Source organism: Astyanax mexicanus, chromosome 6 (assembly GCF_023375975.1).
Source record: "Astyanax mexicanus isolate ESR-SI-001 chromosome 6, AstMex3_surface, whole genome shotgun sequence".
Taxonomy (NCBI): Eukaryota; Metazoa; Chordata; class Actinopteri; order Characiformes; family Acestrorhamphidae; genus Astyanax; species Astyanax mexicanus.
In genome coordinates this window covers 36,290,041-36,362,129 of record NC_064413.1, presented here as the reverse complement: position 1 = coordinate 36,362,129, position 72,089 = coordinate 36,290,041, and the positions used below count along the sequence as shown (strand labels likewise).

Sequence of the window (72,089 nt, the reverse complement as noted above, 5' to 3'; positions counted from 1 at the left end):
GGCTAGGGCCCCCAAGAGGACCTGGGGTCAAAGTCCATAATAGTCAGAGGATCCTTAAAATGGAGGCCCTTGGAAATAAAAATATATTGTATCCCAAATGTTGATAGGCATCGCAAAAATTTTTGGCCTGGTCAGTAACACTCCAACACTCCACTCCAGGAACTCCCACAACCAAACTAAAGAAACACACCTATATAACACCTTCATCCCCCCCATAGTCTGTGCTTCCACAGCTTGTACTGTATTAGCAACTAATCATGTTAAATATTAGTTTTTGTCCAAATTATTTTTTCCCCCAATTTTAGTGCAGATAAAAAAGCATTCAGCATAATGCATCCCCTCAGTACACACTGTAGAGATTTGTTATGGGCCAAAACCTACAACAAAAGTGTGTGTTATGTTTCTTTTGATGATTAATGACCTGCTTTTTATTTAGACTGTGAAGTCCAGGTTGCTGCCTGATAAGTTCCATGCTGTCCAGTCCCAGATGGCTGATGCCCCAGGGTGGGTCCAGCCTCTCCAAATGCTGCTTTCAACACCTCCTCATGCCATCTCTCAGAATATGCCATATATCCTGAAGCAAAGCTATGACATTGACACACACATACACAGAGTGAGTGAGAGAGAGAGAGAGAGAGAGAGAGAGAGAGAGAAAAAGAGAGAGAGTGCCCATTCCCTCAGTTAAATGGCATATGAATATTTACAGTCTTATCAAGGAGCAGCCAGAGCTTCAGCAGAAAGACCTTGAGGGTCATATACATACACTCCCATTTTCTGGCCGGGTGCCAAAACATTCCTCCAAGCTCCACATAAGATGAGCCACTTTCAGACCACCTGGCTGCCCTTCCCACCTCTCATCAATCCTGACCATTAAATCAGCAGTGCAGTCAGAACACTTTATTAAAGCAAATCAGCCTCCCCGTTTCAGCCGTGGAAATCATAACGTTTTACTTCCCCAAACAGGCGGCGACAACTGAGTTCCTGGAGGCCTGGGTCTACAGGGGAGATGATCAAACAGAATGCAGAGTGTTTAATATGGGGTCATGTCGTAAAGCTCTGGTTATTATGCCTCTTTGATATTCATGCAACATTAATTGTCTTTGTGTTCCCGGTTATCTGTGGTGACAGAGAGGAGTCTGGTGCAGTTTATGATTTAAAGTAGGTCTCTTTATGAATCACACTAGATAAATATGATTTGTTGTATTTAGTCCACTTAAAACAAGGTGGTCCATACATTCTTTTAGAGTTATAACCACTTACTGACATGCTATTCAATTCTGGGGACCACTGGTACAGAAAGCTAGAAGTTTGTGGTCTACAAACACAGAAAGCTAGAATTATGGGGTCCACAGGTACAGAAAGCTAGAATTCTGGGGTCTACAAGTACAGAAAGCTAGAATTCTGGGGTCCACAAGAACAGAAAGCTAAAATTTTAAGGTCTACAAGTACAGAAAGCTAGAATTCTGGGGTCCACAAGTACAAAAAGCTAGAATTCTGGGGTCCACAAGTACAGAAAGCTAGAATTCTGGGGACCACAGGTACAGAAAGCTAGAATTCTGGCATCCACAGGTACAGAAAGCTAGAATTCTGGGGTCCACAAGTACATAAAGATAGAAATCTGGGGTCTACAAGTACAGAAAGGTAGAATTCTGGGGTCCACAGGTACAGAAAGCTTGAATTCTGGCATCCACAGGTACAGAAAGCAAGAATTCTGGGGTCCATGGGTACATATAGATAGAAATCTAGGGTCTACAAGTACAGAAAGCTAGAATTCTGGGGTCCATGGGTACATATAGATAGAAATCTAGGGTCTACAAGTACAGAAAGCTAGAATTCTGGGGTCCATGGGTACAGCAAGCTAGAATTCTGGGGTCCACGTGTACAGAAAGCTAGATTTCTGGGCTCCACAAGGACAAAAAGCTAGAATTCTGGCATCTATCAAATACAGAAAGTTAGAATTCTATGGTCCGCAGGTACAGAAAGCTAAAATTCTGGGATGCATAAGTACAGAGGCTAGAATTTTGGGGTCCACAGGTACAGAAAGCAAGATTTCTATGGCACATCCACTGCTGTAATCCAAACAGTAAAAACTTTAGTGAAAGTTCTTTCAGGAGACTCTAGAGTTACATCACTTTATATCCCGATTAATCATCAGCTTTTGTCTGTTTTAAAATAATGTGACTAGCATGCTATTTCTGCTGCTTTTAGGTGCAATGTTTCATTTTCCCTCTTTCCTTACTTTTGTTGAAAAATTTTATGATTTTTATCTATTATATTTTGACATTTACAGATTTTCTTAAAATATTAAACATGAAACCTGTTTTTTGAATTGCTTGAATATAAATCCTAAAGATATAGGTGTGTAATATGTCAGAAAATTGGCTGCCTGTTAAGAGGTTAAAAATATGCTCACTTGTCTTAATAGAAGCTATGCTGGCCTTCTCATGAAACAGAAAACACTAAGGGCCAATCCTATTTCATCCATTAACCCTCTGTTTTGCACTCTTGCGCCTAGGGGTAGAGTGTCCTGATTCTTGTTATTCTGAAGGGGTAGGTTAGGGGAAGTGTTAGGGCTACATGGCCATTCAAACAGAGATTTAACAGAGGCAAAAATTACCAAAGAACCCCACAAATAACCATTATATTACCATAGTGTAATGATTTATGGCCAATTTCTTTGTAACAAGCATAAAAAAACGCTGGTCGTTAATTTCATTAGCAAGCTAGTTAACTTTCCCGTTCCACCTTAAATAATGCAACAGATGGCAGAGGCTGCAGTACTTAGGGTGGAACAAACAAAGAAAGAGGAGTAAAGGAATAGAGGAGTAAAGGAATGGACGATACTAATTATTTGCTGCGTAGCACCTACCTACCTTTTTATACTTTTCAGACATACTATGTCCTAAAGTTACCTAATTAACTAACAGCAGCTAGTTTGCTGAACTTTACAGCTCCACTGCTATAGCTAGCTATATCTGTATCGGGTGCTCAAAGGATCGTCCCAATTCCAAGGGGAAGGTGTACACTCAAAAACAAGGGAAAGGAGTACAAAAGAGAAATAGGATTGGGCCTTAGTATAAAGGTGGAACATGAAAATAACTTGATTAAGATTGGAAAAGAATGGGTTAAAGTAGTTTTTGGGCAGGAATGTCTTAAAATGGATTCGGCTGTTATTACGCAGAGGATTGACATATGTTGGTAATGGCATTTATACTCTATCAGCGAGAGAGGTTTGTTCTTTTGACTGGGCGATAGCAGGTGGCCTGTGCACTCGCAAGCACAGAAAACAAATCAATCCCACTGACTAATGAAACCATTCCACCCCACAAACCAAACACATTTCCCTTGTTCCAGTGCACATCTGCTCTTCAGCAAAACGGCGGGCTCGCTTTACCTTCTCCCCCTCTCCCTTTAGCCCTGCTCCTCCAGGCCCTCACGCCCAGTCTAAATAAACCCTGTGTGAGGCAGCCGGACTCCCTTCCTGCTCTGCCCGTTTCACACCCACCCGAACACCAGATGTAGCATGAGCTGCATTTCATGTCAAATAAACCTAAGACATGTCCCTATAGGCCCCCCTCCGGCACAGATACATACAGAGATACAGAAGGGTCCTCCATGTTCTCTCACGACCCGGCCACTGTGCACTAAACATGCTCGGGCTCGTCTGAATGGACGGACTGTGAGGAAGTGAAGTAACCATTGAAGGTCCAAGGCCTCTGCAGAACTCTGGAGAGGCTCAGAGATGGGGTCTGCGGTTTCTGTGCACTTTAACATGCTGTTGAAACACAGGGGCAGCAGTGTGAAAGACTCTTCAGTGTGTGTGTGTATATGTAATAGTGTGTTTGTATCTACAGCCTGTCAGTGGAGGGAACAGTCACTTTATGTGTCACTTTGTCACTGCTAGAACAATGCACTGTGAACACACTCCACACTGATATATTCACACTACCTCAAACATATATACACAATACACTTTATATGCATGCCACCACTGCATGACATGTCTGACACAGAAACAGTGACAGGCTCATATGAAATTCTGACATTATATGACATTCGTTTTTACACAGTGTGTGTATGTAAGGGTTTAAATAAAAGGTTTAAAGGGTACAAAAATGTAAAAAAAAAAAAAAAAAAAAAAAAAAGCACAGTTCATTCCTTAATCCATATATGAACCTTTTCCACAACAAAGTATTTTTTTCTTATTTTCCTTATTTGTGTTAATTTAATACTAAATGTTTATTTAACACCGGTTAAAGTTGCTGTGTATTTAGGTCTTAATGTGAAAAGAACAGAATTTGTTCTGTTTTTAAAGGGCTCAAATAAAAACTACCCAGCAAAGCCCATTATAAAATCTTTGGACAATGTTAAAAAAATATCTTTCTAATATTGAATGTATTAAATGTATTTTTAAGACAAAAGTACAATCAAAACTCTGTCACATTCTTGATGTGTTTTAAACTACAGCTCCAGAAAAAAAAAATATAATAATAATAAATAAATAAATAATAAAGCATCCCCTTCAAAATGATCAGTTTCTCTGATTGTACTATTTATAGATATATGTTTGAGTAAAATTAAGATTGTTATTTTATTTTATTAAAAAAAACTGACATCTATCCCAAAATCCAAATAAAAATATTCTAATTTACAGCATTTATTGATAGAAAATGAGTAATGGTCAAACACCGAAAGAGCTATAAAGAGTCAATATTTGGTGGAATATCCCTGATTTTTAATCGCAACTATTATGTGTCTTGGCAGGCTCTTCACCAGTCTTTCACATTGATTTTGGGTGCTACTCCTGGTGCAAAAATTCAAGCAGTTCAGCTTTGTTTGATGGCTTGTGATCATCCACTTTCCTCTCGATTACATTCTAGGTTTTCAGTGGGGTTCAGATCTGGAGATTGGGCTGCCATGACAGGGTCTTGATCTGGTGGTCCTTCATCTACATCTGATTAACCTAGCTGTGTGGCATGAAGCATTCATTGTCCTGTAGAGAAACCAGTCCTCAGAGTTGGGGATTATTCAGCTTGAGCTGAAGGAAGAAAGTTTTCTTTCAGGATAACTTTACATGTGGCTAGATTCATGCACCCAAATCTGATCGGTTCCAGATCCACCCCAGATCATCACCGATCCACTACCAAATTCCAAGGTAATTGCAAGATACTGTAGTTTGAATGCTTCTACGGGGCTCTGTATAATGTTTAGATGACCAGGTGTTGTGTAGCCTAAAGCTAAAAAATGGACTGATCAGAGCTTTTGCAAAATTTCAACCTGGCTCTTCTATGCTTCTTATTAATAAAGGGCTTTTTTCTAGCTTTACACGACTTGAGTCCTGCCTCTAGGAGCCTGTTTATAACTGTTCTTTCAATGCAACTCACCCCAGCTGCTATTTGCCATTCTTTTTGTAGGTCACTTAATGTCAAATTAGTTGACGGTCAAGCTCCAGAGGTTCAGACGGCCCTTATAAGGATCTCCTTATCCCATGACTTTTGCCATGTGCGCATATATGTGTATATCCCTTGCAGGAAAACAAAAGGCTCAATTCACAGAATTTTCAGTCGGCTTTCAGCTTCCCATTTCTCTGATAAGGCCACGCATGCCATTCAATGTGAGATTCGCAGAAGCAGTTTCAGGCATGTCCCACCTTACAAAAAGCTTTCACAAGAACAAGCAGCCTCATTTCCCAGATTGGGCGCTGATGGTGTCATGTGAAATAATCCTCCTTTCCCCCCACTCCCGCCCCAAAAGACCCCACTTTAAGACGTCAAAATAATAGTGCTGCTGACTGTGGGTGAAATTGAGCTGACACCCCCTGAAACACGGACAGGGAAAAGGGAGCGTGTGCTGTGGACAGATTATACTGTCACAAACATTCACTTCAAATTTGGGAATAAGCAGCTCCGGTTCGGCATCACAGCCCCTGCAATAATTCCATTTTCATTTGCTGCACACTTTTCACTCAACACGTTTTTGTTCCACACTGCCGAGATGCAAATGGTCCACAAAGGAATTGCGTATAAATACCTGACAGGTAGGATAAAACACAATACGCAGGGCTCACCCAACATATTGGAAGAGGAGTTTAATACATGGAAAGAGAGAGAAAAAAAAGAAAGAGAGGAAAAAAAGAGAAATATATCCTAGCACCGAATCTCAACATGCCAACTGTGCCATAAACATACCCTGCTATAACACCAGCTTCACAGCCTTTCCAGCTGAAGCACAGAATCACTCTTTCTCCTTCTCTAATCTCTTTTTCTGACTTCTCACACCACCAGGAGCTGAAACGTTCATTTTGGCTCAATTTAGATAGCAGAGATAAAGAGAGAAAGAGGGCACTGCACACCCAGAATGCATTTATACACGGTCAAGTCACAAAAGTGTGACCATCTCAATGTTTCTACACTCACTGTCCATCTTATCAACTCCACTGAACATAAAGAAGCATATTGAAGCTCTGTAGTTAAAGTGGCAGTCAGTATTATTTTGTTTCTAAACTGAAAGCAGAAGCATTTCTGAGTGGAGAAGAGATAAAATATTGTGTTTAATGGTAGCAGTGTGCAGGAATGACCATCTCTGCTAAGCATAATTTATTAATTCTAAAAACTGGGGTGTCGGGTCATTTTCATGGGAGTTCTTCTGGCCACGTCACGTGTCTTTATGTACTTACGTACACACACGTACAGCCTCTAAAAGAGGATCTGGCTCAGTTTTACTGAACACGAGCGGCTGGTGGAGCAATGAAGACTTCAAAAGGTAAAACTCAGACTTCAGTAGCTCATTCACCCAGAGTAAAAACAAAATAGTAGTAGGTTAAGGACTGTAGTTCTATATCTGTTTCTCAGCACTGCAGTGACACAGCAGTGCTGCTGGAGTTCTTAAACACCTTTTTTGCATCACTGCTGAGAACAGACCATCAATCAGAAATACAGAATCCAGTCAACTATGGCACTAATGAAGGACTAAAGGATGATCAACAGACCTGTCTGGTCTGCTGATTCTACACATATACAGTATAATTTATAGGGAGACTAGACACCCCGGTATAACTTTGTAACTTTAAAGCTAATAAAAAATAACTAAAAAGTTTGCTTAAATCAATGATTTTTTATGTACCACTGCTAATTTTGGCCCATTGACTAAGAGTAAAAGTTACCTAGTTACTTTTATTTATTTGATGTAAAAAAAAAAGTACAAATCATAAATTAAATCTTTTTTAATGAACTATTATTCCAAATAATAATTTGGACCTTTTCAGGCAGTATTTGTTCAGACCACCCCATAAAACATTTTCAAGAACAAGTGGCATAGGTTTCTATGATCCTTTTTTTTTCTTTACTGTTAAAAAGTTAAAAAGTTTGGTCATATAGTTGACAATAAACCGTATTTTATAGTTTTTAACATCTAAGCAGTTTGTTTAATGATCCCAATAAAAACAAAAAAAAATGAATTATCATGAAAAACATGAAATCATACAAAAAAATATTTGATTGGCGCATGCACAGTGCCGTAAAGAAGCACATAGCGATGGGTAGCTTAACTCGACAGAACACCGGTTCCCCCGAGCCGCGTGCACAGATCCCAGGCTACACAGCTGATTTACACATCGTCTCTCTCACTAACCATAATAAACACTGCTGGAAAAAAGTTCAGCTGCGCTGCCATGGAGAACAAAACAATTTTTTTTTTTTAATTCAGACAATTTGTTTTTTTTATCCCCCAGCATTTAATTTGTTACTCAGTAACGAGAGTTTTTCAATGTAGCGAAGTAAATTACTTGTGTCAAAATGTACTGGAGTAAAAGTAAAATGACCTACTCAAAATCTACTCAATTACAGTAATGTGAGTAAATGTAATTTGTTACTTTCCACCTCTGTCAGCAAGTACAGGTTTGAAATATTGGCCATATCACTCAATGCCGTTGATTCTACAAAAAAAAGCAATTATCGACAGATACCGATATAATTCTGATATCATTGGGCTTTCTTATATTAAAGTTTGCAGAGAAACAGATATACTACAGTCTGTAACTGTATAACTGAACTTCAAAAGGTGGTCATAATATTGTGGCTGTCACAAAGTTTGTAAGAAACGTGTGTAAATCAGATAGAAAGATCCTGTAATCAAGACAACAACAACAAACGTGAAGTGGTGGAACAGCCCAATCAGCTCACCGGCACACACACAATCACTTGTCCATTAGAGCTTATCATCCACTTCAGACATGTGAATGGTGTACTGGGAGCAGACAGATCGTTCTGTATCAGATTTAGCCCTGAAAAAGCACAGCCAGTGATCCTGCCTCTATCACCACCATTTATTGATCGGACTTCTTTTGATGATGACCATGACCATGTTCTGAACTTAAAGAGGCCTTCGAACACCAAACAGCATGTACCTTACTATTGTTGAATAATGAGAGTTTGGTATGTAGAACTGACCCTCACAGTAGAACTTCAAGCACTGTTGATCTTTACGTCTTTTACGTCTTAAAATGTACATAAACTCACCTCGCTATCAAAGGATAAGTGTGATAAATACTTCAGGAAAATATAGCAGTGAGGCAAAAAAGGCTAAATGCTAACTTTTAATCATCCTAGTATTAATTTTAGGCTCTAAGAAATAATGTCTACACTGTCCAGACTCAAGAATAATTGTGGTGTCATAATCTAGATAATAAAAGTAGAGTTTAGCATTTTTCCCCACAAAGACAATAGCAGCCATTGTAGCATTGCAGATTTGTCACTACACGTTTAGACACTAGTAAGCAAACACCCATACAAAGCACCTCTATGGCTTAACAATGTAATCTTGGCAAACATGGGAATCAAACCCACAACCTGGTGCTCTAACCACTCAGCCACCACTTGCCAAATAAATGTAAAAGTTACTATTTTGAAATACATAAAAACACTGAATTGTACCAAACACAACTGCCATTGTATTCAATCCTACACCAACTGAGAGCAAAATTAAGCATTACTTGGTTGTGTCACTCAATGCACAAGCACAGTGAAAATCATAACAGGCTTGTAAAAAGGCTAGTTAAATGACATCTGAGCATTTTTCTGCTTCAACCAATGTCAGATGTCACTTTTTATACATTGATCTTTTACTAGAACCTTTAAATATTACAGTAAATCTGAAAGTAGCTGATGTCCAATAAAATAACAACTAATATCTCCATTTGTTTTTCCGTTTTCCCCATAGTCTGCTCTGTACACTGTGTAAATAATTCTAAATATATAGACCAATAGAAATGCTCTAAACTTACTTAGAATAAGCTCCAATTTTACATTAACTTCCATTAAAAGTTAAGAACATTTTTGCCCTTTTCTGTAAAGTCACCATTTTTCACTGGACAAAGACGAAGTATTTAATAAAGCTTTGGCTACAATCTTAAAATGTGTTTTTTTTGCACAAAAATAACTGACTCCAGCATTATATCTGAATTGTTGGGGGATATTTATATTACATCCATAGATAAACATTATTTTTTGTTAGTAAAAAAATACATAATATAAAACATAATATAAATGTATGACAGCCATATGGTGTCACACTGTAATGTATTTAACTCTATCAGCCATCTAGGTGTTCCTGTATCTGGGAAAAACACTTACTGCCCTGGCCACACCTCTGCAACACGATCCTTGTGATATCATCATGATCACATATTGATGTAATTATCTCTATGTATCATCACCACTCAGCGGTGAGCGACTGTTTACAGCAGTGAAACCTGAATACCTGCGCTTATTCACTGGGGGGCAGAAAACCAGCAGATCGATAAGCAGATGAGGTCAGACATTTCAGGTCTTTCCCTCACAGAGTGAGGTCGCTTCCAGGATCATGTAGCATCATGCAAAATGCAAACCATTGTAGGAAATCTGAGACAAATAATAATATAAAAAAAAATTAAGAGCAGAGAAGAATGAGTCATCAGCATTCCCAAAGAAAAGTGGAATGATTGAAAATGAGAGGAATGAGAAAAACAAAAATGATCACTGCAGTTTGTGATGAGAAACAGATAACATAGGAGCAAGAGGTAATTAAGAGTGGAAATAAAGGTCATTTTGAAGGTAAACAGTGTGACATTTAGAGCAAAGGCATGTACTGAAATACACTGAGAGGCTAGGGTTTGGCATTATATTGTATATATCAATATATTCAGAATATAAATATTCAGAACAAAACAAAAGAATGTTAATCTCAAACAACATAATCCGAGTTAGTAAAAACCCCAGTCTGATCTAAAGCAAAATGTGTTTATATGAGATAAAAATATAATTTTAGGATTCCTATAATGTGTACTAAATATAGTTAGATCCACAAGCAAATTCATAAATTATTGACACATCCCAGAAAACCAGCACTGAAACACTTTGCTTTCAGATGTTCTCAATCTCAGTTTATTTTTATTACCTGAACCTCAACCTAAACTTTACCAACATCTTAAACTAAACCTAAACTCAACAGGTTCTTTAACCAACACTTAAAGTTAACCTACACTGCAATCTCAGCCTAAAGTTATCCCACACTTCACCTATAATTCTATGTAAATTAAACTTTAACCTAAATTTAACCTACATTTCTATCTAAATATGAACTTAACCTACAGCTCTACCCAAACCTAAATGTAACCTACACCTCAACCTAAACCTGAACTTAACCTACACCTCTACCTAAACCTGACCTACACCTCAACCCAAACCTAAACGTAACCTACACCTCTACCTAAACCTAACCTACACCTCAACCCAACCTAAACGTAACCTACACCTCTACCTAAACCTAACCTACACCTCAACCTATACCTGAACTTAACCTAAAGCTCTACCCAAACCTAAACCTAACCTACACCTCAACCTAAACCTGAACTTAACCTACACCTCTACCTAAACATAAACTATACCTTTACCTAAACCTGAACTTAACCTACACCTCTACCTAAACGTAACCTACACCTCTACCTAAACCTAACCTACACCTCAACCTTAACCTGAACTTAACCTACACCTCTACCTAAACCTAACCTACACCTCTACCTAAACCTAACCTACACCTCAACCTTAACCTGAACTTAACCTACACCTCAACCTAAACCTGAACTTAACCTACACCTCTACCTAAACCTAACCTACACCTCTACTTAAACGTAACCTACACCTCTACCTAAACCTAACCTACACCTCAACCTAAACCTAAACTTAACCTACACCTCCACATAAACCTAACCTACACCTCAACCTATACCTGAACTTAACCTACACCTTTACCTAAACCTGAACTTAACCTACACCTTTACCTAAACCTAACCTACACCTCAACCTAAACCTGAACTTAACCTACACCTCAACCTATACCTGAACTTAACCTACACCTTTACCTAAACCTAACCTACACCTCAACCTAAACCTGAACTTAACCTACACATTTACCTAAACCTAACCTACACCTCTACCTAAACCTAACCTACACCTCAACCTATACCTAAACCTAACCTACACCTCAACCTATACCTGAACTTAACCTACACCTCTACCTAAACCTAACCTACACCTCAACCTATACCTGAACTTAACCTACACCTCTACCTAAACCTAACCTACACCTCAACCTAAACCTAACCTACACCTCAACCTAAACCTGAACTTAACCTACACCTCAACCTATACCTGAACTTAACCTACACCTCTACCTAAACCTAACCTACACTTTAACCTAAACCTAACCTACACCTCAACCTATACCTGAACCTAACCTACACCTCAACCTATACCTGAACTTAACCTACACCTCTACCTAAACCTAACCTACACCTCAACCTAAACCTAACCTACACCTCAAGCTAAACCTGAACTTAACCTACACCTCAAGCTAAAGCTGAACTTAACCTACACCTTTACCTAAACCTAACCTACACCTCAACCTAAACCTAAACTTAACCTACACCTCAACCTAAACCTAACCTACACCTCAACCGATACCTAAAGTTAACCTACACCTCAAGCTAAACCTGAACTTAACCTACACCTTTACCTAAACCTAACCTACACCTCAACCTATACTTGAACTTAACCTACACCTCTACCTAAACCTAACCTACACCTCTACCTAAACCTAACCTACACCTCAAGCTAAACCTGAACTTAACCTACACCTCAAGCTAAACCTGTACTTAACCTACACCTTTACCTAAACCTAACCTACACCTCAACCTAAACTTAACCTACACCTCAACCTAAACCTAACCTACACCTCAACCTATACCTGAACTTAACCTATACCTCTACATAAACGTAACCTACACCTCTACCTAAACCTGAACTTAACCTACACCTCTAGATAAACGTAACCTACACCTCTACCTAAACCTAATCTACACTTTAACCTAAACCTGAACTTAACCTAAACCTAACCTAGACCTCAACCTAAACCTGAACTTAACCTACACCTTTACCTAAACCTAAACCTAACCTACACCTCAAGCTAAACCTGAACTTAATCTACACCTCTACTTAAACCTAACCTACACCTTTACCTAAACCTGAACTTAATTTACACCTCAAGCTAAACCTGAACTTAACCTACACTTCTACCTAAACCTGAACTTAACCTACACCTTTACCTAAACCTAACCTACACCTCAACCTAAACCTAACCCACACCTCAACCTAAACCTGAACTTAACCTACACCTCTACCTAAACCTAACCTACACTTTAACCTAAACCTGAACTTAACCTACACCTTTACCTAAACCTAACCTACACCTCAACCTAAACCTGAACGTAACCTACACCTCTACCTAAACCTAACCTACACTTTAACCTAAACCTGAACTTAACCTACACCTTTTCCTAAACCTAAACCTAACCTACACCTCAAGCTAAACCTGAACTTAATCTACACCTCTACTTAAACCTAACCTACACCTTTACCTAAACCTGAACTTAATTTACACCTCAAGCTAAACCTGAACTTAACCTACACTTCTACCTAAACCTGAACTTAACCTACACCTTTACCTAAACCTAACCTACACCTCAACCTAAACCTGAACTTAACCTACACCTCTACATAAACTTAGCCTACACCTTTACCTAAACCCTAATATTACCTACTTATACCATAACCTAAGTTTAACCTACACTTCAAACTAAACCTAAACTTAACAATGATGCAAATTCAAGTAGCAGACAGGAGCTGCAGTGTGAATTGTAAAATATTTATATATTTACGAATTTTGTAACAAACATGGTATAAATGTTAGATTTAACTTTTTATATGCAGTTTATATAAAAATATACCCAGTCTTATGTATTATGCGATACAGACATCTTTGTTTAGGCAGCAGGTGGCAAGCAGCACATTTATCTTTTTAGGCAAGCTGTAATCAAGACTGTGTTGGTATTTAAAATGAGAATTGGAAAGATTAGCTTTTGTGCAGTTTGTTTGCTGCTTTATGGAAAATAAATCTCATGCATATTGCAGGTAATTACTGAAAACTATAATAGGATAAGAACTGTCAACAGAACCACAAGACAATACATCTTCAAAAAAGCTGGAAAGCTGGGGACTCATTTTAGTGCTGCAATTCACCATGACTCCTTTTCTTCTTAGCCCAAATAAGCATGAACATGGCCTGATGAGATCTTAAGGGATGAGCTAGCTCTTGCTATGCATGAATCAGCGATGCAGCCAGTTTGACCTTTTCATCCATCGATCTTTGGAAATATCAGCGTGGTTATTGTAGCCATGGAGATGGGGCAGCTCACGGATCAGCAAGCAGGATGGCTCCTTCTTTCATTAGATCTTAATGAGCCCCGGAAACATGGAGGCCTTCACGGTTACCTCCAGAATAAATCACAAACTGCTTCCTCCCTCTCGTCTCTCGTACCGAGCGCTAATTCTGTTGTGACACAATAGCTCCTGACGCTGGTTGCCAATCAACTTAACGGACAGTCCCAGGTGGGTGGATGAGCTAACTGTCTCTCTCCCACATCTGAGACTCCTGCAGAACCCTGCCAAACCTCGTCCTGACAGTCAACTCTACCGAGTGCCTTGAGTTTCTTTTGCAACCATAGCTTTTTAGAAGCTTTATGAGTTAAAGCTTTCAGTGTAGACTGACCTTTTCCTGTTAGTCATCATGAGACCCCGACAAATGCTAACCCGCTAACCTGCTAACAGGAACTAAAAATATCCAGGTCACATCATTTAAATAGCCAGAACAGCACCACATGTCCTCTCAAATCATCATACTTCAGTTGGTATGCTAAAGTTACCGATAAAATCCGCTGATGAAAACAGATCACTGCCGGTTTCGTAAGCGGATGAATGAGTTACTGACTCACTGGTCTGAATCTGTTCCTCAGAGGCAATGTGTTCACTTCTGCAGAGAATTGTGGGTATGACTCAGTGGGCTAAAGGTCCAGTGCCCAATATCTTCTGATAACTGGATATCAAATATTTCAACGGATGACGCAAATCGCAAGACATCCCCTGTAAACAAACCAAAACAGCTTTACTGCCAAATATTGCACTGATGTATCCATTTCAGTCTCGGCAGAGTTAGCAAAAGTGAAAGCAGAGATATGTCTGTCAAATGAAATGAATGGATTCGTTAAAAGAGATAGGAAGGTAAACATTTCAGCATGATTACAGTAATTAATTCCGAATGCATTAGTCTCAGCAATCTGTCTACGAAGGTAAAATGCTGACAGGTTGTTTGCACCAATATAAAACACACTGAAACACACAATTACAGCAACCAGTCTGACTGGAAATGCAAAACAACCCTCTAATTTCTCCCAGCAATGCTCCAGTTTTGTAATGACATGTTGCAGGGCAAATATTATCACTCACATCTTCAGTAATAAAAAGATCCACAGAGTGTACGTAACCGGGGAGCAACATACACCTCTATGAAAAAAAAACAGTTGAGACACTTGCTTAACCTGGTTTTGTTGCAGTAACTGTCTCTGCTGACCAACAAGGACTAGATTCTGAAGCATAACTGGTACGAGGATTTGGTTGCAATCAAAGACTAAGACAAATTGCAAGATATCCACTATAAACAAAGCAAATTGCCAAATATTGCACTGAATCAATATCAGACACTGCAGAATTAGGGACATTTAAAGCCGGGATACACCTGTCTCTAAGATAAACACATTCATAAAATTGAGATGGAAGGTAAACCATACTGTTACAGTATTTAAATATTTAATATTTATTTACAGTTATTTAAGAGAGCACTGAACAATAAACAATAAAAAAAATATATACACAGTATTTACAAGAAGCACACACTGCCCATTTCCCAACTCAACATTATGTGCATTATTTAATTGTAAATAAAGCTACATCTGTAATGTACCTTCTCAGATGTTGGGAGCGATTTGGGACATGATATATCCACATTTATATTGGATTTAGCTTAGCTATCTAAAGAAGTGGTTCCTGACTCTGGTTCTGACTCCCTGCACATAAGGTTTATATAGCATTTTACCTGCTTCCCATACACCTAAACCAGCTAATCTGATCATGCACAACACAACCTTACAGGGTTAATACGAGAGTTTTACAGCAGGAAATGCTCTAAAATGTACAGTATGGGGGCTAACGGTGGTCCTGGAGTGCTGATGCCAGAGTTACAAGTGTATTCAGATGAGTTGTGTTACTGTAGTGTATTTATAATTAAAGCTAAAAGCAATTTTACTATCATAAAATACTCCCAGCAACATTATAGCCAGGGTATTTAGATAGCCCAAATAACTGTATTAGTGTAAAAAGAAGGAAACTGTAATAAGTAGGCCTGTCACAATAATTGCAATATCGTCTATTGTGTTTTTTTTCATGCTTGTTCTCATATATAAAAGTGAGCAGTATTATATCCAGGTGAAGAAATAAGTATATAAACTAATCCCAAACTAATTATAATAAATGATTATTTAAACTTTTGCTGTCTTTAAAAAGTGTATAATTACTTTTTATGCTATTCTGTTATCATTGTCAGTGGCATTTAAGAGTCTTAAAATGAACAAAATATCGTATATTGTAATAATTTCTGGAACAATATATCGTCCACATAAAAAATCTATCTTGACAGGCCTAGTAATATATATATATATATATATTTTTTTTTTATTAAATAGATGTGTACAGTTTTATAAATATTAACACTAAACCCAGATTATAAAACACACTCATGAAAAGCACACCAGTTCCACTCGCGCTCCGGAAAAGAATTCAACTCACTACTGAATTACTATATATGTTGATGATACAGAGCAGAGTGGTAGAGAACAGCGTTCTGAAGCACCTCCTTCACGTCTCCAGGAAAAAAGTTGCGCTGATATTCATGTTTAATTGTGAATAAACTCTTTACACATGGTGTTAAACTATAATATAGTGCCAAAATTATTTGCTCACCCATCCAAATGACTGAACTTGGGTTCCAACAACTTTCATGGCCACAAGTATATAAAAAACAAGCACATAGGCATGCAGACTGCTTCTGTAAAATCAGTGAAAAAATGGTTCGCTCTCAGGAGCTCAGTGAATTCCAATGAAGTCCAGTTGTGAAATTTCCTCAATACTAAATTTTCCACAGTCAACTGTCAGTGATATTGTATCAAAGCTACAGGGAATGATAGTAACTCCCTCTGTCAGCATAAAATGACAGAGCGGGGTCAGTGGTTGCTGAAGAGAATAGTGCACAGAGGTCAACAACAGATTTTCTTAAGAACAGTAGACCATAGAGAGCTTCATAGAATGGGTTTCCATGGCCGTGTAGATCCATTCAAGACAAAGGAAGTAAGACAGCCAGTATAAATTAAGGAGGAGCCTATTCTCAATGCATTATGAATGCATGTCTTCAGATGTAAAACACAGACATTCTGTCTCCAACAACATAAAACACACTAAAACAAACTATTACAGGATCCCCTTCAATTCAGAAAACCCTCTAATTTCCCCCAGTGATTCTCCAGCTTTGAAAGAAGTGCAGAGTTTGTTTTCCCTCTGTTTGCTGTAGGCGTGGAGCGAGTGATTGGGCTCTGATCAGATCAGAGCCGCGCCATTCCGTTTGCTCCAGTCTGATGATGGACAGGTCAAATACACAGATTCTGCAAATCCCTCTGGCGGTGCTAATCTACTTGTCTCTCTACCACTTCCTATCTTATTTATCTGCTTTAATGCATTTCTTGGACTCTGTAGAGACAGTTTGAGGGTGTTTGTGAGATGTTGCAGTGCCATCACTCACATCTTAGAGCAATAAAAAAAACAGAACAGTGAGGAACAGTGAGGAGCATACAGTACAGTATGTAGCCAGTTAAATGAAGTGTATTATACAATTGTCTCTACAGAGAAACATAACTTAATTCTAAGGGGCTTTATGCCCCTCCAGCTAGCCCACAATTGACAATTGAAAAGGTACTACAGAGAGTAATCAAGCTGCATTTGCACATTTGAGTCAGCAACTTTAAGTAGCTGAATTCATTCATTTGAAATGGTGCTCACTTACATACAAGCAATGGACATACACTGGCACGCCAAAAAATAGATAGCAGTATTTACTGTGAATTGACCCTGAAATGTTACCTTACTGGATGGCATGGGAACGTCTACACCTACACCTGTATGTTGTAAGTTGTGAGGTATTATCTTGTTAAAAAAGTTGAACACTGGCAAGCATGTCCATGCCAAGGTGATGTGAATTACTGAAGTTTGAGCAAATTCACAGCGTCACGTGTGTACCAGAAATACAAGGTATTATCACCCACATGATTGTGACTGGAGGTGTCTGGCTAGAATTGTCCATGTGAACAGACACAAGAATGGGATTAGTTCCTTCTAGGGGGTTTCCTCTTTTATGGGGGGTTCTCTGTGATTCTATTCCTGTCTGAAATGGCCATGAATGAGTTTTTCTCAGAAAAATATAGGCTGAACTTTCACTGAACTCTGTGGTCCTCTGGTAATTTTAGTCCATCTCTCAGTTTCCTCACCTCGTGTTCAATAAAATAGCTATTTGTCCACTGCTACACACCATAATTACACTTTGGGTGTGCATTTCTACGGAGATCCGCGTAAAAACAACAGGGAGTGGAAATGGAGGAGCTACTGAACGTGATGTCATGTGACCTAGAAATCCAAAAAAACTCACTGGTCTGGAGGCAGAAATCACATCCACATTCAAGGCAGGAGTCCCAACATGCATATCCTGTAGATCAGTACAATGTTTTTTGGCTTCCATTAGGTATGGCAAAAGTTATGGGACAGGAGCTAGTATCACATGGCATGTGGCATCTTAGTGTACATACACTTAAAAACGAGGAGCAGCCAAAAGCCTTCGCTGGAGTGCTGCTTGAAGAAGCACTGAAATAATCTTTCAACAGATGGTTCTTAAAACAACCATTTAATAAATGAACAATGTGAACGTCAAGCATCATTTAAAAGTTTAAAGAAATATTCCAAAGGCTTAAAAGGCTTTTTCTGATCTAGTCAAAAAGCATTTCAGGACCTTTATTTCCTTACCCGACAAAACAGCTTGAGAGAAAAGACGAGCATCACGGAAATATTCGTATTGTACTGGGCCAGACGGGACACTCGGATTTACAGCATCAGTTGAGAGCAGAGCTGGGGAAAAAAGAAAAAAACTTTCTTGGAGCTTTATAACTGTGAAATTGGCACAGCGGGGAGTCTAGGTTATGTAAGCGCACTGTGTCCCTTTTGAGATTAACTGCTCACTGACCTTTGTTAATTGCACGACTAGGACTGGGTGCGGGCGGACGAGAGGAGCGGGCAGTGGCTATTAAAGTGAACATGTTCTTTGTGGGCTGGGGCTGATGGATCCCACACATTCCCTGGGCATCCGTTACACCAAGCTCCTTACTGATAGGAGGACACCGTCCCTTGATGGGACAGAGGACACCGAGCGGTAGGGGGCGGATGGCGGGGGAGCTAGCGGCCCCACTCCCCACGCACTGGGCACTAAGCGGAATGTTTGCCACCTCCCACTCTCTACTTATTATTGTGGCCTAGAAACACACAACCACGCATCACTTCGACATTCGGAGGTGTTGTTTTTAAAGATAGGAGGCGACAAAGTAAATAGATGGATAAAAAAAAAGATTTTCTGCCAGAACGCTATTTGCAGTGTGGTTTTGTCACACCTCTAAATCGACAGAAAGGAAGATCATAGAGTCAGGACATAGAGTATCTCTTATTGGATGTCCCCATTGTCCCTTAATAAAAGACTCCAGTGTTTTTCAATCTGATCTTGCTTTGTCGCTTCTGTTGTACACCATAATATAACACCTCTGTAATATTACTGTATCTGTTACCACAGCACCTGCCCATTGCTTTCTATCGTAAGTACTGTATATTTGTAAGATATTGGCCAGAATATTGGCCCACAATTTCTGTACACTTTCATTCTTCTCACATATTGAAATGTGCACATATTGAAAGGCAACAATGACTTTGTCCAAATCTAGGTGCCTGAATAAGGATGCTGTTAGTCCAGTGCTGGAGTTTGAACCTTAAATATGAGCACAAGCACTTTAACTTAGCAATATTTAGCTCAGAATCATCTGCTATATGTCAGGAATAGGCATCAAAAATAGAAGTCTTGATCTTTGAATATTGTTTTCTGCAAAAACCCATCTATTAGAAACATATATAACAACAGACTGGACATAGGATACAGATGCAAAATGAAAAGAGCTTGAAAAACAATTGAAATACTTTGGCAATTTGGCATTCAACATGCAAAATGGAAAAAAATTCTAGTAAAATATCAACTTTACAGCCATTTTCTTTGCATTTTTTTGTGTTGGAATCTTTGTTCCAAAATCTCTGTGCCACCCTGAAGACATCCGCCACCCACCTGGGAGTACAAACTCACCAGACAGTTCTGGAAGAACCATGCTGAGCCATTTGTTCAGACAAGCTTTGGATTCCACCATTTAGACATTTAGATACCTTTGTATGTCATGACTGGACCACCCATAGGGCCAGAACTTTCTAGAACTTTTAGAACTTTCTAGTCACAGGCTACATGTGTAAAATGATTGGAGAATCATTTTGTTCAGGGTTTTTTTTAAAGCTAATTTTTGGTAAAATGACCAAAACCACATATTCTATACACATCAAGTCAGTATTGAGTACATTCTATTTCAAAGAGGGAGAGAGAAACAAACAGAAATAGAATAAGAGAATTTAAGGGATGCACTCTGAAATCAAATTGCATGGCTGACAGATAGTAAGTAAGTGGGTCATCATATAAAACAGTCTCAATCTCTCCTCCTCCCTCTCCTCCAGCAGTACATGCCGGTTTTATTCATGGCCTTTTATCAAAACACATTTGGATGGAGGAGGGGATGGGTAGAAAATAACTCATTTAGTTGATACAGAGCCAAAACGTACCCAAGTGGCTTCACCATTCCCTGCTTGAAGTGATGCACGCTGAGGTGCAGTCTCTCTGCCATGTTTCTGTGCTACTGCTGAGAGAACCAGAGTGTGTGTGTGTGTGTATATGTGTGTGTGTGTGCTGGCGAACTAAAGCAGGGAAGTACAAACACTGCAGTATATGGATCCATCAGAGTTCAAAAAGATTTGCAGTGAAGTAGACTGGCTCATTTCAGCGAGAGCGAGTAAGAAATGATCTGATGATTGGAAAAGCACAAAACCGGCACAGAAAAGCTGCAAGCACTGTATCATGTAGCTTCATGTGAAGTCCACACAAAGAAAACACGTTTTCCATGAAGTAAATCCTTGTGGAATCTGGGCCAACGTGTCTCAGAGGGCAATATTACAAACATGTTTTGGGGTCACTGTGATTAACTTGCCTAAACACATGAGCACATACTGTACCGTGTATGTTAATCAATGCTAACCTAAACAAACAGGTTAGATGTGAACAAACACTATATTTTACATCAACTGAAGCTTTAAAAACATCTGACCGGTTCCACATATTACAATCTATTAAAGGGGCCCTAGGATGTCAGACTCTGTTTACCTTGGTGCCCCATTACCTTGGAACTCCCATGGAATAATGAGAGTTCAGTACATGGAAGTGACACACCGTGAACTTCAAACAGTGTTTTGTCCTTCTTCAAAGAAAAAAAAATAGTTTCTTATCAAAACAGGACTGGAAAATTGACTGGCTTATTATACATCACAGATTAACCTTCGTGGCCAAAGCTTTTCTTGTTCCAGTGTCCACAGAAGTGAAGTTCAAGGCATGAGTAAAAATTAAAGCCGGATGGAAAACTGGGGATCTGAGTTAGGCTAAAAGCCTAAGGCCTTTTACAATCTCTGCTATTTTCTCCACTGATTGCTTCCTTAGTTGACTACCAAACTGAAGCTAAACACATATCAAAATAGAATGTACTGTAATGTTACTCTAGCTTCTTTGTACCGTGATTTTTAGTTTTTTTAATATAACTAATACTTTTGATTCACAAATGATTCATATGACCTAAGGTCATTTTTATGGTTTATGTTACAAATGATAAAGGGTGCTGCAATCTTTACCGATGCAGAAGCGTGCAGTTCATAAAAATTAATATTGTGATGCATTTGGTCAGAAATAAAATCACAGAGAAACTCTTGTAATAATTACATTAGCCCACATTAGCCCGTTAGCCATAAGGTAAAACTAAAGCATATACTATAGGCCGGGGCTAGATCTAGATTTAAAATGTATTCTGTAGTATAAAAGATGAAAGTAACAAATTACAAATAATCCCTGTCAAAATTACTGGTTTATTTTTACTGGAAAGACTTGAGAAACCAAACCTGGAAAGTGGGTGACTGTTACCTCTTTTCCACTAACAAAGTGCTGGTGCCGGAGCCGGTTCCTGCAAACCTGCGAACCTTTTAAGAACACGTGTTCCCACTGCTCTAAGGAGTCACTCACTACGTATGCGAATGTGGGCGTCAACAGAAGTCAGGGGGAGATTTGAAAACAACATGGCAGAACCCGAGCTCCTCTTGAAACTTGTGCTGCTGTCCTCAGTGGAGCTCTGTTGATTCATTTTCATTCATCATCATTCAAAACTTTGCCCTGGAGACGCCCCGCCCTTTGGCTGCTCGCATCACAGGTTCGCTGGTTCCAGACCAGCAAGATTGTGGGGCCAGAACGGAACCAGCTTTTCTGGTCGAGAACCTGTGATTTTGCTGTGGAAACGCAAAGAACCGTTCGGGAACCTGGCACCAGCACCGACACCATGCTGGTGGAAAAGCGGCCTATTTCAACCAGGAACTATAAAGAAAAGAAAACTAAACCTGGTCACTTTATGTGACTAGTATTTGGATAGTCTTCTGATCAGATTTTAATAATATGCAAAATCACTGATGTGTGGGACAGAATAGACAGAGAGAGAGAGGGAGAGAGAGATGTGTTTGAGCTGCTGCAAAATATGTCTCAAATGTGTCTCAGATTAGATCCTGAAGTGGTTTGAGTGATTTGCATCTGTTCCAAATGTCTCAAGTGTGTTTACACTTGCGTTTGTATGTGGTTTTGGGTTTAATCCATATCAAATCCTGATGTGACTAAGTGTAAACACAGAACAGACCCTATCCTTCCTCAATGAATAACCAATAAAAAAAGTCTTAAATAGTCCTCCAAAGAGAGAGGGTGGTGGTGGGCCAAAAAAAAACTGTAAACAGGAAAATCATGCAAAAAAAATAAATAAATAAAAACAAAAACAATGTAAGAGTAGCTGGATGCACTCTATTTACTTGTGTACTGCAATATTACATCACTACAAATGGTAATAGCTCATTCAGAATCTTCTGACTAGTCCATCCTCCTTGCAACTCACAAGCTTTAATTTAATAATTCCCAAATGCTTTTTGTCTGATTTCCGATGATTTGGAATATTCTTCTCAGCTGAACACCAGATAAAGTGCTGCTTATGAATGGAGTGGAAACCACACTCATATGCTGAAGTACATCAACAGACATTAAAGAAGCTTTCACACTTACCTTGTTTTGTGGAGCTGTCAAACTAGTTCTTCAGTTCGGTCCATTTTAACAGGTGCAAACAGTCCATCAGTGCTCAGGTATGCAGAATCAACAGGGCCGTCATCCACCAAAAAATGTGAGTCTTGGTGAGCTTTAAAGTGAACTGCGATTCCGTTCTCTAATGTTGGGAAAGCATTTTTATGATGGTCCTGAATCAAAAGAAGGAATTCAAATATCAGGGCATACTGTTCACAGTGGAGGTCAGCACCATACTGTCTGCATAACTGGTCTGTTCAATATTTAAGTGTATAGTAGATTTTTATAAACTGTTGCAGAGTGAGCACTGCTACTGTATAACAATGGACATTTTACAAACCAGAGGATGATTTCTAAATTCAAACTAATTAATTTCAAACTAATGCATATTTATCTTGAAGAACTCAATATCAAACAAGGGCATTTTACTTTTGCATGGGGAGGTGGGGTAATGTAACAATCTTACATTAGAATTAAAATATATGTCTAATTTACATGGGATACAAATGTGCAATTTGCCACAGACTTGAATGAGCCAAAGTATCTTTACTATGCAGTTGCAAAAACTAAACACAGTCCAAGAAACAGGCAAAGTTCAAATTTCTGGCAAACAGTTAAATAAAAGGCTGAGGCAAAGGTCAGAATACCAAATAAACACTGGTATAAGTCTACAGCTTGAGGCTGCTATAAAGAGAACAAACTGCATTAAGGTGAGTGGGGCGGGGCTAGTGTAGCCCTGGCTAAAAAATTAAAACTCTCTAGTTCTAAAATAGAGACACTAATAAATACAGTAATAAATAAAGCCATATAAATTTATAGGGATTGTTTAAAAAAGTACTACAGTACAGAGTACATATTTCATTTATTTTCTGTGTTTTTGCACTAAGGTCACTTAAAAGTGATTAAGGGAGCTACTCAGGGACAGTGTACAGGTGAGGGGTGGAGTACCAGATTGGAAGGAGAGAGAGAGAGAGAGAGAGAGAGAGAGAGAGAGAGACAGAACGAGAGCGAGGCAGGAGTAGCAGCACGGGAGAGGCGAGGAGGAAAAAGTAGAGTGAAGCGGCCTTTCAGTTTTAGGCCACAACGCACGTTAGCATCGAACCTGGCCTGCACCATTTTGTTTTGTTCCTTTATTCTGTGAATTTGAGTGTTTGAGTGTATTATTTAAAGTGGGCCCACATATTTAATGTTAGGTTGTATTTTATTTTATAAGCAAACTATAAAAGGTTAATTTCTGTTTAAGGGTGTAAATATATTACTCACAGTGTAGTTCTAAAAGAGAGAAAAAGGGGGTATATTAGTCTAAAGCTAATTCTAAACTAAAATCTAAAATCCTGTTCCTAAAATTAATCCTACAGCTAAAACCTAAAATACTAATTCTAAAATAAGAGATAATCCTAAAATATAATTCTGAGCTATAATAATCATTAAATAATTGGTAATATTTGGTTATTGAAATAATTAATAGTCATTTAAATAATTTGGGTACTGTATAAAATCTGACTTTATAATTGGTGGTTTAAAGTTACACTTGGGTATTTTTACACTGAGTATTTGTACTATTGTATCTGAAGAAAGGTCCTATTCAGCTCTGAAAGGATATAACTCTAATGTTATTTAAAGCCTGCTATTTATTTATTTTTTGTTTAAAGCACTGAAAAGGACGCTCAATTCTAAGCCTATTTACCCTCCATTTTTATACACTCAGTAAAGTACTGGCTATTTTGTATACATCTGTGTGACAGTCCTTCTTGTTGTGTATTATACTTTTTATTATTTTATTTAATTTACCTTTATTTATTTATTTTAATTTTACAAAAATAGAGACGGGAAAGAATAGAAAGAACTCAGGCCCTTATTTCTTCAAATTAACTGGGGATAGGGGTTACACTAGTAATCAGCACTCCGGTGATGCTGAGCGCTGTTGGGCAGGAAAGGGTGGAGTCGGAGGGCTGACAAATATTCTGCAGGTCAGGACTAGACTTAGTTTCAAAATGACAATTTGCTACTTTTATGGTATAAAAGCTGAAAGAGTTCAATTACAAATTATCCCAGTCAAATTTCTGACCAATTAAAAAACATGATGATTACAATGTCAAAAAAGCCAAACTCTTGTGGAAAACTTTAGCATATGAACTATGTGCAGAGATATATAAAGTACCAGTGCTAAAATGTAAAATGTACTAATCAAGCACTGAAAATAAAATAACAGTTCTGTGTTGTGAAATTATTTCAGAAAGCAGTGGAAAGTTTGCAGAGCAAAAGGCAGAATGGGAGCAGTGTAGTTTTCTTATAAGTTCAGCTTGACCATTACTGATCATGTAATCCAATAGTAAGTAAAGATACAGCTTTTAAGTACTTAAGTATAGCAGTGAAGTAGTTCAACTTTGTTACTATACATTTTAGACTAAGATTGACCCAAGACAATAAACATAAGACTTAAATACAAAGACAAAAACACCTATTAAAGGAGAGGAAACAAACTACAAGTGAAGGACAGGAGAAATAGTGGCTTTGTGGTAAAATGTGGTTGCATCTTTGTCTTTGGACAGGAGAAGAAACAAACTACATGCAGAGACAAAGTAGAAAACGACAAATACAAAAGCACAAGACAACGGAAACAAGAGAGGGCAGAGCTAAAACATGAAGACCTTGACAATTACACACTGTATTACATTTGCATTTCATCCATTAATACATTTGCAGCATTTATACAAAGTCATCCCAGAGCAAATTACAGCTGCAGTTAGTTAGTCTAAAATAACCATGTGTTAGGACACTGCCAGACAGTCAACAATAGCAGTGCTGCTCCCAAGATAGAAAGACGCACAATACAGAAATAAGTGACTGTAATATGATCTGCAACCAAGTGCAATATTCATCCAAGTGCTTCTGAAAAAGATGGATTGTCAGTCTATGTCTGAGGTGATGAAATCTGATGTTCAGACAACCGGTGATAGACGAGACAGAAGAGTGTGTTGATACGTGTCTTCCACGTGTCTCACAGGATAGCAGGTCAAGAAACTTGAAGAGCTTCAGTTATTGGTGAAGGTTTGACCACTGGTATCAGGCACAAAGCTGCAGGTCTGCTTTTGATATTGTAAGCCTGCGTGAGCATTGCAGAAGCATCATGTTTAAGAGTTTTTGTGAATAAAGGAAAAGGTTTGGTCTATAGGTGCAGCTCTCAAAGCTGTCTAGAGGTCTTAAAGATGGCTAGCGTTCTGTCAATCATGATGATCAATAAGCTCTTTATGATGAAAGTGATAAAGGGAAACAGGTCCTGGGATGTGGAATGCTGCAATGTCGATGGGATTTGCTGGATGTCAGTAGCTATGTTGTTTGGAAAGTGAAGAAAAACAAGCCAAAGAATTACTGATAGAACTGATGGAGATTGCGAAGTTATGGGAGAAATACATCAAATCAAAAGCAGGTTTTCAACCAGGATTTTAAAAATAGACAATAAACAAAATCTATAAAAATGGAAAAAGGCAACATATGACAACATTACTGGAACAGGGAGAGAGACAGCTATTGTCAACATGCATTAATTCTTTCTTAAAATGATGGCCCACTGTTAAGACTCTTATTCACCCTCCACACAAACACCAGCATATAAAGACATAACTTGCATATAACCCCTGACAAGCAACACAAAACCAACCAAATAACCATTACAAAGAGAAATGGACCCACTTCCCCAGCCTCACTGTGTCTATTGCACATCCATTAATATGACATACCACTTTATTAAGTTCAATTATTATTATTTAACACAGTGTATACATAATAATGAACTGTTGTTACACTTACTCTTATACTCTCTATACTACCCAAATGTCTAGCTTTTCTAAAGCAATGGCAATACTCTCCTCAGTTGTCACGGGGGGCTGGTGATTGTAAACATCCCCAAATAGCAAACTTTTGCATGGCCAGATCTGGCCCACTTCCGCCACACCCCTCTTGCCCGGCTGCGGTTTGGAATAATGGGTCAATTCTGGCCCAACTAACATCTGCTGTTCTTTAGCCAAAAGTCACCCAGAATATGAACAGAATAAGCCCTAACTCTGCCAACATTATCAGAATTTAGCCGGATTAGAAACAGTTGGCCCATTTATGGCCCAGATGAAGTTTCTTCTGGGACTGGTCCCACACCCAGAATTTCAAAGGTTTCTTTTGACATTCTGAAATGCTGAATCCAAAGCTCTTCTAAAAATAGCTTTGTTCTGCTCTCCTTGAACTGTCTGGTTGGTTTGTGCTCCCAAAAGTGTGGTGGATTCTGTTGGGGTGGCTCACAGATTTTAGCCCTCATTAGGTAGGCACTATCCTTCCTGCCTGGCATCTCTGACCTGTAAACAGCCACGATATTATGGCAATTGGCAGCAGAATTGTACAGCAGAACTTTTGCAAAACTTTTTGGTTAGAAACAATGGTTCCAACTATGGTAACCTTTGCACAAAAGGCAACAGATTCCTCTGAAATGGTTAAAAAAAAGTTGAAGACGGAATAGAAATGCTTGAAAAAAGTATGAAATAGAATAATATTAAAAAAAGTTATTGCGGAGATAAGATGCCAGTACTTCAAACGTCACTATATAAAGATAATTCCATACCATTTACTTCTTATGAGAGCCTACTTGGTATGTATAAAGTTTAGAATTTAGTTGTGATTCCCTACACTTTCTTAGCTTCCTCTTGATGTTGTGCAGGACATGCACACAAAATGGGCATGTAAAAAAGATCTTGCTGGTTGGTGAGGAATTGTGAAGAAAGGAACTCATCAGTGTGAAGAGTAGACAAGGAGGGATGGAGTACAGATTGCAGCCAGTGGTGGAAGGACATGAGCGAGTAAAGAAATCATGTCAGTCAAGACCAAAAGGTTTAAATCACTACAGAGAGTATGGTCCCTTAGATAGGTAAAACACTATAGATTGATGTCCAGCTTATCTATAAAGCTGACTAGAAATGGGTAATAAATAGTGAATAAGTTCACTAGGAAACAATACACACTAACATCATCCTATTTAAAAGAGCAAATAGTAAAAGTAAAAATGAGAGTGGAGGAACGCAAAGGAGAAATAAATCCTGTGCCACCAATCTGTCACAAGGAACGAGGGAAGGTAAAGGAAGTGGGTAGTTGCAGAGTTCTAAAGAGCGATCCAAGTCTCAATCAGTGCCAGGAAATGACTGAATGGATGAAAGCTAAGAAGAGAAGAGATGAAGTCTGCCTTCTGGACGACAGACTGACAATTACAGAGCCCACCTACCACCATCCTGTTAAATGTATTTGGCTGTCTGTTCTGTTTTCAGGAGGTCATCTTGAGGAAATACAAAAACAGCATTAACTGATTACTTGGAAATGAAAGACTTTATAGAGAGTTAGAGTTAAATTAAACCAATATTCATTAAGTTCTACTATTTTCCATCAAGGAAACACCCAGGAGAGGCTGCACTCGCACTCAAAACACCTATTAGATAGGCGCTAATTCAGAGTGAGAGTTAGGGCTACTTTCTACTAAATCTATTTTTTCTCTTTGAAGAAGATTACTTCGGGATCAATTTCGCTCGAAAAGTAACTCTCGAAAAGATACTTCTCCACTATCGCTGGTCAGTTATTGAATTAATAGATTTTTTTTTCTTTTCTGACCAAGGTTCTGATGTGTTCATTTCAAAAGTGTCATGAAGCCTCGAGAATGATTCACTTTGAAAACACAGATGGTGCTTATTGGGCAAGGTTTTCTCTTTTTTTTCTTCTTTTTTCTTCTTTCCCAATAACAAGCTACTCAGCTCTCCTTATATGGATGTGCTAATGTTCGTCAGAGCCAGCAACAGAAACAAGCAACACGTTTGCAGTGCCAGATTGTGAGTGGGTCAGGAATGGAGTAGCTGATGTGTCGACCAGTAGAGGAACTGCAGTGCCACAAACTCAAAACAGGCAAGAAACATAAGAGGAAATAAATGCCACTGTACATCACTACCTGTTTGCTTTTTCTGCCTTTTTAGTGACTGATTACCTTGTCCTTCCTTTTTGACACTAATCTGTGATCATTTGTCATTTTACTGTAACACTTGTATTCCTCACCTATTTGATCATGAGTCAAATGATCACACTCACTAAAGCTGTAAATATTCATACTGACTGTGACATTCACAGTGCATTGTATGGGCGCAGAAGTGCATTAAAGTGCATCGTTCTGTTTCATTTACCTGAAAGCTGTGATTCAAGTGAAGACAGTTTTGCAACGTTGGAATCAATTACAGGAGAACATTTCCAATCATATACTACTTTGGGGAAAAATGCATTTTTAAGCAAAACTGACAGGGGAGGAAGAGTCATTGTTCTAAGGAGATGCAGCCAAATAGGCCTGTTATGGTTCTTATTATGGCAAAGGGAAAGCAACTGGGAACAACAGAAACTCAGCGACGAAGTGCGAGGAAAAATGACCAATCATTGGATCAGTGGATGCTGAGTTGCAGAGTGTACAGAGGTTAGAGGTCACCAACTTTCTGCAGAGTCAATCACTACAGACCTCCAAACTTCACATGTCCTTCAGATTAGCTCAAGAGCAGTGTGTAGAGAGCTTTGTGGAATGGGTTTCCATGGTGGAGCATCTACATTTAAGCCTTACATCACCAAGTGGTGTAAAGCATACTGCCATGCTCTGACTAAAGAGCAGTTAAGACCTTGTCTCTGGAATGACGAATCACGTTTCTCCATCCGATGGACAAGTCTGGGTTCGGTTGTTACAAGGAGAATGGTACTTTTTTAACTGCATTGTGCCAAGTGTAAAGTTATGGTGTGGGGTTGTTTTATCAAGAGTTGGGCTAGTCCCCTTAGTTCTAGTCAGAGGTGGAAAGTAACAAATTACATTTACTTACATTACTGTAATTAAGTAGGTTTTATTAGAAATTTGTAATTTTTAAAATAGGTAATTTTACTTTTACTCAAGTAATTTACTTAACTAGATTGGAAAAATCACTGTTACTGAGTAACAAATGAAATGCTGGAAAAAAAAACTAATTGTCTAAATTAAAGTTTTGTTCTCCATGGCAGCGCAGCTGAACGTTTCCCAGCAGTGTTTATTACGATTAGCGGGAGAGTCGCTGTGTAGTCTGGGGTCTTTGTGCGCGGCTCGGGGGAACCGGTGTTCTGTCGAGTTATGCTACCCATCAATATGTGCTTCTTTACAGCACTGCGTATGCGCCGACCAACATTCTTTTGTATGTTTTCATGTTTTTCATGATAATTTCTTAAGTTTGTATTGAGAACATTAAACAATCTGCTTGGATGTTTTTTTAAAAAAAACAAGTAAATAGCAGTTAAAACATAGCAACGGCAAGTTATATAATAATGAATTGTAAAACTATAAAAATACAGTTTATAGTCACCTATATGACCATAACCTTTTAAAAGTAAAGAAAAAAATGGATCATAAAAACCTATGCCACTTGTTCTTGAAAATGTTTAATAGGGTGGTCTGAACAAATACTGCCTGAAATGTCCAAATTATTATGTGGAATAATAATTCATTAGAAGGATTTAATTTATGATTTTTACATCAAATAATTAAAATTAACTATGTAACTTTTACTCAAAGTACATTTTAATTGAGTACTTTTTTACTTTTACTCGAGTAGATTTTTAGATGGGTACATTTACTTTTACTTGAATAGAATTTTAGCAAAGTAAAGGTACTTTTACTTAATTACAAATTTTCAGTACTTTTTCCACCTCTGGTTCTAGTACAAGAAACTACACTGAGGCACTGATGTCTAGGGCTGAGAATCAATTCTATAAGTCCATAAGTTTTGGGAATCGAGTAAAACTGGAGACTTCTGAGTCCAGCACTCTATCATATAAAACACCTTTGAAGGCACCCTGCAAATCTGAGAGACCTGGAGCAGCTGGCGAAACAAAAGAGGTGAAAAATTCCAGTAGAATGGTGTAAAACACGCATTCATGGTCAGAAAGAGATTTATTTCAAGTTGTGTTTTCAAAGGATGTTCTATTTCAGATTAAGTTAGGGAGCAAATAAGGTTGTTCAGTCCATTTCTGGAGTTCTGTTTAAAACTAAAAATATTTAGCTATAATCGTAATAAGCAATACAATAGCTTCACCAGGACAGAACCGTGGACAAGCAAAGGAAACAACTACTAAGAAAAGCAGAGGAAAAAATGACATCAAACAGTGTATGACATGGTGGAGACAAATAGGAACAGAGCAAAAGATGAAAGGAGAACACAGTGAAAGACATGACACAGATTGCAGCAAATTAATGCAATTTAGAGGAAGAGCAACTTCTGTTCTAATATTTTACTTTTGATATTTAAAACAAACCACTTTGAAAGGTTGTACGTGGTCTCAGCATCAGAGGAAGATTTAATCTTAGGACTAAAATGCTTCATATTTAGGACTGAATCCTGTTTCATATCTTGTGTAAATTGATGTTCTGAGAGCAACGTACTAACGAATGAAAAAACACAGGACAGAATATATGAGAGTAATTTGATGATTAACACTGCACTGCCACATCCTTGCACCATCTGCTCTGTATTGTTAATGTATTTAATTGATGTTAATTGATTGTACTGCAGATGTTATTTTCCTACTTTGTATATTACTCTCTACTTAAACTGCTATATATATATATATATATATATATATATATATATATATATATATAGCTCTGGAAAGAAATAAAGATCACTTAAAAGGTATCAATTTGGTTTCTTTGAAACTACCAAATTGATTACAAGCCATCAAACCAAGCTGAACTGCTTGAATGAGTGGCATAAAAGCAGTGTGTAAGACTGGTGGAGGAGAACATGCCAAGATGCATGAAAGCTGTGATTAACAACCGGTGTTATTCCACCAAATATTGATTTCTGTACTCTTAAAACTTTATGAATTTAAACTTGTCTTCTTTGCATTATTTGAGGTCTAAAAGCTCTGCATCTTTTTTATATTTCAGCCAAGACAATTATTCTAAAGCAATGCAGTAATAACATTACATTACTTTAATATAGTAATCTGGTCACTGGATTACATTCCAATTACATATTAACAGATAATCAGTAAATACTATAACATATAACAGAATACATCTTCTAACTCTGGTCATGATTTTTTTTGAGAGATACTACTTTAAACTAAATGTAGCAATCAATACATGTATAAAAGTTAATGGCCAGAAGTTTGCAGAGCCTAAATAAGAATAGGGACATATATTCATATATTCCCAGCATTTACTGTGTGTTTTTTGTACCTTTATAAACATTGCTATATCAGTAGTAATAACTCCTGTTTCCCCACAGATGTATTTCATTGTTTACACCTTTACATCATTACAAGTATCATGCTTACTTGTTCCACCTGGTCAGTTCTGGGTCTTTGCTTTGTATGAGACCAAGGGGAAGAGATTTGCTTTCAGGTGTGTGTGTGTGTATGTTTGTGTGTGTGTGTGTTTGTGTGTGTGATGTTGGGAGAGGATTCAAGCAATAGAGTCAGTGAGAGACCCATTACCACCCTGTCAGTGTAGTGGGCTCAGTGGCCGGTGAGGTGATTAACTGACGGAGCTTTGGGGGCTGTGTGTGACCGCTTCTGGACCTGTCAGAGTGTCTGGCCTAGAGGTGTTCATCAAAAGCAGGGCAAGCTCAGAGCCGTGTGTGAACGCTTCTCCGCTGAGAGCTCTCTCCATCCACAGCTCACACACTGAGAGCCTGCTCAAACAGTGACGGAACATTAGGAGGACGGAGGCTTCACGCTGGCCTCGCCGGATGAGTGAGAAGCAGTCCGAGATGAGGGGTGAAATGAGACCGCGGCACAGAATAGAACACTCAATTTCACTGACATGTGAACACACTGTCATTAATATCACACTTTTTTATTTTTTTATTTACATTCATAACCACCATTGCCAAAGCAATTAAACTGACTGCTAAAAACAGTCCCCAGTGGAACCGAGTGTAGTGGTTGCCAACATGTCTGTCTACATGTCTGACTTAGGATAATACTGTATTTAATGTTTCTTTGCTGCAGTCTGGACCGCCTTTGTTGAGTTCAAGGATATGGCTAGTTGACTGAATAAGTAGACTGAGTTAAGATTAAATTAAAGCAGACATACAGTTATGTCTCAGGCAGATATGTAAATTATTACAGCTGGGGTCTGATTAGACAGCAGGTTTTGCCAAAAAAGAGGCTGTAAAACCTTTTGCTTTACCAGATGCCCTACAAAGAGGCTACCATAGGCTTATTTTGGGTAGTGTACCTCTTGGTGACAGAATGTTGCTTGAAAGATATTTCGCCCAAGTTATAGACTTTGAGAGGGAGGCATCATTAAACTATTATCATTAAAAGAAGCAAAATAGACGTTTTTAAGAATTCACCACCACTTAGGCCATCTATCAACCAGTCACTTTTGTTTGCAGTAGTATTGTGCAAGAAACCTGGACTGTTAAAAAAACTGAAACCGAATGACTTTAGTTTTCCAGAAACATCTTCAGCCAGATTGTAGGCCCTTGCTTTGACTGCGCATTCTACAGATCTAACGTCAGTTTATGAGAAGATGGAAGAGGTAGGACACCAGCATCAGCAACCTATGAATGCACAGGGTCTATAGTCAAAGCTGCAACAACTGTAGACAAATGTGCCTCAGGGTGCCACATGGAACCTGTATGCCTCCATGCCCACCCGTATCTCATTCTATATCTGCAGAGGCAGCCTAACAAGGGACTAGAGCCTTAACTGTAGATTGGAAGGTTTTCCCCAGAAAAACATAGTGTTTTTTAAGTGTACATATAACAACTCTTGATGAAACTATTTATAATAAACACTATTTGAAACTATTTATTGTTACTGTTTTAGTGCTATGAAATAATATGTAACTCATGCTACTTTAGGGTGAAGAATAGAAGTATAGCTGTACATATACAGAGCTTTAGGCCTTAAAAGGTTTTTAAACAGAAGTTGTCTTACTAGTGGCCAAAACCAAGACAGGTCTGGGATTTAATGTAAAAATGAACTTATGAGTTTATTACAAAACCAATTGCTGTACATTTAGTCAGTTTGAGACATAATACAGACCTTTACAGTTTAAACCATTTAACACAATTTAACTCTAACCATCTAATCACCATGTTCTTTACAGGTTGGCTTTACTTTATGCACATTGCTGCCATTTTGCTGACTGCATAGTGACTACATCACCTAGATGAGGAATAGGGCAATTATTACTCTGTCAGCAATTATGGGAAATTTATTTACAGACCAGTTTTTAGCCAAATGTTAGGTCACATAAGTTTTTCTTTGCTCTACTTTCCCACAGATGCAGACTGATTTATAACTCCCAAATCCCACCATGTAGAAACCATGTACTAACCAAACAGAGCAGGAGAAAGTGTAAAAGTTGCAGTATCCCTGCATGCTGCACTATCCATGTACTGGTGTGATAATACAGCGGCCCACCTACTACCAGAGCGACAGCCACTATTACTGCAAAGACACTGCAGTAATGTAAAGGCCTTCAATACAGGAAAGGCCACAGTTCTTCTTCTACTGATGGTTCACTCATGCCATGCCACCCCTCTCACACTCAGTGAATTCACGGACACACACTTTTAATTGCCCATAAACTTTATTTATACAAGCTACTGCTGAACATTTAATGGGATGCGGTAAAGTGAAGGGTTCACGTTGAGGGCAGGGGTAAAGCCTGGTACAGGAGCAGCAGAAAGGCATCTGTAGCTCAGTAAGTCTGTCTGCATTAATATCATTTCGCAGAACGATGGAGAAGGAGGGATGGGCAGGCATACTGATGGACAAATGTACCCAGCCCAATTTGCTTTTGGGACAGAGTGTTGCCTATGTGGCAGAACATTTTCTGCAAGTGGCAGCTCACAACGTCCCGACTTTTGGGTGATACTGTATGAAAGACCTCCATTTGACACAACATTATGTTATGTAACTCTCTTAAAAATGCTAGCTGAAGGTCATTGACGACAAAGTACAAAATACAGCACTTAAGAGAATCCGGAGTCAGTGACAGTTTATTTTACTGAGTTCAGGAGAAAAGAAAACTCTTTAAAAAGGAGGGAAAATATCTATAAAAAGGGAAGTTGCAATAGGGCAGCATTTCTTAGGTGTGTGAGCATGGAAAAATGAAAAACAATTAATAATCAGAATTAACGTTTTGATGTTGGAATATAATTCACAGTAAAGAAAACCACAGTTTCATGTTAGGTGTTTATTCAGACAGATTCAGAACTGAGAGATATTTGATATTAGGGTGGAACAATATATTGACATATCAATATTGCGATATATTGTATTGTTTCGATAATATCATATCAATATGTGATGTCAAAAATCAATACTTTTTATTAAAAAATGACTCAAAGACTCACCCAACAATTTCCCTTAAAGTTACTGCTACATTACTCCATGTGGTGGCGCTAATCAAATGAGTAAAATAAACCTGCTGTGAAGAATACTGGTTGTCAAATTCTGTAATACTGACACCAATAAATCCATAATTCCTGATATTTGCTTATTTATGAGTATTTTATTCTCTTCAGTAACACAGATGCTGTGAAGTATCAGAGAGAATTGGCTTTTAACTGAGAACCACAGAATCAAAGTAATGTGATTTATTTTTGGGGGCAACATATTGTGATAACATTGTATTGTGAGATGCCTTGTGATTAACATCACAAATTTCTCTTTTTCTTCTCTTTCTTCTCTTGCCGGGTTGCCAGGTTCGCAGTTTTCCTGCCGAATTGGGCTAGTTTGAAAATCCAGTCGTGGGTGAAAATTCAGGGGTGGCGGGGTTCGTTTTTTTGTGCTACTTAAAAAAATTACAGCGGCCTCCAATTGCAACAATTGGATTGATTACAACAATAAGAACAAGGAGAACATAACTTCATGAAAAGATGAGAAAGAGAGAGAGAGACAGAGAGAGAGAAAAGAGAGAAAAGATAGAGAGACAGAGAAAACAAAATATAAGCAGAAGTGGTCTCTTATTTTTTTTCCAGAGCTGTACACTTCCCGGTCTGTAAAAGTATGGAAAATGAAAACTATTGTATGGAAAAATATTTATGTTCTAGATTTTAAAAGTAAAAGTCAGTGTTTTTTGCTAATTATGTTCCTATTAATGCACTATTATGTTCTTGACTGTTATAAAATAACTAATAAAAAACTGTTACAATACTATTAGTGACTTTCAGATAAATAGCAATACTGGTAATAAATCCCTTATAAACAAAATATTAAGTCGTACACTCATAGTTGTTTTGCCATTTGCTTCAAAGGTGTGACAGACATATATTTTGAGCTACTGTAAGCTTCTGAGTTTGGCTGGACATTTTTGCTGGACCTGGCAACCCTTAATCTGGATAAAAGCAGCCAAACTGCTGGTACAGTGAAACTCCAGGGCTCGCTGCTCTTTTAGGAACCTGTCAGAGCTTCTATTTGCGGGAAAGACTCTTTACGTTGTGTAAGACTGTTCCGCAATGAAGATTTAAACGCAGTCCAATAAAATCAGCCACAGGCATGAATAAGTTACAGCTACACGCTCGCAGTCAGCCGTGGTCTTCTTTTGTGTGTATTATTTTCAGCAGCCCGGGCCCTTAGATCTCCTTCTCCAGGCACTCATCATTAGCGCAGCAGTGGTCAATAGTGTGGCTGGTGGGAACCGGGGCTGGTGGGGATCGATGGAGCACGAGAGTGTGTCGATAACTCAGCCCACGGTGGAAATGGACGGCCGGAGCAGAGCTCGAGTGCTCATAGCCACTGGAGCACACATCCAAACTGAGCATCAGGAGATGATCCTGTCTGATGAGGCAGAATCTTTTAGCAGTCTCCTCACAGGACACAAACTCTGATGAGACACACACACACACACACATACACACTTTCTCTCCCAATATAGACCCATTCACACATTTAGAATGAGAAAGTTCTAACACAAAATGTGACAAATCTCTATCTAAAGTTTTTTAAATCCGAGTGCAAGCTTAGGGCAACGTATTGGCAAGAACCTGGCAACACAATAAATATCACAATACAGGAGTGTCGATTCAGTATATTAAGATATATTGCAATACTTTAAGCAAGACAATATTTTGCCATTTTTAAATCGCATTTTAGAAGGACTTTTAGATGGACTTTTTAGATCAGTCTTTTAGATGGACTATCATAGTATAAAACACACCACATATACATATATAGAGTCTGATAAGTCCTGCAGAGACGTCAGGGTTTAATCACACTGCCTGCCACCAAGTTAAATTTAAATTTTTTGACAATCGACATAATGAAACATAATATTGCAAAACATAATATTGTATTATTATGCTAAAACCATAGACTGTGTATAGCTCAGGCCCGGCGCCACAGGGGGGCGAAAGGGGGCGTCGCCCCCTCAGGCGAAGTGTCCCGCCCCCTATTGTATATAATAAGACTTAATTATTTTACAATATTTTTAAAAATAATTTAGCTTTTTTTCTGAAGCAATTGGTAGCGTTTCCCGTAGCTTTATTGGTCCCTAAATGTCGTATTAAAACACGGTCCATAATAGGCTGTCAAATGTGTGATTCGTGTTGTTAAAACTGCCAGTTATTGGTCACATTTACCCAATGAAACTGTCGCTATGATGACGGTGGGCGGGCACTCTTGATTAGACCGCTGGATCATAGTGAAACATTAGGTAATGGCGCTGACTAAAAGTTTTAACAATGGATATCAGAAAATGGCTTCGTAAAGAAAATGGATCTGACGGCAACACACAGAGAGAAACAACCTCAAATGCTCTTTCTCGTGTTTCTTTGGGTGAGACCCAGTCGACTGTGAGCATAGAGCCGCAAACAGAGGCTGCTTCAGCTTCAAACAGCAGCGAGAGCTCTGCTGAAATTGCCTCGAATTCGCCGGACGACCTGGGCAATGACGAGCCGCTGCAGGTTTGTCTTAAACAGTTTCCCAAACAACTGTTCAAAAACGACTGTTTTCGGTCATTTTCAGCCGGGTGGTATAAGGACAGAAACTGGCTTGAATATTCACAAAAGGCAGACGCTGCATTCTGTTTCCCATGTAGGAAATTTGGAGGGACTGATTCTGTTTTTACTAAGACTGGATTTACCAACTGGAGGCATGCGACTGATAAAGCTAAAGGGCTTTGTAGGCATGCTAATAGCAAGGAGCATCAGGCGTGTGTGGCTATTTGGAAAGAACAACAACTGCGACGTTCAACAGACAGGGAAATTTCAACATTGGTGAATGCCAATCAGCTCGCTAGAAATCGACTTTATGTGTCATCAATTATTGACATTATTGAATTCCTTGTATCCAATGAATTGCCGTTAAGGGGCACAATTGACTCACTTGAAAGCCGAGGAGAGGGAGGCAGTGGACTTTTTCTTTCTTTGTTTGAGTACACTTTGAGACAAAATTCTGAACTAGCGCAAGCCTTCAGTACTATCCCAAGGAATTCTACATACACCTCACATGACATCCAGAATGAGGTTATTGAACTGATGAGCAATATCGTGACAGAAGAAATAGTCAAAGACATTGGAGAGTCATGGTTTACAATCAAGGTCGATGGAACTAAAGATCCAACAGGCTGTGAAAATGTTTCCATAATCCTTCGTTATGTGGACCAGAGCTACACGATTCGAGAGAGGCTGTTGTCAATGGTGAGTACCAAACACTGTGACGCCCTATCCCTGACAAATGTAGTGCTTGAAGAGCTTTCAAATTCTGGACTATGTACAGACAAAATACTGAGCCAGTGTTACGACGGGGCTAATGTTATGTCTGGGCGAGAAGGGGGCATGCAGAAACTTCTACAAGATAAGCTGAAAAGAGAGGTGCCGTATATTCACTGCTTTAACCACCAGTTACATCTGGTTGTTGTACATGCTATGTCGTCAGAGAACACAATTGAGGATTTTTTTGATACGTGCAATGCACTGTACAAATTTCTCAGAAAGCCCACCGTCAGTGCACAGTATTCCGGAGAAAAACTCAAACGATTACTCGATCAAAGGTGGACTGGCCACCTCGACACTGTGTCTGTAATATTAAAATCATTCAACACACTTGCTGAGCTGCTGAGCGAGCTAGAAACCAGCAGAACTTGTGTTGACGTGAAAATCGAAGCTGCTGGACTACATAAGGCAATTACAGCCACAAACTTCAAATTCATTGCAAGCATGATTCACAAAGTCTTGGGGCTGCTTGATCCACCCAACAAGTTGTTGCAGTCTGAAAGAACAGACCTAATTACAGCTGTTCAGCTCATCCAACACGCGTCTGATTGTGTACGGAGTTTGCGTACTGATGCTGAATTTGAAAAACTGTGGGTAAACTGTGGAAGCACAGAACCTGCTCCCCCAAAAAGAAAGCGAGTGGTAGCAACGTCACTACAGCAGTATGTGGTCGAGGGGTCGCTTGGTCAGCACGAAGATAACAATGAGCAAGAGTGCAAAAGGCTGTATTTTAGCACAATAGACTCTGTTCTTGGAGAAATGGATGCGCGTTTCAACGAACGTAACAGTCAACTCATGGATGGATTAAGTGCTTTGGATCCAGGCAGTCCAAACTTTATGGATGTTGGAAAAGTGAAACCATTACTGGACCTGACAAAGACAGATATGGTGGAGGCTCAGTTTGCTGTCGCTAATCAATTTCTACAAACTCGGCTGATAGGTTTGGATGGTGAAAAACTGACCCTGGAAAAACTTCTTCAGAAATTTTCCAGTGTTTTGGAGGCAATGCCATGTGTGCTGACTGCATTCACGCATGCCCTGACATTTGGGGCATCGACTGCGATGTGTGAGAACTCCTTCTCTACGCTGAAGAACGTGTTCTCTGAACATAGACGTAGCATGCTGCATAAACGTAAAGCCCAGTTGATTCAGTTGGCATTCGAAAGGGATTTATCCAGCAAATTCCACGGAGAATGGAAAGAGAAACTACTGAGAAGATTCAGTTCAACAAAGAGAAGACTTCAGCTTTATTGATTTTAAGGTAAGCTAAAATTTGTTCATTTGAGGCTGGTTTTCGGACAAGGCAAGTTGAGTGGACTTAGCATGTAGTGTTGCATTGTTTTGGATTTCTGCCTTATTTGCACGTATACTGTGTGATGTTTATGTTAAGAATCGCTTCATTGGCATACAATTTTTGTTGTGTACATAATGTCTGGTTGTTATCAGCATTTGATAATGCTGAGGCAAACTAATTGTGTTACTGGCTGCATTTTAGCACCGTATTGTGGAACCAATAAGATTGTGCAGGTTCACTGCGAGAGGTAGCAAAATTCGTTTCAAGCACCGCCCCCCTGAAAATATCTGACGCCCCCCCACTGTATATGTCCTGGCGCCGGCCCTGGTATAGCTGGACAGAGCATCGTCTCTCAAAAGAGAAGCCACCACAGGTCGGGCGCCCCCTGCTGTTCGGCATCAGAAAGCTGTGTAACCCCACCCATCCCCATAGGTTTCAATAGCAAAACAGACAACATTCAATCATGTTTTTTTTCTAATATACTGTAATTCTACCTCCATTATTTAAATGCAACAGCTAGTGTAACCTCTTGCTTTTATTGTCAAATTTTTACATCCCCACAGAATTTGTTTTTTAAACGTTATTCAGCTCTATTCATAAAAGGTGTGGTTATTGTAAAAGGGCTGGTTATGGGCAGGACCAATAACAGACCGTCAGCTCCGCTCCCTTCTGCAGCCTGTGACCGCGAGGCAGCCCATAGGGGTGGGGTTATGTAAATGAGTAGGCTGTCTCTCCACAGTCTTTCTCCCTACTCTGGTCTCTACTGTGCAGACTCGGGTTTCAGGATCGCCAACATGGTGGAAGATTTTGGCTTCATTTTCATTAAATGAATGGGAAAAGCGACACGGCGTCCATATTTTTTTTACAGTCTCTGGCTAAATCCAAATACATTTGCAAAACAATTATATTATAATACTGCAATATATAACTTTTCTGACAACCACAATAATGATGGCTAATACAATATGGTAATACAATTAATAAAAGAAAATAAAAAAATACATTTGTGGATGATTAGTGGTGTGAAAAATGTATGCCTCCTTAATGATTTTTTATTTTTTGCATATTTGTCAATCAAGGCCATGTAGATTAGATTTTTTCCCCTTAATATTAAAAATCTTCATATAAAAACTGCATTTTGTGTTTACTTGTGTTGTCTTTGACATATGATATATTTTAACTTGTGTGATGATCTGAAGCATTTAAGAGTGACAAACATGCAAAAAAATAAGAAATCATGATGAGAAAAAAACATTTTTTTACACCACTTTATCTTTTATTTCTGTGAACCACTTTTGAATCACACCTTTGACTCATTAACCATTCATTGCTAACTATTTTCTGAAAGTGCCAAAGGATGTGTTCGCTCAGTAAGTTGTTCTCTGATGTATAAATAGTAAAAATATTACACTCCTTAGGGAGAAAAATGCACATTTCATTAAACAAGCCCTTTATGTTCTTTTCTTTTATGTTTAGCTTGTGGGGGATAAAAAAGCTCTGTTTCTATTGACAGGTTTACTTTGATGGGCTCACAGAAGCTGCATGGCATTGCATAATCATAATAACACTGAGACTAACACCTCACACTCAGAGCATCGTACTGTTAGAAACCTAGACTGTAGCCAATCTAACCTTGCCTCCTCCTGCTTTCCAAGGTTTGGCTTTCTAAAGACTAATTAACGTTCAAAATTCTTTCTGATGTGTGTTGACTTCCAGTTCCAGTTTGGTAGGATGAAGACAATGTAAAAATTAGCACAGTTTGCTTCCCCTGGCTTTTGATTGTCATATATACTGCAGACACTGGCCCTGACCTTTATTTTGCCATAACTAGAGTCTGGCAGTGAAGTGCTGCTCTTCAGTATCAACAACATCATGTCACTGACACTAAAGCTAGAGCTTTTGCTGGCAGGCTATGTTTATGTAAGTTTGAATAACATGAACATGAGTCAAGATTAAAATGATACAGATTCGGAGTTTTGGAAATACCCCATTTAATATCTCTGCACATGTTATGTCAGATTACTTCTTTTGAAGAACAAAACAACATTGTTTGAAATTCATGGTATTTTATGTCCATGTACCAAACTCTCATTATTCAACAGTGCCAAAGAAAATACAGTTTGACATTTTCATTACACATCTATTTATCTGTGATTATTTTAGTGTTAAAAAAAAGTTTTGGCTTTTACACTTAATATAATAAAATAATAAAACAAAGAGCAGGGCTAAAGTCTAGAACTGCAGGGGATAAAGTGCTTGGGGCCTGAATAATGCAGACTGCAGAAAGACAGGTGACCTGTATTAGAAACTGCTGCAAAAAATACATAAAATTAGAAAATAAAAATAGAAATAGAAGCATGTATGCTGCAAAATGTCTTAAAATAAATATTAAAAATAATACATTCTTGAAGTAAGGCTGGTGAATTTTTGGGTTTATTTTGCTTCCTAAAATAAGCAAAATAATATTACACTTACAATGCTTGATGAGATTAAAAATCTGATTTATTGCCTTGAAATTAGATTATTTTACTTGCTAAGATTTAGATGTTTGCAGTGCATTACGGCCTCTGGAGGCAGGTGGCATTATTTAGTAGAGTAAACTCACTGCTAAACTAACACAATAACACTAAGTATTTAGTTAAATGTTTACATTTTCAGGTTTTCATGATGAATGGACCAATAGAAATAGACTACAAACATTAAAATCTTATTAGATTCCGTCCATAAGAGTGATGGTTAATTTCAAATTATAATCCCTGGTTCATTTAACTTCTTCATGAGTTCTTCTTCATACAACGGCTTCAGCTTCTATGATGTATAAATCATAGTACTGTATAAAACAAGGCCAGTGTTACATTTCATGGGCTTACTGAATATTGGTAGACGATTGCATCTTGCCAAAAATCTTTGTATTTTTATGAATCTGAAGGGAATCTTACATCACCAGCTCTTCCTTCAGCCTTATTGCAAATGGCAGTCTCAGTGTGACAACTTCCTAGTTGAAAGCAGCCTAACTGCTGATGTAAACAGGGCTAAGCACTGAGACTGGGCTCCAAAACCACCCATTTACAGTAATTGTGCACCCCATACAGTGCTCTTCACAGTCCACCACTGTGAGCGTTCGGTAGACAGCACATCTAAAGAAGATGGACTAACTACACATCATCTCCAGTAAGCCTCTATTCACTGTTTAAGCAGCCATGTGTTATGCGGTGAGGTCTGGATCTGGTGCGGTTCCAACTGAAAACACAGTGAATTTGAATTGCTGTGCAGACTACATTATGAAGGATTGCATATTAAAGATAGAATCAGAATGTTTATACACATACCGGTTGTTGGTGGTTATTTAGATAGTTAATATACACAGTCAATCACAATAGTGTGACTAACTTTGTTTCTACATTTATTGTCCATTTTATCACATCCAGTGAAAATACTGAAAGGTGCACTCTGTAGTTCTATAATTACAGACTGTAGTACTGAACGCTTTTCTCTGCATACTTTATTATCCTCATTTCACCCTTCTCTTCAGTGGTCAGGATCTAAGTTGTCAAAAGTATTCACACTTATTACTCAGGTAGAAGTATATATATACTTGGATTTAAAAATACTTCTGTAGAAGTTAAAGTATCAACTCAAGCTTTTTACTCTAATGTAAAAGTACTGGTTTAAAACCTACTTAAAGTATAAAAGTAAAAGTAATGTAAGGGGAAAAATCCCATTTAGAATAAAAGCTAAGGCCGGATCCTATAGTGCACTAACCAACCCCTCTCCCCAAAACAGATTTTCTAAAAGCCACAATGATAATTATGTTATGTTAAAATGTTAATGTTGAAAAATTTGGGATGCACTATAGGCTGCACGTTTTAGCTGCATATGCGCCCGTTAATGAATGCAAATTCATGCAAATGAATGCATTTTAGTGCAATGCAAATATATTAAAGAAGCTTAGTTCAGGACATTTCGCTCAAGTTCTCTCGAGTTTCTGACACAGATCATCTTCATACTAGGTTAAATACGGATTGTGTATAAACCAATAGGGTGTCGGAATGGTGTATGTTCATACTTCTCATCCAACCACAATTATATTCTCTCTATCCAGATGGAGAGAGTTATCTAGATAGGTGTTTTTGAATGATGAGAAGCTGAAAGGAAAACAAGCTGAAATGAAATAGGAGTAATAAGGATATTTTTAAGATATATAATTTAAGAAGTAGAAAATACAGATAATTGTGTAAAAAACATAAGTAGAAGTAAAAAGTCGTCTGAAAAAGAATTACTCCAGTAAAGCATAGATAACCAAAATTTCTACTTATGTAAGGTAACAAAGTATTTTTTCTTCATTACTGGACACATCTGGTCAGGATCCCACAGGACTGCCACAGAGAAGCTATAATTTGTGTGCTTGGTCACTCTGAGCACTGCACTGACACTAGCATGGTGGTGTTGTGTTATTACTGTAGGTGTTGATCTAGTATAAGACACAGATCAGACACAGCAGTGCTGCTGGAGTTTTTAAACACCCGAGTGTCACTGCTCAGTGTTTTTTTGTTTTTTTTGAGTTAGGATTAAGACTAGACTTTAAGTTTCGGGTTAGGGTTAGACAGTTATGGGAAACACTTTCTACAGTATAAGGGTTAAACAGAAGTACTTAACTGTCAATCATGCTATTCATTCTTCAGAACAGAATGGGTGATTTCAACCTGCAAATGGAACAGGTTTTAGCAATCCAGTGAATACTGAGCCTAATCTCCTGCAAACGGAAGCTGAACAGAGTGCACCTCAATTAAAAAAGCGAAAGATTTGTGCCTTATCTCTTGGGACAAGACAAGGCGGTGCGCTCTGAGATAGGCAGATATATGCCTTGCTGGCTTTGCAAGACGATTGTCTCCAGCAGCTATAAGGTTGAGATAGAGCTAAATACAGGTTTAGACAGACAGGAGGAACGAAGCTCATTATTTTGGGGGAAGTTGCCAGTTTAGAACACACGACAGGGCTCAGTATATCCACAGCTGTATTTGGATAATGCTTGTATTCACTGGTGTGCAAATCAATGAAAAGTTAGGGGAAAGCATTGCGCCACTCAATATAAAAACACAAACTTAAATATAAAACAACAGCGTGTAGCCTGGAAACCATAAAAGACAGTGAGATAATGATATATCTATATAATTATGGAGTGGGTGAAGGTTGTGGAACAATGGCAAGTAGATTACCACATGATCATCTGTTTTCACAATCATCTGCCTATCACTTCTAAAGGCTTGGTGTAAAATTACTAGTTCATTTGAGAGAGCTCTTAGATGGTCCAGCTTAAAGGCAGCTTCGCTGTCTTCAATATATCTACACATGCATTACCCTGCCAGCTTTCACTTTGATGAATGAACCGGGTCTACAGCCTGTGATTTGATGGAGCTTTTTGCCCAGGGCTTCAATATATCGCATGCAAGCATTTCTCCACTCTCAACTCTCAACCTCGCTTACGTTCCAATAAAAACACAAGCTGTATTTTTGATCAAGACAACAACAGTCCTGAATGTGCTACCTCCACTCAATGGGCTCCATCACGTCAAATGGTAGTTGAGATACCATCACTACACCCAATGAAAAGCCCTGCATGACATTCTTATCTCCACTGCAAAATGTCTAGCACAGCATGTTACAAATTACACTGTTGTATTTGCATTACAGAAGATCTAGACCTTGCTCAACAAGCCTACATTTTACAATTTGTGGACGAAGCATTTCAGCCTCATTTGAGCCCATTAAAATCTCTCATAGCATCAGCTGGCAAACCAATAAAAGAAGAATCATTGTTAAATTACAGCTATGCTAGAAATTTCCTTTCCTCGTTTTATCCTTGGGTGCATTACCCAAAGCCAATCTCCCTAGTTACAAGAACAAATGTGACTGGATGCCAGGCAGGCCACCTGCCCGTCACAGGGAGATAACTCCTGATAGGAAGGCGGGGAGGCAGGGCATGACTGGCCCGCAGGACGGCAGTGATTGATTGGTCCGGAGGCGGGCCCTTAATGTTCCTTGATGAAACAGATAGTACTGTGTGGTGATTTATGCCAGAGATTATCTTGCTCCATCACATCCACACACACAGAATAGCTAGTGCATGCGTGGCCATTGATCCAATCACCCCACCCCTTGGCTGAGGACACACTGAGGACAGAACAGGCGATCTTAATGTCACTGCTGATTTAGTTTCTGCATATTCATTTATATACATATACAGTGCCCTCCATAATTATTGGCACCCCTGGTTAAGATGTGTTCTTTAGCTTCTCATAAATTGAGTTTTGTTCAAAATAATATAGGACCACGATGGAAAAAAAGAGTAAAATACAACCTTTAACTCAAGTGAATTTATTCAGTAGGAAAAAAATCCCACATTAAGAAATAATTATTTAATATCAAATCATGTGTGCCACAATTATTAGCACCCCTGATGTTAATACTTTGTACAACCCCCTTTTGCCAACAAAACAGCACCTAATCTTCTCCTGTAATGTTTCACAAGATGGGAGAATACAGAAAGAGGGATCTTTGACCATTCCTCTTTGCACATTCTCTCTAAATCATCCAACGACCTGGGTCCTCTCCTCTGCACTCTCCTCTTCAGCTCACCCCACAGGTTTTCAATGGGGTTGAGGTCTGGGGACTGAGATGGCCATGGGAGGAGCTTGATTCTGTGTGCGGTGAACCATTTCTGTGTAGATTTGGCCACATGTTTAGGGTCATTATCTTGCTGAAAGACCCAGTGACGACCCATCTTCAGCTTTCGGGCAGAAGCCACCAGATTTTGTTTTAAAATGTCCTGGTATTTTAGAGCATTCATGATGCCATGCACCCTAACAAGGTTCCCAGGGCCTTTAGAAGAGAAACAGGCCCACAGCATCACTGATCCCCCGCCGTATTTCACAGTGGGCATGAGGTGCTTTTCTGCATACTCAGCTCTTGTGTTACGCCAGACCCACTTAGAGCATTTGTTGCCAAAAAGCTCTATCTTTGTTTCATCTGACCAAAGCACACGGTCCCAGTTGAAGTCATAGTACCGCTTAGCAAACTCCAAACGTTTGCGTTTATGATTGTGAGTGAGAAATGGTTTCTTCCGTGCATGCCTCCCAAACAGCTTGTTGGCATGTAGATAGCGCCTGATGGTTGTTTTGGAGACTTTGTGACCCCAAGAAGCTACCATTTGTTGCAATTCTGTAACAGTGAGCTTTGGAGAACTTTTTATTTCTCTTATCATCCTCCTCACTGTGCGTGGTGGCAAAATAAACTTGCGTCCTCGTCCAGGCTTGTTTACCACTGTTCCAGTTGTTTTAAACTTCTTAATAATTCCTCTGACAGTAGATATGGACAGGTGTAGGCGAGTAGCGATTTTCTTGTAGCCATTGCCTGACTTGTGAAGGTCAACACACATCTGCCTCACTTGAATGGTATGTTCCTTTGTCTTTCCCATGTTGAAGATAAATGGCCTCTGTGTCACGTCATATTTATACCCCAGGGAAACAGGAAGTTGTGAATTACTAATTAAATGTTCCTACATACTCTGATCAACTTCGTAAACTACTGTAGAAGTGACAGAAATACTTTTATTAAATTTATTTCCTAAGAATTGTTAGGGGTGCCAATAATTGTGGAACAGGTGATTTTATGAAGAATAATTATTTCTTAGTCAGGGATTTTATTTCCCCCTTAAAATTTACTTGAGTTAAAGGTTGGACTTTACTTTTTTTTCCCATCGTGGTCCTATATTATTTTGAACAAAACTCAATTTATGAGAAGCTAAAGAACACATCTTAACCAGGGGTGCCAATAATTATGGAGGGCACTGTATCTAATATTTATTATTTTTTTCTCTTTAATTTTAACGATTTAAGCTCTTCAGGTCCAGTCAATAACCAGAAATGGTACAGAATCCAGTGTACAAAATTTTGCCAGAGATTCTGTCAGGGCCTTTAAGAAAACAAATGAACAAAAAACTGAAAAGCTTTTACACAACACTCAGCAAATTCACACTTTTATCATAATAACAAGAAAAAGAAAGAGAAACACAAAGATCTCTGTAACTATTAAAAGTATAAGTCTTTATAGAAATTACAGATGAAGCCAGAGAGCAGTGAGTACTTTTTCCAACACCTTCAAAAGACTCCTGAACGCTGGTACAGGAAGAGGTCTGGCTGATCCACATGGCAACAGCGCCTTTAACTCAGCAGTGAAGAGAGTCTTAACAGGTGAAGTGCAGTAATAAAGTCATTGCTAAGATGAGTGATGATGATCACTGCTACTAGACTAGTGAAAAACAGAGGTGTAGTGTAAATAAATGTATAACATAATTTCCACTTCTCTTAAAATGTGCTAAATCTGACATTTTAAACATTTATATTTTGCAGCAAATGACTCATTTCTATGTAGTAGAGGAAAGATTTCCTAACCAAATAATACAGTTGTTCTCTGCTCTTTGTGTTCATAGGTGATCTGGTCACAGGTATATGTTATCTTGTTCCCTTGTCTTACTGAAGAGACAAGAATGTGCCCACCCAAGCAGCACAGCAGAGTGCAGAACAAAACATTCAAGTGAAAGCAACCAGCTAAATATTTTTTTCACAAAAAACAGTGATTACTAATATGCTGTTACAATACAGTGTGCATAAATGTGGATGTTTAAAGCAGAATAGCCAAGATGCTAAAAGCTGGGAATCAAGGTTAGCCATGATGCTAACAGCCGACCTCAGCAGAGTTGGAGAATGTTTGCTGGCCACAATGTTAGCAGCTGTTCTCAGCAAGGTTGCAGTCACACTGTGATGCTAACAGCTAGCCTCAGCAGGGTTGGAGAGCGTTAGCCACAATGTTAGCAGCTGTTTTCAGCAAGGTTGCAGTCACACTGTGATGCTAACAGACATCATCCCAGGTTGGAAGGTTTGAAACGGTTTAGCTACGAAACTAACAGCCAGTCTCGGAGGGTTGGAGCCGTGTTGCTAACAGACACGTTAGCTAGGTTTAAAAGTTTTGAAGTGGGTAAACTGCAATGCTAACAGCTGGCCTAGGCATGGTTTGGATAGGTAATGCTAAAAGACAGAGCAACCAGTCTCTGCAAGATTGCAGTGGAGAAATAGGAGCACTGTGGTTCTGTCAGTGCAGAACTGACCATGCATTTTCATTTAACATTTCCAGCTCTTCGTCTCTTATCATGACCCATAGCCCAGCACTTCCTCCGCATGTGTCAATACGGTCACATTAAAAGGGACGCAGTCTTGACAGGACGAGGGACGCAGTGGAAGTGCATCAAAAGTGTGTTCTGGCCAGTTTCCGTGAAGGGCGTGATAATCTTAATCAAATCTTAATTAGAGAAGCGGGCTGACCAAGCAAGCACACTCAGTCATGAGCAGACGGCTGAGTGCAGCTGCCTCCCTCCCACCCTTCCCTGTGTCACTCTCCTCATCCTTCCCCCTCCTTCTTCTCTTCTGATTACAGCCAAGGGTCTCGACAGAGCTTCCTCTCTGCTGTGATATTCACAGATCTGGACAGCAGCTCAGTCATTCTGAAAGGCGTTATATTGTATCAGTGTCAGATCAGATCTTTCTCGGTCTCATATTTTTTAACAAATCTATCCGTCTTCTAAATAGAGCAATATTAAGTTATTATGTTTAATAACCACTGCACTGTCAAAGAGATATATAGAGCTGGGACCTTCAGGATTCATACAATGTGTACTAACAAAGCTTAACCCTTGTATATATGCACAAATTACTGACCATACACACACACATACACACTCTTCTCCTCATGATGCTGGGTACCAGTGGGACAATCTCCAAAATCCTTTAGTTGATCAGATTATTTGATTCTACCCCTTTAGAACAATGCTCAAAAAATGTCAAATATGTAAATCAGCATGCTTAAGTCAGAACCTAAGCAATTTTGATAGCTTTCCAAGATAGAGACTATATTCACTAAACTAATTATCAAAACTTAAGGCTTGTCCCCATAGTGGTGTATAATTGTTTAGTCTTATTGAATTTTATTAAGTTTTTATAATCCACATTTTAATTAGCAAAATAGCTTAGTCTTTAGTTAAATGCTAACTAGAAATTCTCTACAATTTGTGGCTGATAACATGTCTTTTTTTATCAATATTTTAATTATTTTTTAAAATATAAGATTGTTTCGGATTGGTTTGTCTGCTCGGCTGTGTGATAAACTATCCTCTTACTATCCTCCATTGCCCATTTTCAAATAACTATTAAAACTGTCATTTTGTTTTCTTTTTCCTGAAAAACTACAATTATTTAAGGAAAATGTCAATATCCTCCACCTGCCAAACAAAAAGAGCTGCATCTGTGGCTGAAGAAGCTAAATGTTTAAAACACCCATCCAAACGCCAGCTCTTACCAATTTATGGAGGGGAAACCAACACCAGAACACCCTAACACACTAATATGCACTGACCATAAACTATCAATTTCTGAGTGGATTTAAAATGAAGCAACATTTCATTGAATTGTTTAAAAGGCTTCAACACTAACACTGCATTAATCATTTAGCTGTCGAAGCTATTTTTACTTAATTCGCCCATTTTCACTGGCTTAAAGAAACTTCCAAAATGAACAGATAACTAGTAGTTTCATGGTGCATTTGTACACACAATATACAGTATACAAAAGTATTGGAACACATGCACGTTCTTCTTCTAACATCAAGAGTATTATAATAGAGTTTATGCTGCTTTTGTTGGAGTAACAGTCTCTAATGTTCAGGGAAGACTTTTTACTTGTGCATTGGAGGTTTAATTTCTGTAATCTCTATCTCCCTCTATCTGCTCCTCTATCCTCTATCTATCTGCTCCAGAGAGTTCTAATCTATTGGCAGTACTTCTCACAAGGTATTAGACAAGCTGTACTTAAAGCAGCTGAATGCATTCATTAAAAAGGGTGGTCACAAACTTTTGGACCTATGTATACAGAATGGCCTGTTTGTGCTCTCTCTTCCTATTTCTTTTCTCTGTATCCGCCTTGCCTCGTCCCTCGCCCTCCCTCCCGCTCCTCTCTCCCGCTGCGGCCCCAGGGCCTGGCCGTGCTCTGATTGGTTTTATTGGCAGCGCTTCAGGACTTGGTTGCTGGCTTCCTGATGGCTTTCATGATGAAGATGGATCTGCGCATAAATGTTAGCAGAGCAATTTTCTTTTAATTTTATCTAGGACAAAGCAGAATGTCAGCGTAAGTGCATCATTCTGTGTCAGAATGCCCAACACTCGGACATCCATCATCTGGCTCCCTTTGGAGGAAGCAGAGGCAAAGGAACAAGGCCTGGCTTACACAGAGCACAAGTTTTAGGAAGAACGGTACACTGGGATTTTAGATTGATGGCTAAACTAATGCTGCTACCACTTGATTTGTCACAAAGCTGAAAGATGTCAAAATACGGCAGCATGAGGTTTGACGACCCTTTAATGTACCTGTCCCAGCGTACTGGTCATTTCCTGACGAGTTGAGTCACACGTGTTGGAGCAGGGGGAATGCAAAAAATGTGCCATGATTAAGCCCCACAGGTATCCGGAAAAACAACATTTAACCTTTCGTTTTCTAATTAAACGAAATTGCATTACTTGGATCCAGACTAGTGTTTACAAAGTTTAACTAAATTGGCAATTATACTTCACTTTCTATCCTGGAGTGAGAAATGTGAATTATTACACAGTGCCCAGAACAGAAGACGTGTGTTGAGATTTAGCCATCCAATAGTAGTATTGACAGGACACTGCCACTGTGTGTGTGTGTGTGTGTGTGTTTGTGTTTGTGTGTGTGTTTGGGCTGCTGGTTAAAACTGTATTAAAGAAGAAAAGCAAGACAGGAGAAGAAGAATGGTGCCATAGTTTTGCCCACACATGGATGGAAGAAAAAGAGAGAGAGAGCAAAAGAGGAAGATGTGATAAAATCCTGCACGCTGAATTCTCCAGATATTTTTTTTTGTATGATCCAAAAAAAAAAAACACCACCAAATGCATGCATGTGAGACTTAAAAATAAACATACATAAATATCTCTATATTTATGGAAACACAAGAGACAGTTGAAATTGAAATGCATAACTATAGGGTAAAATAAGTAAATCAACTAATTTAATTACTGGATATTATATAAATAAAATGTTCTCCCCTAAGCCTAGCAATACATCAAAGCAAAAAAAACTTCTCCCACATTCAGGATTCAAAACAGTTTTTACAGTACTTCTTTACACTATTTAAAACAGCAGCTGTGATTTACAATGTGTGAAGGTTTGATGAATAGGGGACTAATAAAACTGGTCCAATTAAGTAATATTTTTATTATTATATTTAGTAGTAATCTTAGTAACAGGAGCTATTTTGTCTTCAGATGTTTTTTAGAATTGTTTCGCACAGTGCATTAAAGCAGCATTATACAATAATTGTCGTTTTCTGCTTCTGGCTCCCACTACAGTCAGGAAAATGAAATGTATGCTTTAAACCACATTTAAAGGCTAGTTTATACTGCTGTGTTAAGTTCACATGTTGCCTAGGGCATAGCCTGCTTGAGTGTCACACTACTGCGTGCATCTGCATTGCTCTACAGTTTAAACTGTGAAGCTGGGAAGGTGTGGGCGGGCACACGAAACTCGGCGAAACACAGCAGTTACTGTCTGTGGCGTGTAGTTACTTTTCTGGGGAGGTGTGCGTTAGGCTATAGAGCAGAATATGTGTAAGATTGCCGCAGAAGTATAAATTGGCCTTAAAGGACATGCTTACACATGCATTTTTGGACAAGCTGAACACATAAACGGCACATTTGAAGCGTTGCAGAGTTCTCACAGCATTCCCTGCCTGCTTCACCAAAGTTGTTTGCATGCTGAGCGTGCGGTAGCAATGATTAAAGTGCTATTTTCTGAATTACACGTCATCCTGATTTCGAAGTTATCATTTGGAAGGTTTTGCTTCCCTAAAGACAAGACAAGAATTCCTTCATTACACTTTACAATGACCATCATGATGATAAAGTCAGTATTAGTATCATTAGTGTCAATTACTCTAGGGCATAAGAAAGAGCTTAACATTGGAGAACCAATTAACTGAGAACATAGACATTATAAAAAGACATGACAGTTCATGGGTAAAATCTAAATGGGAAAGCCTATCATACAGTATTATAAGAAGTAATGGCCTTTTATGTGACACTTAGCTGATTTATCAAAACAAAAACTCAGTAAAATTACTCTTAGAACAATTAAGCTTTGTAGAAAGCGGACAAGAATAATAGTCTACTTATCTGCATATGCCAGTGGCATTTTGCTAATGTCATCATCATCATCAAGAGATTACTTAGATTATATTACAGTATGTAGATAAATCAATAAATAATAATCTATTTATTTTTGTAACAAAAAATACCTTCTGTCTTTTAACTGCTGTCTGACAGTGAAATACACCTCGTCAGTTTATATGTAAGTAGCATGTCATTATATTAGTACCCTTTTACTGTACGCTACAATAAAACAGTACACTTTACCAGAGTACAAGGTCAGCCATGCTGGAGCGCTCCTGTAGCAGAAAAGATTAAGGGCTTTGCTCAAGGGCCCAACAACAGTGTCAGCTTAGTGAACCTGGATATCGAACCCACAACCCTGTGATCAATAACCCAACAGTCTAGCCACAGCAGCCGAAGGCACTTGTGATATAACATCACAAATAATGCATTTTACTCCATCAGACTCAATACTGGATGATTTTTTTTTCTCCCTGAGACACTGATAGCACATCTGGATACTGATCCAAATACATCCTCACATCCTCACCACCTCCTATGGTTCCTATGCCCAACCCTGGTTTTAGCATATCTTTCACATTACAGGCGGTTCACTCCTGTTACTAAAAACTTAGGATCCTGTCACCTCTAAAATAGGAAAACATATTGTGTTGCACTTTGACCTGCATACATAACAAGATTATACAAGCAGCCAAAATTAATACAAAACGTCTTTGCGCGTGCACACACACACATACATATTCAAAGAAACACACACATACACACCATCTCTGTGGGCAGTGGGTGAGATGAGTGGAAAAGCCAGTAATCGATGGAGAGGAAGAGAGGGACTGTCCAGAATAGCATCGGACCACCCACAGCTGAGAAAAAGCCCTCTGCACAATTCAAGACGAAAATCCGTGCATCTGACAGGCAGACATTTGATGACAAAAAAAAAAGAAACAAAAAGCACCAAGAAGTAGAATTAAACTATTTAATTATATGTGTGAATGTAATGATGATACTAAACTGTGATGCAAAGCAAGAGATTACAATATTAGAGTGAAAGGATATTTATTGGAGAAAACTGTCTATTTAGAGGGTGGCTCTAGTTGTAGAGACTCTGCTGTAGCGAGACACAGTGTCTAATCAGACTGCACCTGTAATCATTTATATATATTTTATATCTGCCACCTGGGACATAACCACATGCAGAGTATATTATTTTTATAAGTATTATTATACATCCTGGACAGCAGAGCCCCGAGGATGCTCTTTATGAATAATACTACAGCCAATCCCCTCAATTTAATTTAATTTCCTCACCTTTATTTTATAGGCCTGTTTCGACGCATCCCCCCTGATGGATGTATCCCGTGCTAAGTAGGCATAGGGTTTTATTGCTTGGTCATAATTGCCTGGTGTAGAAACCTGTGGCAGAGGATAACAGGCAGACCATTCCTCCTTGTTTGTTGATCATTAGCATTAATTAAGACTAATCTCTCTCTGTCGCTCAGCTGTGGCAGGAAGCATATTTGTAGCCATGGCGACAGGTCCCGTCTCTGCACGGTGCACATCTCTCTGGCCCACAGTCACTGTGATTTGTAGATTAATTAAATGGCAAATGTTAGCTGGAGAAGTGGCACTTGCAGAGGCCTGAAGTCCAATATATGAATCTTTGTGATAGAGACATTCACCCGACAGCTCATACAGGCTCCTCTGGCGGCGGAGAAAGCTTGTGATAGTGGATCTGAGAGCTAAGAAAGACTCAACATCAGTAATTCAGAAATGTTAGGGTAGGAATTGTATACCAAGTGGAGTCTGTCATTGCCTTGTCTATACTATACTAGACTGTCAGAACACTTTATTTCAGCTGTGCAAATACATGATTGCTTTGAATTTCTGCCAGCGACACTCCAAAAATCTACTTTCACTTATGTCTTCTGATTTAAAAACATGCTTATCCACTTAAACAAACTGAATAAACTTAGGAATATGTAACATCAACCTGACTTACAATAAAATCATATTTCTGCTAGGTCTATTATATGAAGTATTGGACTGACAAACTGACATGACAACATTTGTGCACAAGGGGGAAACTTTAGTACTTTAGTACAGCCTTTGGTGCTTCACATCAGTGACACTGCGATCCCATTCACACCTGGTCGCTTCATGTAAATATTATCTGGATGATATTCTGGTAAGAATTTAGCCTCATGCATTACATTTAGTATTCAAATGTGTCTCCAGTTTATTAAATAAAAATCTGATTGCTGTGTGAAAGGGAAGTTCAGTTATTACTGGTGTTTTGGTACTACTGGTAGGAGTTTTGATTGTACTGGAGGGGTTTTGGTTGTACTGGAAGGAGTTTTGGTTATACAGAGAGCGGTTTTGGTTGTATTGAGAGGCGTTTTGGTTGTACTGGAGGGATTTTGGTTGTATTGAGAGGCGTTTTGGTTGTACTGTAAGGATTTTTGGTTGTACAGAAAGGGGTTTGGTTGTACTGAAGGGATTTTGGTTGTATTGAGAGGCATTTTGGTTGTACTGTGAGGATTTTTAGTACCCAGCAGGGTTTTGGCTATACAGAGAGGGGTTTGGTTGTACAGGGAGAGATTTTGTTTGTACAAAGAGGGGTTTGGTTGTCCTGGGAGGGGTTTTGTTATTTTGGGAGTGGTTTTGGTTGTACTGAGAGGAGTTTTGGTTGTACTTGGAGAGGTTCTGGTTGTACAGTGAGGGGTTTTGGTTGTACTGGAAGGGGGTTTGGCTGTCCTAGGAGGGGTTTTAGCTGTACTGTGAGGGGTTTTGGTTGTACTAAGTGAAGTTTTGGCTGTACAGAGAGGAGTTTTGGTTGTACTGGGAGAGATTTTGTTTGTACAGAGAGGGGTTTCGTTGTCCTGGGAGGGGTTTTGTTATTTTGGGAGTGGTTTGATTGTACTGAGAGGAGTTTTGGTTGTACTTGGAGAGGTTTTGGTTGTACAGGGAGGAGTTTTGGTTGTACAGGGAGGGGTTTTGGTTGTACTGAGAGGAGTTTTGGTTGTACTGGGAGAGGTTCTGGTTGTACAGGGAGGAGTTTTGGTTGTACAGGGAGGGGTTTTGGTTGTACTGAGAGGAGTTTTGGTTGTACTGGGAGAGGTTCTGGTTGTACAGTGAGGGGTTTTGGTTGTACTGGAAGGGGGTTTGGCTGTCCTAGGAGGGGTTTTAGCTGTACTGTGAGGGGTTTTGGTTGTACTAAGTGAAGTTTTGGCTGTACAGAGAGGAGTTTTGGTTGTACTGGGAGAGATTTTGTTTGTACAGAGAGGGGTTTCGTTGTCCTGGGAGGGGTTTTGTTATTTTGGGAGTGGTTTGATTGTACTGAGAGGAGTTTTGGTTGTACTTGGAGAGGTTTTGGTTGTACAGGGAGGAGTTTTGGTTGTACAGGGAGGGGTTTTGGCTGTACTGAGAGGAGTTTTGGTTGTACTGGGAGAGGTTCTGGTTGTACAGGGAGGAGTTTTGGTTGTACAGGGAGGGGTTTTGGTTGTACAGGGAGGAGTTTTGGTTGTACAGGGAGGGGTTTTGGTTGTACTGAGAGGAGTTTTGGTTGTACTGGGAGAGGTTCTGGTTGTACAGGGAGGAGTTTTGGTTGTACAGGGAGGGGTTTTGGTTGTACAGGGAGGGGTTTTGGTTGTACTGGGAGAGGTTCTGGTTGTACAGGGAGGAGTTTTGGTTGTACAGGGAGGGGTTTTGGTTGTACAGGGAGGAGTTTTGGTTGTACAGGGAGGGGTTTTGGTTGTACTGAGAGGAGTTTTGGTTGTACTGGGAGAGGTTCTGGTTGTACAGGGAGGAGTTTTGGTTGTACAGGGAGGGGTTTTGGTTGTACAGGGAGGGGTTTTGGTTGTACAGGGAGGGGTTTTGGCTGTCCTAGGAGGGTTTTAGCTGTACTGTGAGGGGTTTTGGTTGTACTAAGTGGAGTTTTGTTTGTACAGAGAGGGGTGTTGGTTGTCTTGTGAGGGGTTCATGGCTGTACTGGGAGGGGTTTTGTTATTTTGGGAGTGGTATTGGTTGTACTGAGAGGAGTTTTGGTTGTACTGGGAGAGGTTTTGGTTGTACTGGGATGGGTTTTGGTTGTACTGGGATGGGTTTTGGTTGTACTGGGATGGGTATTGGTTGTACAGGGAGGAGTTTTGATTGTACAGGAAGGGGTTTTGACATTCTGGGAGGAGTTTGGGTTGTCTAATGCATTTTGTAGAGATGGATGTGTTTACACTGCTATAACGTGATTCAAATTTGTCTCAGATCAGCTTCTGAAGTGATCTGAGTGGTTGGATTTGTATCTTTTTTAAATGAATCTTGGGTGTGTTTACACTTGCTTTTTTAAATGGACTGGTACTGTTCTCTACTTTTTGTGCCATTTGTGCTCATCATTAATCTGAAATAGACGAAATTTAAATATATCCAGCATGACATAATAATTTAACGTAAAAAACAACAACTAAAATATATGTAAAAGCAAGAAATTTCTATGTTTACACAAATACATATAGAAATAGAGGACAATATTGTGACAGTGGGTTTCTCGGCTTTTACACATTATCTAAATACTGTATAATACCAACACACATTATGTAAATGATAGAAAGCTATTTAAATTTATACAATGTTGAATGTCCCAAAGCTAATTACCGTTTACAAGGGTAATTAGGTACAAAGGTAATTAGCTTTATTACACCATTTAAATACCAATTGATGTTCCTACAAAATTGGTAAAGAGCTTATTTGAAAGATACAGTCAAAGCAGATTCGGACATGTACAGTATATCCTGTAGAAACACTAAACCCAAACTCAAGCTGATGATTCTGTGACAATGCAAGTGCTCCATCTGCTGGAAGTTTTTATTAACACCACTGTTTTGCTGTTGGCAGTCATGTAATCAATGTGTGTTTTGTGTGTTTTAACCAATATTTAACCAATAAAATCTGTGCTTTTAGAGAAATCGACTAAATGTGGTTGTGTAAAGAACCTAGATGTGTGAGAGCTACATTGCAAAAATATAAAATATACATTCAAATTAAAAATACAATATTATTTACTACCTAAAATGACCACAAAGCCTGGATGAGTTTTGTCATTTTGATCATGGTAAAATACAGTGGCTTGCAAAAGAATTCATATCCCTTTTTTACATTTTGACAACTTACAACCACAAACTTAAATGTAATTTAGCAAGATTTTAAGTGATAGACAAACACAAAGTAGCACAAAATCTAATTTTAATTGAATAAAAATCTGAAAAGTGTGACGTGCAAAAGTATTCAGCCACCCTCATAGCAATACTTAGTAGACCCATCTTTAACTGTAATTACAGCTCCTGCACTTTTGCTGTGTCCCCTGCATGGCTTGTGGCAAACTTCAAACGACACTTCTTATGTCTTTCTTTCATATTTTGGAGTGCTCAACTTACAGTTGTCATGTGGGCTGTGGTTTTCTGCAGCTCCTTCACAGTGAGCATGGGACTCTGGCTGATTCTCTGACCAAGTTTGGGTGGACGGCCATAGCTTGGTAGGGGTTGGGGTTGTAAAATACTTCCAATCCCAATTTTTGGATGATAATTTGAACAGGACGCCTTTGGATGCTTAAAGCTTGGACATTTTTTTTATAACCTCACCCTGCTTTAAACTTTCAACAACTTTATCTCTGCCCTGTCTGGTGAGTTCCTTGGTCTTCATGGGGCGGAATACTTTTGCAGGTCGTTCACACGTTTCATTCCACTTTTTTTTTCTCAATTTAATTCATTTGAGTTATGTGGTTGTAAGATGACAAAAGGTTCAAGGGGTATGAATACTTGTGCAAGCCACTGTCTTGTGATTAAAACCACTCTGAATCTTCCTGATTTTCCTTTTAAACAAAACAAGTCCCAATAATAATAATAACAATAAATCCAGAAACACAGAAAAAAATGGAAACACGTGACAAATATATACATATTCCATTTTATTACTTTATGTTGTGCTTTGGCACAGTTAAATAAAATATAATAACACCATAGTCACAGTAAACAAGTGATGCTGCTCCAGCTGGAAGATACAGTATAATGAAGCCAGGTTCTGGAATCAGATAACCTGATCAGTACACTTTAGTGCTGCCTTGCATGTACACCAAAATTTACCCTGCTAACCTACAACTCCCAATTCTTCCAAATAATTTAACAATGTACACTGTACATGATTACCATAATAAGAATATTGAGAATATGTTTCTGATCACTTGACATGTTCATGTGTACACCAAAGCATTATGAATATGTATTTATCTATTCTAGCTCAGGTTAGCACATATTAAACGAAAAGTGAGATATATGTTAGAGTCACTGATGTACAGAGCAATGTTTAATACAGTTTATATAACAGGTCATCAATTCTGCAAAAGAGTATTGAGGCTGTGCAGAGGTTTGAGGCCTTGTTTCTTAGTATTGCTGGTAGTACAGATGGAAAGCCTTTTGACAAATACATCTGCCAAGCAACACAGCCACAAATTAACCTACATCATCATCTATAGTGCTCTCCATCCTGTTTAAAACATTATTACCATTACTGTCATTAGAATAAGAATGTTTTCATGTCTGACACAGATACTGACACTATCTTAATACTGTCTTTTTCCTTCTCCTAAAGTAAGCTGTTCTAATTTCTTGTAAAGACTAGAAAACTGGCATATGTGCTTAAATACATGATACATTGGTTCTAACATTAAGTATTTATGTAATAATGTAGGATAATAGATAATATCAGATTATCCATTTATATATTATTTTTCTTTGGATAATCTGATCAAATGATTTGTCAGACATAAACCAAAACTGACCCTGAGTTACTCAGTTAATTATTATTAATATAATTTATAATTACAACCCTTTTAATACTGTACTCATGTATAAGTGCACACTCATCTTCTGATCTTCTTAACGTCTTAATGTACGTTTTATACATTTCAGGTTTACCATGTAAATATGACGAGACTTTCTGTATCTGATGACAAGACAAAACTGCTGAAAACTCTGCAACATCGCAATTTACATTTACTTAAACCTAAAGTCTGCATTTAAAAAACATATGAATTATTTAACTAAAAATGTGATGATGGATAAATACGAAATACATAAATATATAAATAAAATGATGGAGCGCACTGTTTCTCATTCAGTAGACGGACATCACGTTTTAGAAGTATATAATGGTGATGATGCAAATGAACTGCAATCAGTTGTGAATATATTAAAAGTGTTTTCTTCCTGTTTTTCATAGGCATAAATAAGTAAATATGCATGTAGTTCTTTCACAGATAATGATCATACTGATATATCCAAGATGATTCATCAACCCTGTCATGCCTTTATCAGATCCTATAGCACTACATTTTTCACTTCATTAATTTATTTTTATTATCTGCTAATATCCTTCATATCTGAGGCATTTTGCTGTTTTTGCCTGAGCTGCAAGTAAAGTTGGAGTGTTTGAGGCTTGTTTACACTGATGCATTAAACCAGAAGTAATTTCCTTTTTTGTAACGTTGTCCCTGTATTATCAACATTATTAACACCTCGTTTATGTAAAAGCCTTTGTGGATGAATTGTATCATGTTAAGGCTACAAGTTTTTTTTTTTTTTTAGCAAGTTTAGGCAACAACTGTTGTGGCTTAAGGAAAAGGACAATCCAAAGACAAACAAGAACACTAAACAGTAGGAATGCACAGAATATTTGGCAACTAAAATGATTTGTTTAAAAATGACAAAAATAGGTCAAATAGGTGAAAAGTATTCAGATGTTTCAAATAATTGCAATTTTTTTTTTGTTAATTTAAGTCAAATTGTGCTTTGTTCATTTATCTACTAGCATGTTAAAATGCTTAGTGTTTCATAGACATTTCTATAATAGTAATTGCTTTTTCTATAAAAGGCAAAACAATACATTTTGCCTGTTTAATTCACGCAATGGTAAAAAAAAAAATAAGTCCTGGCATGGTGTGTTTTAGGATGCTGTTGGTGAATTATTCCAGCTGTCCAGAAATCAGGCAGTGATACTGATGTGTTTAATCCTCCAGCAGCACAGCTGTATCTCATCCTTCGTGACTTGTACAATCACAACACACACTAACACAACACCACCCAAATAATACATATTCTGTAGCAGTCCTGCAGGTCCTGTGAGAAACAGAAGGACTATAGGCTTTAATTATTAAACTATAAAGTGCTCATATGGACTCAGTGACGCTGAAAGAATAATGGGTACAAAAACAAGTAGGTTGTCATAATGTTATGCTTGATTGGTGTAGAATTCTGCTAAAATTCGTAACAAAAAATTTAATTTGAGTGTTCAAGCGGTTCAGGACAGCCCTACACTTCATGTGTAGGAAACTAGAACTAAAATAACACAAACACAGTACAACTGAATTAAAGTTACTGAGCAAGAAACTTTACACAGTCTTTCAATGTCACTTCATGGTCTTACAAGGCTTATAGACAGGGTTCAGTAAGTTACACAGGTCAGTGTGAACTGGGATACCCGGAGCAGAGGCGCAGTGTAAAAGAGGTCCTTGAGAGCCACGTGAGAGCAAAGCTTTGGAGCAGTGAAGGTTGGCTCCTTTATTCTATGTGTTCCTACAAGCATCTTGTGACTGGCCTCATGACAACCACGATTTAAAAAATAAAATAAAAAAAAAACCACACATACACAGTTAAAAAGCAACAGTGGCTTCAGTTGGTTGGTCCTAGCAGGGCAGTAGAGGCTGCTGAGCACTGCAGAGAAGGGATGAGACTGGTTGAGTTACATTATGGTCACTCTCTCTGGGGACACGTGGGCAGCAGGCCTCTCATGGTCAGAGTACCGCTGGCTGCTCTCACACCCACGGCGGATCCTCTTCAGCCTCCAGGCCACGCAGGGCAGCAGCAGCACACCTTTCCCTATGATCACGGTTATAGGCAGAACAAGAGCCAGCACAAAGCTGGGCGGCAAGTAGAAACGATAGGCCTCCTCTTCAAAAGCCCGCTTCCAGCCAAACAGCAGCGTGTGGAATGTAGCAATAAGAAGGGCAATGTAGCCAAGAGTAGACTACAAAGGACAAAACAGAGAGTCTCAATAAAGTCTGATCATATGAGAAACCTTTGATTATTGTTCACTAAAATGAAATGAACTTGAAGTTAGGTTTTACTTAGAGATGTAGGATAAGGAGAAACATTTAGAACATATGAAGCATGCACTTCATAATCCCATTCCTGCAAAACATCAGAGTTTCCTATTTAACTGTTTTATTAAAGCATACAGTGTTGCTTAAAAGTTTATGAACCCTTCTAGAATTTTCTATATTTCTGCAGAAATATCAACAGATTTTCACACAAGATAAAAAGAACAAAATTAAAGAGTGGCAAAAGTATGAGAACCTCTAGGATTGGCAGTTTGTTTAAAGGTGAAATCAGAGTCAGGTGTTTTCAAGCAATAGGAGAAAAATCGGGTTTCAGTGGGCACCCTGTTTAATCTAAAAAAAAAAAAAAACAGGCATCTATCAGAGTCTGCTCTTCACAACACGTTTGTGGAAGTGCATCCTGGCACAAACAAATGAGTTTTCAGAAAAAGACCTGCTGATGCTCAGCAGGCTGCAAATAGTTCAAACCCATCTCTAAAGAGTTTGGAGTCCACCAATCCACAGCCAGACAGATTATTTAAATATAGAAGAACATCAAGACCATTGTTTCCCTCGAACAACAAAGATCACTCCAAAAGCGAGGCGTGAGAATAGTTGGCATGGTCACAAAGGACCCCAACCTTCATGCCACAGCTTTTTTTTTTTTTTAACACATCAAGCCACAATATGAACGTTCATAAGCTAGAAGATAAAGATCATTTAAATCTGTTTTGCTCTGAAAGTGTTTAGTTGTTGTCTCGTGGGTACTGTGTTAAACACCGCTTTGTTATTTCTGGTATCACAGTCCTTTTTCACACATGAACAGACTGAAAATATAAGTATACTCCAAGAATTAAGAGTATACATGTGATGAAATATATGATTTAAGAAACATTATATCTAAATTGGAATATGCTGTTTATGTGACTACTTAAATATTCAGATGACTGCAGACATGTTTTAAACTGGATTATGAAGTGCATGTAAGCGCACACAAATACCACTTAAACACACTATGGATAACAGCATGCTGAAAAAAAACAGGGAGAGAAATGAATGAACTATAATCAAAATTATTTTTCCTTTTCCCAAAGTTTTCTAGCATTCGTTCAGACACTTTCTGAATACTTTTGTGTGCTACTTCACAAACTCCTGTGACATAAGTACTTAAAATGTCTGTAATGAAAGTGTGTATTGTATTAAAATATATTATTTTTTTTTATAGAACACTGCATAATTGACAGTCTATAATAATAAGCAAACTACTTGGATACTGAACGGAATGTAAATAAATGTAGGCATGAACTTCAAGATTACAGAGAATGTTTATATATTTATTCTGAAAATCATTCTGGGCAATTCAATCACAAACTGCACATGTTGCCAAACCATATAGTTGGCATTTTAAATGCTTTTCCTGTGACTGCTTGTGATTTTTCACATTTAAGACTACTTGAATAATCAGAAAACTGCAGAAATCTGTAAAAGCACACAATGTTCCATTTCCAAAGCATGACACCACTCTGCCAGACACTTTCTAGAAATTAAATGGACAGTTTAGTCCAAAAAACACCAGAGCTTGTGTGCCATCTTATGTGACTCATCTGAAATAAATAATCAACACGGCTCTTAGAGAGGTAGAAGGGTGAATTATATAACTTTCTTATAATGGTTCTATTACAAGATTTTTTTATAAAGTGCTTCAGCATTAACACAAATAGCACAACCTGAAATAACCTTAAAAAGCATTTTTCTCTGGTTAATCCTATTTTGTGTTTATATTCTTAAGAATATAAAACAAAATACAAACTACACACGTCACACAGTAAAACAAGTATTTGGTGAATGCAGCATAACAACCTTCTGCTGTATAGTAATGAAGTAGAACTATTTTACTTCTGTACTTTGGTACTAAAATGCTGTATTTGTACCTACTGGAGGATTTTTTTTCTCCTACTGCTTTCTGTAATGACTACATAACACAGTACTGTGCGTTTACTTTCAGTGCTAGAGTAGTACATTATAGAATAAACTACTTACAATACTAAAGTGCAAAAAATGCTGAATATTTTAATACTTCCACTTAAGTACAGAGCTTCTATGTGAGTCACTTTTTTGATAGAGAATTCAAATTCTCAAGTCTGAGTCTGTAGTACATTATACATGTCTGCTCATGAGAACAGTAGACAGTCCACCTTTATCAATTATTTTTAACAAGCCCTTGTTGTTACCTCCCCTCAGGGGAATTTTAAATTACATTTTTCTTTCTATTTTTCCCCTGAATGTTTACTTGCATAGTTTGTGTCTGTGTATGTACCGAATCACCACTGTTTTTAAGAATACCACTGATTCTAGTATTGCATGTCCTCAGATTAAAAGTGTTAATTAAAAAAAAAACATAAAAACACTAGCAGAGGACTAAAGTGTTTTAGTGGAGATTTTTCCTCTGCGTTTTTCTCTCCTCCCCAATACAACACTTGCACAACATAAGTGTGATGCACTTGTAAGTAGCTAAAGAAACCTGGCTTGAGCAAGTTTTTAAAAGAAATTTAAACAGGGCCTGTGTAAGCTTTCCTTCACAGCTATCTTTCTCACCTGGATAAAGCTGAACTCCCTCCAGTTCAGGGCGCTGTGTACTGACGGAATGGAGGTAACAGCCAAGAGGGAGAGAAGTCCAAGACTCATTATTCCAAAAGACACATACATCTCCACTCTCCACACCTCCTCCTCGTTCCACGAGTTCTCAATGTTAGCATGGACCTATACAGGAGAGGAGAGAGAGAATGAGAGAGAGAGTGAGACAGAAATGTACCGGTACTTTGGCGGAGCATTTTACATTAATGTAGACTGAAGCCTAACTGAACAACATTACATTTGTTATAGTTAACTTAACTTAATGTGATGCAAATATAAGGCAATACATTATCATTACTTTATTTAAATTGTGTGTGTGTGATTTCCTAAGCATATACAAACATTATCATTACACTCATAAGCCAAAAGTCATAGGACAGGAACTAGTGTCCAATGACATGCCTGTGGAGCCTTCTGCACTAAATGTTGACGTAACATTTGCTTGACAATTCTTGCCAGATGCCGCTGGCCACAATCATTACCAGTCACTGTGGTGTCTACTGTAAGTGTTAATGCATTCTATGACATATTTCTGATATGTAAGCGACACTGTGGATTGAGAAATACTAAATACCAACAGAGATTCAGAAAAGCAATATACCATCCATCTGACACCCACTATTAGGTCTCACTAGAACTCGGATTTGCCTCACTCACTGGATAATACCTCACAACTTTCACAGGTGTTCCTTGAGGTAAATCTTCATGAATAATTTACATCAATGTGTACATTCATTCTGGCATTCCCTTTTGTCAGGTCAGTGTATATCCATAAATACTCCATAAAAACTAAACATTCTGATATTTATTTTGCATCATGAACATACAGTGTTATCAAATACTGTGATAATAATTTCTGCCATATCACCTGCCTCTATTTAGCATTCATGTTTTCATTACTCGTGCCCCAGTTGGCATAACTAAACATGTATTTGCACCTATGACATGCACACAAACATCCACAGACCTGCTGGTAGGCCATGTTGAGCAGCAGATATCTCTCAGATCTTCTCATAGGCAGGCAGAGGCTGTAGAGCACATGCACGCAGGCGAAGAAGAAGCTCAGCAGGCCCAGCTGCTTTCTGCTTTGCAACCAGCCCTCCAGCCAGTGGGGGAAGCGTCTATACTTAGTCCCGTACAAAAGCTGGAGTGCAGCAGCGAGCTGCCCTGCTAAATACACCAGTGCCAGCAGGGTAATAGCCACTACAGGCAGTGTCCTGTTGACCATCTCCAGAGGGATCTTATAGAAGAAGCTTTGCCTGTTCTTCATGTAGGGGTGGATGATGTCCCGAACAAAAGAGTAGGCGAAGAAGAAGATGGACAGGGCGACTGCGGTCAGAACGGGACCTTTCCAGTCTGAGAACAGGCGTAACGGCATATTCTCAATCTCCTTGGCCGAGGACAGAGTACCCATGTCCACTGGGATGAAACTGAGCTGCCTGGCCATCTCAATGACCTGCTGCCTCGCCTCCACAGAGTTACTGCAGACATACACCTGCAGAAAAGGATTAAAACGGGAATTTAGCATTCAAAAGAGTGGATTTTAGTAGCAGTAGCAATAGCAGAAAAAAGAATGAATGACTTCCACTTCATGAACAGTGGAAAAAATGAAAAGAATTGCTGGGAATGAAAAAGCAGTCATGGTTTAAGTTTATCTAGTGTATAAATCCCTATTAAGTCCCTATTAAGTTAGTTAGCACTCAATCAAGATGCTACAATGAAAACATATTTCTTACAATCTAAGAAAAAATATAGTATCAAAATATATGTATTTTTAAAACTTGGAATTAAATAACGTTTGTATTTTTCTCAACATTCCTTTTCCATTAGTGAGTGAGTAATATAATTTTAAAAGAACAATTTGTGAATATCAGCAACAGTGACAGCAGAATAAGAAGAAAAAAGAGACTAAACATCGCTACAATCATAAGAGTCCTCGTGGGCCACAAACAGACTTTGTTATATTATGAGACAGCAATTCAGAAACAACGGAGGTGTACAGCAGTGAGAGTTTATGAGATTTAAAATATTTTAAAACAAATAAAAAGCAGTAGTGACACTATGCTAAATAAAATAAAATCATAAATAAATCACTAGGCTGTATAAAAACTTAACTACAGAGGAAAGAATTAATGCATTCATGTTGACAGAATTAATTATAAATGTAATTATTTATACAAATATGTCCTAGAACAGCTTTGTGTTTTTACAAACATGTACATAAATGATGTAGCCTGTCTCTTAGCACCACACAGCAAAAGTGATTACTGTCAGCTTAAAGTACTGCCAATAAGCCATATTTTGGTTGCTGTTACGGTTTTGTCACACCTTATACCTCCGTATGGACAGGTAGGGTTAAATATTTATTTGCTTCTAGCACCTAGGTATGTTTATACGAGTTTGTGTGGTGCAATGAAAGTAATTCTGCATTAGAATGAGCAGATTTAGTAGCTGTAACTGTAACTGTAGCAGATAAAAGCCACTTTACAACTAGGATGAATCTCTGGGAGTGAAAATACTATCAACAACAATCAAATCAAATTAATTCATGCCTTACATATTTCAGAAATTGGACCTGGGAAAGGTCTTTTGGGGGATTTGAAAGCAAGCAGAGTAGAGTCTTTAATGTGACAGTCTGCTAAGCTGCCTGCCTTTACTACAAAGCAATTTATTAAAATCTGGAATGGAAGTAAAATATGAGGAGACAATTCTATCCCCAGAAGTCTCCCGTACGACTGACATTAGCACCGCACAGAGGAACATGCTTTTAACAAAGCATTCACTGATTTTATTCCACATTGTTTAAGGCTGTTTACTCTCAGTGACACACAACCTGTTAGTGGTGCATAAATCAGTGGTGCACTGTAATTATAACCATAACAAATAAACAGCTGCATTAAAATATAAATACATATCAATTGTTCAATTTTAAACACATGGTGATCTGTAATGTGGGTGATGCTGACAGGATACTTGGATCTCACATGATGTCATGTGATGTGGTGGTAGGTCAGGATTTTCTGAAGACTTTTACTAAGAATTGCCTACAACTTTATTACAGCCTAATGGAAATGAATGGCCTTCATTCATCAAAACTGCATTTTGAAATGTATCATCCATTTCTGTATATTTACACAATCAAACCCACTAGTGATTGAAATTTTAATTTGAGCATTTCATTTAAAGGCAGATGGCACTGTACTTCTGTTTATGCTGGGGCTGGGGCCTAATTTATACTACTGATTAAGTAAATAACTATAGCCCAAACAAAACACAATACAGGTACATCATTCTTTAAATCAAGGCATCATTCTCTTCATTCTGTCAGATTTTATTCTTTGTAAGTTGTTTTAATCCTAACTCTGCATAGTTACTTAAGCTCTTGGCTAGCAGCCGGAGCTGATAACTTACTGCTCAATCTTAAACTTCACCTATAAACTTTAATTTGCTTAATATTAAAACATGGCTGAAATACACTAATTTTTCGATGATTCAAAGATGAGAAATAGCTTAAAATCAAGACTAGATGCTAAAAATTATTTTATAACTGCACTTAAAAAGCAATAATCACTCCGGACTAATCACAAATACCTGCAATGCCTAGGTGATAAAATGTGGTGCTCTGAAACAGAAGGTTATAAAGTAAAGGGGATGTAATTTCTAAATGCTGAAACTAAATCTAAATGTTGAAAGCTAAAAATGCCTTTATTTAGAAAACTGAGAACTGTACATTTCAAACACATGTAAATTAATAAGCCTGTGATTTATGTGTTTTATAGAAATTATATAAACTGATCAACTGTAACATTAAAATCCTTAACAGGTAAAAAAAATGATAATGTTTTTGGCAACTGTAAAGAGGTGTGACCTACAGTACATACACACTAGGCAGCAAATGAACAGAAGGGTTGAGATAACATAGACAACTGTACCTATGACATTCATTACATTCATTCTAAGTACTCTCTTAATTTAAACCAACCCAATCATAAGTCTTACCTGCCGACTGGCGTCTTTGGGGCCTGACTGCATAGCCCAAGCCGAGATGACATTAAACGCTTTGACCACAATGGACTCTGGAAAAAGGGAAGCGAGGTACTCTGCATTGGATTCTGGGTACTGATTCAACCTCCTGTTGTTACTGACATCTATCAACACCTTTCCAGCGAGCAGGTGCTTAATGTCCCAGAGAGAAGAGTAGTGTTCTCTGTGAATCGCCAGGAAAACCATGGAGGCCTTTCCAACCGCATCTTCATGGTGGGTCACATCCACCACATGGGGAAAGAACTCGGCAGCACGCTTGGGCTGGCGACTGCCCACCACTACGTGAAAGCCATTGCGGAGGAGACGAATTGCCAAACACTTGGAGAAGTCTCCGGAGCCGATGATGGTGATGGTGGGCTTGCAGGCTCCTTCCCTGGGTCCATTCTTCAGTCCGTTGGGTAAGAAGGAAGCTTTGGTGGCAGCAGGGCTTCCGCCCATCAAGGAAATGGAGTCCATTTTCAGGTCCGCAGCTCCTGATCTTGTTTCCTAGAAACTAACATGACACCCCCAATTAAAGATGTACACGGGCAGTACATTTTCTTATAGTTTACTATAGTCGAAGGTGTTCATACTATTATCCAAGACTGATCTCATTTAACTTTTTGCTTGTATAATTATAACAATGCTTGGTCAGAGTGCCATTATCATGCAATATTGGCACTACTAGTATGTCCCTTAGCCATCACATTGCCAGGTAAGTAATAGAGGTGGTATAATATTGCATGTTGTTATAAGTTACAGATGTTATACTTTAATGATCTAATATGATATGACTTCTTAGATGATTACAGTCTAGATAAAATTAGATCGAACTTTAAGTTAAAATAATATTAAACATTATTAGAAAAATAAGAAATTAAGAGTAAAAATCTGAATCTGCATGTTGATTCAGGCTTTAGTTCATAAACTTTGGTTTAGTTTCTTTGGTCAGGCAGTTAAGCACACTTTCATTATTTTCCTAGAGTCCACCTTAGACCCCTTTTTAAAAAACAAAACAAAAAAAAAACTAAACATTTTTGTTGTGGACTTTGTTGTATTGTTTTGTGTTTTCAAAAGCTACCAGTCATAGGCTTGTTTTCCTTTTGCACTTTATTTCCCTTTATTATTTTGTTTTCCCTTTTTCCCCCTCTTTTAAAAGTGGAATGTAACAGTAATATACATAGGATAAGATAGGATTTGTTTATCATTGGTTAGAGATAGGTATGCACAATGATATCTGAATTATATTGGTATTGAACTAATAATGGCTTCTTTTTTATTTTATTTTTTATTTTTAAAGCGACATCAGCACTGGCCCAATGCCTGGATTTTTATTTGCCTGGGCTGATATTTGAAACTGATACTTGCTGATGGTATGATATCTACTGCATGCTGGAACAGGACCGAGTGATTCTTTTTTCTGCATTTAGCCTATGTCTTCCATTAACATAGATACAACAACTCAAAACCCAGACCCCTAATTACACATAAAAACTAAACACACACAAAACAAAAACACAAGCTCACATTATACTGTCCCGCAAAGAAATAAAACTGCCTCTGCAAGTTGTGAAATGCATTAAAATTTGTAGGAGGGGCATATTCCATAGTTGTTAATATACAATCAAATGTGAACGTCTGTGTACGGCTAGGTAGAGGTGAGCAATGATAATGTTTTTCCATATTGTGAAATTTTCTAATCGCATCAACAATATAACGTTACTTTTTTAAACATGTCAAATATACCATCTGCACATTTTATTACAGAGAGTATAGGCTAATTAATTGTTTTATATCTTAATATTTCATATTTTTACCATACTGTCCAGGCTTAGTGTATTAAAGGACTAACTAAAATGAATAAATAAAAACCCATTAATCAAGCTCAAGACCACAGGAACCCTCAAAGATCCAATATTGAGCTCATTTGTTTTATATTTTGAAACTAAATTAATTTCTATGGGCGTGGCAATGTATTTTTAAATGAACCTTAAAATGATAATCTTTTAAATAAATTCAACAATTATCAGTAAATATATTGCAACACCTCTCGTTCTTTAGTAAGTTTTAAAAAGAGAGATAATGTAAAATACCTAGGTAGGTTAGGTGAGCTGATAGGACGGACGCAGCTGCTGTGAGTGAGCGGGGCTGATTGTGGCCGTTATCCAGTGATGAGCTCTACAGGTCCGCAGCGCTGGAGCTCTGGTGCGGTGTTTAATATAAACATTCTGCTGTAAAATATATACACTCTCTACAGTAACACACACCCCGACCACCGCCGCGGTGTCCCCGCAGTACCGGAGGAGGAGAGCGGGGCTCTGGAACAGCGCGGGGTCCGCGGGGAGAGCGGCCAATGTCACCCGGCGTATAACGCTCCGAGTAAAGGAGGCAGGAGGAGAACACCTAACCCAGCGCAGCACGACCTTAATTATATATTTATATCACTGTCTTTAGAGAGAGAGAGAGGAGGCTCCGCGCTGTTAAACCCGATAATTATAAATATCTGTGTGTGTGTGTGTGTGTGTGTGTGTGTGTGTACCTGTCATTAGCGCCGCGCGGACCCGCTCAGACGCAGCTGCTCTCTCTCTCCACAGAGACGCCGCTCCGCCGCCGCCGCTGCTCTTGCTGCTGAAACACGGAGCGGAAGCGACACGAGCCAGCACAGCGCCGCCTGCAGGCCGGGGAGCAGCACTGCACCCAGCGGCGGACAGACCCCAACTACTCCGATACTGTTCATAGTGACGCAGAACAGGAGATTTCAAGAAATCACACACTGTTCTTAAGATTATCTTAATATAAAATAAAAAACAACTATAGCAACGGATAATTTTAGGGCAAGCAAAATACACAAAATAATACTTCTAACAAGCTGTGGTTAACAGCTATTTATCCCCACACTGTTACCAACTAATAATACTACAATACTACTAATAA

At 38.5% G+C, this 72,089-nt stretch overlaps 1 protein-coding gene across 3 annotated transcripts; it reads right to left on the bottom strand.

Moving 5' to 3' along the window:
• Positions 1-22,855: 22,855 nt before the first annotated feature.
• LOC103046162 (STEAP family member 2, metalloreductase) lies at positions 22,856-71,800 on the bottom strand. 3 transcript variants are annotated; one of them, XM_022673632.2, is made up of 5 exons: positions 71,695-71,800; positions 69,132-69,669; positions 66,100-66,627; positions 65,094-65,258; positions 22,856-23,195 (listed from the first exon to the last, which is right to left on the bottom strand). In XM_022673632.2, the coding sequence occupies exons 2-5, from the start codon at positions 69,630-69,632 to the stop codon at positions 23,025-23,027; spliced, it is 1,365 nt and encodes a 454-aa protein (XP_022529353.2). In that variant the 5' UTR covers positions 69,633-69,669; positions 71,695-71,800; the 3' UTR covers positions 22,856-23,024. The 3 variants fall into 3 exon arrangements, with proteins under 3 accessions (XP_022529353.2, XP_007250435.3, XP_022529352.2); XM_007250373.4 differs by lacking the exon at positions 22,856-23,195 and adding an exon at positions 59,303-62,428; XM_022673631.2 differs by lacking the exons at positions 22,856-23,195; positions 71,695-71,800 and adding exons at positions 59,303-62,428; positions 71,249-71,674.
• Positions 71,801-72,089: the final 289 nt, after the last annotated feature.

Bases quoted from the DNA above. Each gene is read 5' to 3' on its own strand.
- LOC103046162 (XM_007250373.4), bottom strand. From the start codon at position 69,632: ATGGACTCCATTTCCTTGATGGGCGGAAGCCCTGCTGCCACCAAAGCT. The intron at 66,628-69,131 runs GTAAGACTTATG...CCTTTTCTGCAG, and splicing joins CCAAAGACGCCAGTCGGCAG to GTGTATGTCTGCAGTAACTC. The intron at 62,429-65,093 runs GTGAGAAAGATA...TGTCCTTTGTAG, and splicing joins GGGAGTTCAGCTTTATCCAG to TCTACTCTTGGCTACATTGC.